At 39.3% G+C, this 72,089-nt stretch overlaps 1 protein-coding gene across 3 annotated transcripts; it reads left to right on the top strand.

Annotated features, from left to right (window-relative positions):
- Positions 1-45,711: 45,711 nt before the first annotated feature.
- Positions 45,712-65,924, top strand: LOC127447844 (SH3 domain-binding protein 4-like). Of its 3 annotated transcripts, XM_051709941.1 has the most exons (5): positions 45,712-45,804; positions 48,264-48,464; positions 48,550-50,903; positions 60,424-60,612; positions 61,486-65,924. In XM_051709941.1, the coding sequence occupies exons 2-5, from the start codon at positions 48,344-48,346 to the stop codon at positions 61,708-61,710; spliced, it is 2,889 nt and encodes a 962-aa protein (XP_051565901.1). In that variant the 5' UTR covers positions 45,712-45,804; positions 48,264-48,343; the 3' UTR covers positions 61,711-65,924. The 3 variants fall into 3 exon arrangements, with proteins under 3 accessions (XP_051565901.1, XP_051565902.1, XP_051565903.1); XM_051709942.1 differs by lacking the exon at positions 61,486-65,924 and having other exon boundaries at positions 48,550-50,947; positions 60,424-60,564; XM_051709943.1 differs by lacking the exons at positions 60,424-60,612; positions 61,486-65,924 and adding an exon at positions 53,851-54,029.
- The last annotated feature ends 6,165 nt before the right edge of the window (positions 65,925-72,089 follow it).

Below are 72,089 nucleotides of genomic sequence, written 5' to 3'. Positions count from 1 at the left end.
TGCAACGTACAGATGTTGTTGGTCATCAAACATCTGTCCCAGTTGTAAACAGTATGCTGCTATAAACTGCAGCAAACAGAAGATCATGCCAGGACTCTAAATATCGACTCATTTTATTAACTTCACAGAATTTTCTTTTAAACTTGGTAAATAGTTCTTTGGCTGAAATCATTTCAGTTGTGGACACATTGTAAAATAGTTTTTTAATATTAAATGAAACTGTAAACTTATTAAACTAAGTTAACCACAATAAATGTGGATGTGTTGAAACAACTCAAAGTAAATGTAATGTAATCAAAAATCATTTTTTGAATGTACTTCAAAAACAGAACATGAGTCTGGGTTCTCCTCCAGCTATAAACCTTCTTGAGCATGTCTATCAGAACAGCATCGCACTTCAAAGCACCCCTTACTAAAGATCAAACCAGTGAACTAATTCAGCCAACAGCATGAGCATCAGTACACATACAACACTCGGTAATAGCAGCATTAGGATACATGAGATAGTCCATTAGCAGATGAGAGGGTCTCCAGTGTTATTACTGCTCATTTGCTCAGCACAGTAATTCCTCAAATGTCTGTTCAGATTCACAGGATAATGAGATATGACATTTAAAATCATTTGAAAGACAGTACTAATGTTACTGCTAATTACCATATTCAGTTCTGCATAAGAGAAAATGGAGGGAAATGACCTTTAGGAGATGAATCAATCAATCTATCCAACTGTTGCTTCACATCCACATCTAAATGCAGGAACAGATGTGATGTCTGGTATAGTGTAGTAATGTTTATCCAAAATAACAAAATATCACACAATTCATTATTTATATTCCAGTCCATTTAGAGAGGTCAGCAGTGTTACATTTGGATGTCTCATTTGGATTTTATATTAGCAGTTGCTCTAAAGGTATTGTTTGTCACAGTTTTTTCCTGCTAAATTCTTTCCATTAACTTGTAGGTGCAAAAAAATAAATAAATAAATAAATAAATAAATAAATAAATAATTTCAACTGATGAAATCTCATAAAAAGTGAGGAAACCCATTCTTAACCTTATATAATGGGTACAAAGTGTGCATTGATAGATGCCAGTAGGCAACAATAATAATAATAATAATGTCACAATGGAAATGAAAACCACGGTTTACCTTTTATTACGGTGTAGATCTTGGGCCGTATTAAAGACACATCACATCTCTGCAGTCCTATCTTATCTGTTTAGAAACCATTGTGATTTCGGTTAGAATCTCATTTAGAACCTCATACTTGTCAGGTCTTAACTTGAGGCACAAGATATTTCTGCAAAATTGTCCCTGGTCATTAAGGAATGGTTCACCAATGCCACAGAACTATATTATTTATAATGAAGTGTTTGCAGTGTTGTCCTCAATTTCATGATTTTTACATTTGGTTGTGTAAATAATTTGGCAACAGAAATGCAGCAATAAACACATCTGGAAAAAAAAAAAAACATCCTCAGAAGGTAATGATCATTTATTTCATTTCTCTCATTTCAAACTTTGAACAAATTCATATTTCGACCAATAAATAAAGATTAAAAAAAGCTGGATGACCATGGAACTCTTATTAATTAAAAAGTCTTTATTATCACATGGCTTAATACAAAATGTAAAACAGCTCTACTACGCGTTTCGGCATGAGTCTTCCTCAGGGAGAGTAACAAACAAGCTTCACACAGGTGAGACTAAATCACTCATTTAGTAAGTCACATGATCAACTTGTTAACTATAGTGTTAAACTATTTGCTTTTGTTACTTGTTTTTGTACTCAAAGAGAATATTACAAATAATACACACACACAACAAAAATTACAAATAAGGGTAACACTTTATAATAATGGACAGTCATTAATAGGTAACTATGCAGGAATTAATGCAGGATTAATTAATAGTATTACATTAACACTTTAGTTACTACTATTAACTAATATGGAAACATGATTACCAATCAGTAAGTAATAGCGAATTGATGACTGACTAACTATGGCTGATTTAAAATAACTACTAATTAATTACTAATCAAAACATTAACGTGTCTAAAATGTGAATGATAATGTTTTTCTTTTTTCTTTTTTTTTTTTCTTTTTTGTGAACATGATCATGAAATGCGCCTTCAGAGAAACATGAGCCTCACGTGTGTTCTTTGCTGGAATTCATTTATGAGCATAACAGCTCTCTAAATCATGGCTACAGTGTATGGTAGTGTATCATAGTCAGCTTACAGATGTATGTGCCCAACTTGTGTATTTTTTAGGATATCTCTTCTGTTCATTACAAATTATTAACTTAGGCAGGTCTTTTAAAAATAATTTTGGTAACCCATAAGTAATGAGTCAAGTGTTACCACATAAACATTAAGGAATTACTAATTATTTTAAAGTGAGGGTCATGATAACGCATTATTAATTAATGAATACACACTTGAATATACACAATTTTTTTTTCTTTTTTTTTTTTTTTACATTTTTAAAATGAATTTTTTATTCATAGATACTGTAGGTTAATCTTACAAGAAGTGTTTAATTTTATAACTTCCAATGGAAAAAAAAAGAATGAGTGCCACGTCAATAAAGTTTCTGATCCAATCAGGGTTTGCCATAATCAATGCTCGTGCTGAAACTGAAAGAAGAGCGAGTGGGATTTTGCTCCATCCTCCCTTCGATCTGCCTGCACGCGATAAACTTTAACACATTAAATACATTCTGTTCTATTCATACCGGCAAAGGAGGAAACATGTCAAATTAATTTGATAAAAACTGTACATATTTACAGAGTGGGCTGTCTAAGGCAGAAGTACACATGTGGAATCGGCCTCATGCTGCATGCTGGTTTTCTTTCAGTTTTCTGTTATAGTCTTGTAGAGATCAGCACGCTTGTCCTTTAGACACATAATTTTATTATTTTACTTTATGTTAAGAGATAAGACTTTTAAAACATGTAGTAACCGTGAACACCAGCCATTAAACGCATTATCAAGCTAAAGGTTTGTAGCCTATGCTATTATGTTCAATTATTTCAATGATTCATATTTCAATGCCAGAAAAAAAAAGAAAAAAAAGAAAAAAAAGAAAAAAAAATTCTGTGAATGTTTGTTAACTATCTGTTTGATAAATTAATAAAATGTAGGAACAAACACTTGAGTGTTCATTACTACTATCAAGTAACACATCAGTTACTATTAATGGTTTATAATGTGTTTTCACTTTAGAATAATGATCCAGATAACCTTTAACTCCCAAGAAAGGAAACAGTAAGATCTCATTCATTAATAATGCATTACCATGACCCTCACATTAGTAATTCCTACATACAGTACTTATGTGGTAACACTTGACTCATTACTTATGGGTTACCAGAATTATATATTTAAAAAAAGACCTTCAGCAATATCAAACATGCAGAAGTTAATAATTTGTAATGAACAGAATAGATATCCCAAGGAATACATCCTTGACTATGATACTCTACCAGACACTGTAGCCTTGATTTAGCAGCCTGTTACATTCATAAATGAATTCCCACAAAGCACCCATGCATGATCTTGTTTACAATAAAAACATAATCATTCACATTTTAGACATGTTAATGTTTTGATTAGTAATTAATTAGTAGTTATTTTAAATTAGCCATAGTTAGTTAATAGTTCTCAGTGAGGCAGATCAAATTCAGTAATTATTGATTACCTAACAGTGTACTACCTCAGTCATCAGTTTGCTACTACTTTCTGATTAGTTAATCATGTTTCCATATTAGTTAATAGTAGTAATTAAAGTGTCAATATAGTACTACTCATTTGTCCTGCATTAAGTCCTGCATAATTACCTATTAATGATGGATCATTATTGTAAAGTGTTACCCAAGGACTAAAATCCAAATCCTCATTCAATCCAGGATATTTCATAGCATTTAGCTTGTATATCCCAAAAGTCATTTTTTTTTTTTTTTTTTTTGCTTTCCTGATTGAAATACTTAAATGGTCAATACCTTGTATTTTAAGAATAGATGGATTACAGTTGTGCATTAATTTAAAATGTTTAGCCAGAGGATACTCTTCATTACCTCTTCTAATAGCATATTTATGTTCAGCCAGACAGCCTTGCAATCGTCTTTTTGTTCTACCAATATAGAAAACCTTACATTGTGTGTCCTCATCAGATCTTAACCAATCTGAAACAAAGCCTGAGGCAGAATGATTATTTGTTTACTGGATGCAGATATGTGGGTCCACATAATCTAGGAAAGACTTTAAAGTTGAAAGTAGTTTTAAACTTAACAGTACAGTTTTATCCATGCTATGTTGTCACAAAAGCCAGTATAGCTGAAGAGACAACAAAGGTGTACCTGATGGACCCATGTCAGTTTCTCCTCTGCTCCTTTGTTATGCCGCATTGCTGTTGCAGACATATAGGATAAGTAGAATCAGCTGCAAATAGTATTCCAGAACCTTGGAGAAGAACTAACTGCAGTTTTGAAGGTCATTAAACGTGCTTTCAGTGGGTCCAGACTCCAGCGGTCTTGGCAGGCTGAGAGAATCTCCAGCTAGTGGATGAAATAGAGACAATATTCAAGGTTAAAAAGCCACTTACTTCTTTTTCCTCGTGGCTTTCTGAAAAACAAAACATTAAAATGAATAGAACTGAATGTCATTCTCAAAATGTTAAAATCACAGCGAGATGGGGGAGAGCCTGAAAAAAAAGCCAATCATGGCCTTGGTTTATTCCACCCAAGGATGGAAAAATGGCAACCAATCACAGAACCGCTCAGCCATTCAGTTTTCTGTTCGCTTAAAGTAGAAAAAAAAAAAAAAAAGCTTTTTACCACTTTGATCACTGGGGCACCATCAATACCAGTGCAGGCATATTTGCTGAAGCAATATCAACATCGGTGTAGTCATGGTGCTGTCATCAATACAGTGAAATTAAGGCATTTCTACTATCTGACCTTGTCATTTGCATGAGACTGATGTGAAAAGTGGAAACAGGTCAACTGGGAACTGTGAAATTCTGCTTCCAGAACATGCAACTGTCCTTTCTGATTGCCATATTAGTATGTTTAGTCTTGTGCAACAGAAAGCTGTTTGTGTGGCACAGAGAAAATCAACAATAAATGGTGCTCAAAGACAGCTGTGAAAGATCCCTGTGCCAACAAGGACAGCTGATCATGAATCATTTATTCCACTGGCACCTGAACCAAGGAACTGCTCTCTTCTCTCCCAGTAACAGACTCACTTGAGGAGTTGAGAAGTTACCCCATAGTTTCTGAAATCAGTTTTGGTCTTACTTCTCTTGGAATTTTGGCAGACAAGGACTGTTTTAAATAATCTAGTGACATATGATATATTATTCAGCTGAGTTAATTCCTACAGACATTTTATCAAACTAATTAAAGTTTTTACTGAATATTTTAGTATAAACTGCATATTAAAATCCTAATTGTCAAAAACTTATAATCAGATACAAAAATGAATCCTATCTCATGTTTTACTAAATATTTTAATATAAACTGTGTGTGTGTGTGTGCAACAGTATATAATATATATATATATATATATATATATATATATATATATATATATATATATATATATATATTATTTTTATAGTATCTAACCATAAAACACAAACCATTCAGTGACAGAAAAACAGCAAGGGGGAACATTAAATGCAAAGGTCAATTTGTATGATTTGCTGCAAATAAGTATGTGACAAGTATCCATTAATTTGCGCTCTGGCCATGATAGTTTTTGTTTTCTAGGCTGCCTGGTTCAATTACACTCCCCACAAAAGAATGGAAAGTGACAACCATCCATTATTTGTTCTTTAATTACAACTCACAGTAACAACGGAGACATCTCATGTGGACAGTAGAGAGCAAAAACCAATTATTCAGAGAAGAAAGAGAGAAAGAAAGATATATGATAAATATACGATTTAGGGTTGTCGATTTAATGCATTAGTTCAGTGCGACTACTTATATAAAAAATAATGCATTAAAAAAATTAAAGCAATTTATCATGTCCCCATAATAATAAATATTCCAAAAAATGGAACAATTCAAGCTTGAAGAGTCACCTGTTTTCAGCAGGAGGCAGTAAGCAAAACTCAAGCCGTATATGCAATGAGATTACAGGGGTCTCGAGACATGTTTGTCAACGTTTCAAACTACTTGACACAGCAATCTAAAAAATGCTGTGTTCATGATGCGACACAACCAAAAGCGTCCATCTGATGGATGTGTATGTTGAGGAGTCTTTAGAAAAGCCCTTTTAACAAATCTATCTTGGACAGATTGACTAATTAAATTTTTTAGAATTTTGTTCAATAATATGGAAATAAACAATATATTGCCTTTTAAAGCCATGCACTTATGTATTGTCTTATCAATGCTTTACTCATCTGCCACAATAATGTAATGCATTTTAATTATCTGAATAATTATATTCATAATATATATATCTATATATATATATATATATATATATATATATATATATATATATATATATATATATATATATATATATATCTATACACACACACACACTGGCAGCCAAACGTTTGGAATAATGTACAGATTTTGCTGTTTCGGAAGGAAATTGTTACTTTAATTCACCAAAGTGGCATTCAGCTGATCACAAAGTATAGTCAGGACATTACTGATGTAAAAAAACAGCACCATCACTATTTGAAAAAAGTCATTTTTGATCAAATCTAGACAGGCCCCATTTCTAGCAGCCATCACCTTATCCTTGAGTAATCATGCTAAATTACTAATTTAGTACTAGAAAATCACTTTCAAACATGGTTGAAAGCTATATGGTTTGTTAAATGAAGCTTAACATTGTCTTTGTGTTTGTTTTTGAGTTGCCATGGTATGCAGTAGACTGGCATGTCTTAAGGTCAATATTAGGTCAAAAATGGCAACAAAAGAAAAAAGAAAAAAAAGAAACAGCTTTCTCTAGAAACTCATCAGTCAATCATTGTTTTGAGGAATGAAGGCTATACAATGCTTGAAATTGCCAAAAAACTGAAGATTTCATACAAAGGTGTACACTACAGTCTTCAAAGACAAAGGACAACTGGCTCTAACAAGGACAGAAAGAGATGTGGAAGGCCAGATGCACAACTAAACAAGAGGATAAGTACATCAGAGTCTCTTGTTTGAGACACCTCAAATGTCCTCAGCTGACAGCTTCATTGAATTCTACCCTCCCAACACCAGTTTCATGTACAACAGTAAAGAGAAGACTCAGGGGTGCAGGCCTTATGGGAAGAATTGCAAAGAAAAAGCCAATTTTGAAACAGAAAAACAAAAAGAAAAGGTTAGAGTGGGCAAAGAAAAACAGACATTGGACAACAGATAATTGGAAAAGACTGTTCCCTGTCTGTCACTCACTCGATGTTGTGTCGATGTAGTGACACTAGGAGTTCAATCTTGAGAGCCCCAATCACCTTTGCTTACAATAGAAAAGGCCAATGAGAATTGGCGAGTGGAATTTGCATGCCACTCTCCGCCTCGGACATACGGTTATAAAAGGAGATGGCGTGCACCACTCATTCAGATTATTTTTCGGAGCCGAATGCATGTATTGTGTTCATTCCATCACCTACGCTTACACTGCTGGATTTATGCCGTATATCAGCGGTTACCCTCGCACGGTCGAGTGTTTTGCTTTCCCTGGGCGCTTCGGCAGCCAAGTCTACAGGTGCTAAAAAGTATATTCTAAAGAGTATATTTTCTACTAAAAGAGCTCGCACAAATGATTGGCGTCTTTTTAAAGATGGCCTTTCGCCTTTGTGCTACTGGATGTGGCCATTATCTCTCCCCTCCAGATAGCCATGAAATCTGTCTCGAGTGCTTGGGGCGCCAGCACGCCGAGGCAGCTTTCATGGAGGGGTCAAGTTCTCATTGCGATAACATGCCCATGAGAACATTTCCCAACCCGGTCCGTCCTGGGCTGAATCTCAGGCGGGCGGTCTGGATGTGGACATGAGAGTGTTTCCGCCGGCTTAGCCCCCACGGACCTCCCATTCCCCAGCACGCTCGTTCTACCCAGAAGAGCTGTTGAGCGATGCAGGCGGTCCACCTCAGGGTGGATTTAATGTCTTGTTTGTGGCTCGTGACGAGGATGAGTTATTGGTCGCAGCATCGGAGCATCGGTGAGTATAACACCGCTGGGTGCCCTCTGGGCCTCAGCACCCACATGGTCAATAAAAGAGCAGTTTCCTCATTCCCTGGGTCAGCGTGCTTGCGACGGCCAAGCACTGGAAGTCTTTCCGGTCAACCAGTCGGACGCGAGTACCTCTCGTTCCCTCGATTTCCATCAAGAGACGGCCGGCGAACAGGTAAGTGTGCTGGTCTCTGGGGCCGCTCGCCCACCCCAGCCGCAGGCCACCGTTGCAGGCTTGCAGAGCAGCACATCCCCCCCGGGTTGTCTTCCAGGTGGGGCTCCTGCTCTGCCTTGCCGTGAACCACCCTCTCCGGGCACGATAAATCCAGTCATCCCCTTGGTGCCGCTGGCACGGAGTCTGGAGGCCTGGACGGTTTGCCTCGGCTAAGGGAGCAATAGAACCCGTCCCGTAGCCGAGTCACACAAGGGCTTTTACAGCACTTATTTTATTGTGCCCAAGAGAAGGGGAGGGTCACGCCCAATTGTGGACCTGCATGCCTTGAAAAAGGCCTTACACAGGCTTCTGTTCAGGATGTTAACGCAGAAGCGCATCCTGGCATCAGTACGACATCAGGATTGGTTCGCTGCCATCGACCTGAAGGACACGTAAAATCACGTATCGATCCTTCCTCGACACAGCTCCTTTCTTCGGTTTGCCTTCGAGGGATGAGCATACCAGTACAAGGTCCTCCCTTTGGTCTGTCCCTGTCCCTTTGCATCTTTACCAAGGTCACAGAGGCTGCCCTGGCCCCGTTTAGGGAGAAGGTCATATGCATTCTCAATTATCTCGACGACTGGCTAATCCTAGCTCACTCGTGGGATCTATTGTGTGCACACAGGGACCTTGTGCTTCAGCACCTCGACCGACTTGAGCTTCAGGTCAACTGGGAGAAGGGCAAGCTTTTCCCTGTGCAGTGCGTCTCTTTTCTCGGTATGGAGTTGGACTCGGTCACTCTCATGGCACGTCTTACAACTGAACATTCACAATCAGTGCTGACCTGCCTGAAAAGCTTCAGACAGAAGGTAGCGGCGCCAGTTAAAAAATTTCAGAGGCTCCTGGGGCATATGGCATCCTCGGTGGTGGTTCTCCCCCTCAGGTTGATGCATATGAGACCACTTCAGCACTGGCTACAGAATCGAGTCCCAGCACTGGCTACAGAATCGATAGTCCCATGTGACTATCGCGCCACAGTGCCATCAGACTTTCAGCCCTTGGTCGGACCTGGCATTTCTATGGGTGGGCGTTCCCTTAAAAGCATGTCTCAAGGCGCATCGTGGTCACGACAGATGCCTTGAACTCGGGCTGGGGTGCCATGTGCAATGGGAAAGCAGAATCAGGGCTCTGGATGGGGACTCGACTCCAATAGCACATCAACTGCTTAGAATTGCTGGCAGTATTGCTGGCCTTGCGGAGGCTTCGGCCATTGATTCAGGGCAAGCATGTGTTGGTCCGGACTGACAACACAGCAACTGTGGTGTACATAAACTGCCAAGGTGGCATACGCTCATGTCGCATGTCGCAACTCGTCCGCCGCCTCCTCTTTTGGAGTCAGCAGATGTTGAAGTCTCTGCGAGCCACTCACATTCCAGGCGTCCTCAAGCATGCAGCGGACGCACTCTCACAGCAGGTAACACTCTACAGGGAGTGGACACTCCACCCACATAGTCCAGCTGATTTGGGAGAGATTCAGAGAGGTGCAGGTAGACCTGTTCGCCTCCCAAGAGTCCTCTCACTGCCCCCTTTGGTTCTCCCTGTCCGAGGCTCCCCTCGGCACGGATTCCTTGGCACACAGCTGGCCTCAGGGGCTACAGAAGTATGCGTTTCCTCCAGTGAGCCTCATTGCACAGACACTGTGCAATGTCAGAGAGTATGGGCAGCAAGTCCTGTTCGTTGCGCCATACTGGCCCAACCGGCTTGGTTCTCAGATCTTATGCTCCTGGCAGGAGCCCCTCCCTGGTGCATTCCCCTGAGGCAGGACCCTCTCACTCAGGGGCAGAGCACACTCCAGCACCCACGGCCAGACCTCTGGAACCTCCACATCTTGCTCCTGGATGGGACGTGGAAGACCTAGCGGATCTTCTGCCAGCGGTGGTAAATATGATCACTCAGGCCAGAGCCCCCTCCACGAGGCAGCTCTATTCCTTGAAGTGGCGTCTCTGCGCAAACTGGTGTTCTTCCCATGGGGAAGACCCACAGAGGTGCATGGTCGGGTCTGTGCTGTCTTTCCTACAGGAAGACAGCTGTCTCCCTCTACCCTGAAGGTGCACGTGGCTGCTATAGCAGCGTATAATGATACACTGGATGAAAGACCCTTACAACAGCACGACCTGATCACCAGGTTCCTCAAAGGTGCGAGGAGGCTGAATCCTCCTAGACCGTGCCTGATTCCCTCTTGGGATCTCTCTGTGGTCCTACCTGCCCTACAGAGAGCCCCCTTTGAGCCCCTGGAGTAGGCCGAGCTCAGCACCTTGTCACTGAAGACGGCCTTCCTGGCGGCGCTCACTTCCATCAAGAGGGTGGGGGACCTACAGGCGCTCTCTGTCACCAGAGAATGCCTGGAGTTCGGGCCGGCACACTCTTACGTGATCCTGAGACCCCAGCCCAGTTACGTGCCCTAAGTTCCCACCACTCCCTTTCAGGACCAGGTGGTGAACCAGCAAGCGCTCCCTTCAGAGGAGGAAGACACAGCCTTGTCTTTGCTATGTCCAGTTCATGCCCTGCACATTTATCTGGACCGCATGCAGAGTTTCAGACACTTGGAGCAGCTCTTTGTCTTTTTTGGAGGGCAGCAGAAGCTCCAAACAGAGGCTGGCCCATTGGATTGTGGATGTCATTTCCTTGGCTTATCAATCACAAGACTTGCCGTGCCCCATGGGAGTCCGGGCGCACTTCACTAGAGGTGTTGCATCCTCCTGGACACTGGCAAGGGGGGCCTCTCTAGCAGTCATATGCAGAGCTGTGGGTTGGGCTACACCCAATACCTTTGCGAGGTTTTACAACCTACGCATAGAACCAGTTTCGGGCAGCCGGTTGTGTGTACCACTTGCATTTATGCCTTTCCCCTTTTTCAAGGTGATAATGTGTGCTATTTTGTCCACAACAGTTCCCCGTAACTGGTGTGCCCTGGATGCCTCTTAAGTCTTAAACACTGTTCGGTGACGAACTCGGCTTCACGCCATCCACCGCGGCAACCACGCTCAATTCACCACGCGCCCCACTGAGAACAAACCACATTATAGCGACCACGAGGAGGTTACCCCATGTGACTCTACCCTCCCTAGCAACTGGGCCAATTTGGTTGCTTAGGAGACCTGGCTGGAGTCACTCAGCATGCCCTGGGATTCGAACTAGCGAACTCCAGGGGTGGTAGCCAGCGTATTTTACCACTGAGCTACCCAGGCCCCACTAATTTTTCACATTTTTAATGTCCTGACTATACATTATGATCAATTGATGATATTGATCAATTTGGTGAATAAAATTACCAATTTCTTTCCATAAGAGCAAAATCTGTACATTATTCCAAACTTTTGGCCGCCAGTGTATATATATATAATTATTTTAATATGACTAATTAGTTATTTAATCAATATATAATGAATTAATTATTATTTAAGGGACATTTCATAGAAAATATTTATATATGACATTGATTTGATTAATAGCCATATCATGTTAATTCGATTTAAAAAATATTGGTTGACAGTCCTAATATGAATACAACAAGACCCTCTCTTATAGATGTCATGCAATGAAGTTGTATCACTATTGTTCATCTGACAGATAAATTCCAGAGCTCTACCCAACAGTTTAAACAAATATCAAAGTACTGTTCTAATAACAAAATTTCTCATCACTTAACTAGACATTGCTCCCCACATACAAATACACATTCTGATCAGATGGAAATTATGTATGACTGCTTGTTCGGAGACCTGCTCTGTCATCACAGCATGAAAAGAACCAGCTTGTTTGGAGTGAAATTACACAGGCAGTTTATTGCACCATTTCAGAGAGATAGATTGTGCCTCTTGGGCTTAGTATATTTTGGGTGAAGTGTTTTCAGAGAAATGGTCCAATACAGTATGAGGCAATTACATTATGACAACTCTGTTCAGTAAAGGGAACATGCTGGTTGAAGACAGAACCAGAACCTGACTACACATATGCCTTTTGTGTTGCTTTATTAATTGGCTCTGCTGTGGTTGTTTAAAGAGATCATGTTACATTCCACCTCATGTGACTGTATTATCACAGTTAAATGCATTTCAGACATCTGATTTTCAGCTTCAATCAGTACAAAATATGTGTATTATGAGTAAAAAAATAAATAATAATTACTTACTTCATCAAATGATAATTACAAACTGAAAGAAATCACAATGTGCATGTAATGAGTTATGATTCAGCAAAAGGTGCATATCATGCTTTTCCAACTAAACTGGTAATAAGACCTGTATTTACACTGAACATTTTGTTGTTCTTCTTCTTCTTCTTCTTCATTATTATTATTATTATTATTATTATTATTATTATTATTATTATTATTATGTATTTTGTTTTGTTGTCTTTATTTGCAATCTAACTATTGCAAAGTACTAATTTTACAGTAAAAGCTCAGTTCCACCATTAATTATAAAATCTAAAATATGTTTCTAAATGTAAGTGATTAATTGTCTTTTTGAAGACATCTACTGTAAGCAGAATCTATAATTCTATAAGTTTTCAGATTTGTGACATATCTGTAACAATATCTGTTTCACCTAATTAATTACATCCATGTCTTCATTTTTTCACCTTGTAATTATTATATTATTAATATATGTGCTAAGTATCATTCTTCTGTTTATTTTATTTTTTTACTTTTATTTATTTACATGTGTATCAATTTAATGAGCTTTAGTGGATGAAACGAATAGATTTCTAAGTATCTTAGTCGGGAAATTGTATATGAGAACCCCAATATATTATTCTAAAGATCACCGCGGAAACAATCACACAGACCCCGTTTACACATGGTTTTAAGATGCATTTTTGGTGATCAGATCACATGTGGTCAGCACTAAATACAGGTCTAAACAGGGTCTAAAACATTTTGTGATCGGATCACAAAAACCACATACAAATGTCGTTGTGGCAGACTCTGCCTTCCCTAACAAAGAGGAAGCGGGAACCGGAGTGAACAATCAACAGAACTTTAATTTCAAACTAAAATTAACAGTACAACAAAACATAGACGCACACGCACAGACATGTGCATCTCTCTCTCTCTTCAACTGGCATCTCCGGCTCGTCCTTATACCCCTCCCGGCTGATTAGTATGATTCAGTACCAGGCATGTGTCCTCAAGGCCCGGCCACGCCCTCCTCCTCGTCACACTCCTCCACCACCCGATTCAGTCTGAGGAAACCTCCGGCTTGACATACTCCCTTCCCTTCCTGGAGGGGAGGTGTTGCCCTTCCGGCCATCCTTCTGCCGGAAGGTCTTCCCCGCCTCTTTGGAACCTGGGAGAGACAAGGGGACGTGACGGCGGACAATGGCACTGGACCTCGCCTCCTGGGGGATGGTAGCGAGCTCCTCTACCTCCCAGCAGACTTCAGTGGCTCCTCCGCCTTCTCACGGACAGAAGCGAGCTCCCCGCCCCCTGGCAGACGGTAGGGGCTCCTTTGCCCTCTAGCGACCGGCAGTGGCTTCTCCGCTTCCTGGCAGATGGTAGCGAGCTCCCCTTTCCCCTGGCGGACAGCAGCGGATCCTTCATCTCCTGGGGGATGGCAGCGGGCTCCTCCGCCTTTGGGCAAACCGCTCCAGTACCATCGTATCATACCTCCTCGGCGTCACGAACTTCCCTCAGCGGCGAGGGCTTTTCTGACGGTGCATCTTCCTCCTATCCAATGCGGTCCACCACTGTGGCAGACTCTGCCTTCTCTACCAAGGAGGAAGCAGGAACCGGAGTGAACAATCAACACAACTTTAATTTCAAACTTAAAATTAAACAGTACAACGAAACATAGATGCACACGTGCATCTCTCTCTCACTTCAGCTGGCATCTCTGGCCTGTCCTTATCCCCCTCCCGGCTGATTAGGATGATTCAGCACTGGGTGTGCATCCTCACGGCCCAGCCACACCCTCCTCCTCGTTACAGTGGTCAAAAACAGAAATGACCGCATCACATTTGATGTAGAAACACTAATCTGTCCTGTATGGGTCCCGGCAGCAGGGAAGCACCACCCCCTCACCTGTCAATCAACCGCTGCGCTAAAACAAGAGTGTAAACTCTGTCAGTTATGACCGGCTTTAAAAGGAAATATTAGTCAAATATACAACAGCTTGGCCAAACTCAGTGTGAAGTACTTAAACTGCAGCAAAAAAACTCCTGAAATTCATGTGCACTCAATTAATGTTAATTTATTATCAAATGAGGCATTTAATGTTGTGGTGATGGGGGCATGGCTGAGTGACTTCTGTAGAGAGTGAGGCCGGGAGAGGAAGAGCGGTAAGAATTGACACCTGTGGGAAATTATCTCTAACAGCTGTTCTGTTGCAGAGCTGAAGAGGGATAAAAGGGCAGTCTAGACCACCAGAGGGGAGATCGAGAGAGCGACACCCAAAGCTGACTGTGTGTGATATTGTTTGTGCTGAAAAGCCATTAGTTTGTGTGTGTTACACTAAAAAGTTTTTTGAATAAAAAGACTCACAAGAACAGTTTACCCGGCCCTCACTTCCTCCTTCAACAGAGTAAGAGACTTATCACAGTGGTGCCGAAACCCGGTTATAGGAGGAAGAAATGCCATCATGGAGTCCTCGCCGCTAGCCGAAGTAATCAACACCCTCGCCGGCATCCACCAAGCCCAACATCAGGCTCTGCAGAGGACCGGCAGGTGCTATAGAGCTTGGTACACTAGGAGGGGTCTTCAGCTGTGACCCCGAACCCACCTATGACCGTGCCGCACGTCACGCTGACCAAGATGGTACCTCAGGATGACCCAGATGCTTTTGTGGGCAGCCCGCCTACTGCTGCTGTTGTCCGGGGAAGCCCAACTCACAGCCCAACAACTTCCTGCAGCCAACCTCCTGGTGTACGAGGACTTGAAGAAGGCCATCCTGCAACCGGTCGGCCACAGCCCAGAACAACATCGGCAATATTTCCACTCACTGATGCGGATCAAGCAGGAGCATACCGGATACCTGTGAGTATTAAGGGGGGTACATAACAAGCCTTGGTGGATTCGGGTTGTAATCAAACCTCCATTCACCAAAGCATGGTTCAATCCAAGTCTTTGGATACAGGCCAGCAGGAGAAGGTAAGGTGTGTGCATGGGGATATTCAAAATTACCCTTTAGTGACGGTCATTATTCAATTTTGGGGATAAAAGCATAGTGTTGAAGTTGCTGTAACGTCTGTGTAAGATCAGTGATGGTTAATTACACTTTGTTTAAAAAAACCCTTTTAGCCTTTTGACATCTGCATATAAATTACTGACCTGGCCTCCGCGTTTACATTTATATGGGTGCTAAATTGCAGATGGTCTTTATCACTATCAAAAGGATGCTAAAACAGGTCGCCTCTGGAGTGTCTCCATCAAGCTTCAAACACATTCCACAGAAAGGGGGGTGACCCCCCCGTGCCAGGCACCAGAGCAGTTGTCTGTCTCCAGTAATTCCAATACACGTCACACACACACCTAAAGACATTTTCTCTATTTAGGCCATAGTAAGCAGTTATAAATGTATCTGCTATATGCATGTGTTGTATGTATATTCCCCTATCATATTAACTTAGTTAAAACCCTTTACTTGTATTAGTTAGACGTTAAATGCCTATATTCAAGTGTATGAGTGTATCTCTGCTTTAATATCGTCTGGAGGTTACCTTCTTGGTATCAAAATGATCTTGTCTTTATTTCTCACACAATAATGTACACCATGTGATCGTGAAATGCATCGAACAATTCTTACTATGTTTTGAATTAAAAGCTGCACTAGCGGTCCAGATCAGCAATAAAATGCGAATGGGCCATAAACGGAGACAAAGGATGTCTCTCCCGCTCAAAATGCATGCCTCTGATTGGCAACTCCACCCACAAAATGGGTGCGGCAATGAACTGTTAAAACTCCAGAACGCAGACTAATCATCGCTCAAAAACTCTTCTTCTTGAGACCAACACACTCCAAAACTCTCCTCTTGAGTTTAACCTTCTGGCAGTGTTTACCTTCAAGTAACTTTGTGGATTTGCTGTGGACTTCTTCAACTCACTCCTAAAGAAATCATCGAGAACCTCGTCTACCGCATCAAGACTCTTATTCAGCAACAAACCAATGCAAGTAACCATTTACAACTGATTAGATGCGCGTTTAAGTTTGAACCCCTTTTAAGGTGAATTGTGCCTCTGATGATTCTCATTTAGGTTGTGGTTAATTGATGTGAAATACTGCCTTCTTTGCTCTCTCTCTCTCTTTCTCTCTCTCTCCTTTCCTTACTTTCCTTCATTCTATATATGTATGTTTTGCTTAGTTTGTTTGTATGTTAGTTATAGTTTCATTTATTAAATCCCTTATATTCACAATTGATTGTCTCTGTGTTCCGCTCACAATTCAAAGTCACTGAATGTTGCTCCTTGCTACATGCTAAACTACTGCTAGCACTGTATAAGTAGGAAGGCTATTGTTCCTTGGCCAGGAAAGTAATCTTCCTAGAATTGATAAATAATTATATTGTCTGCTCGGTGGACGGACAGATCAAGTAATTGTAATATCGATTCTGCTACAGTTAATTCTAAGATCTAATCTAAATATTTATTATTAATTATAACCAGTTATAATTAATTATAAATAATTCCCTTTTTAAGCTAATTTGCTACATATATTAATGGTGGAGAATGCGGGAACATTCAAACTTTGTTTGTGAGAAAACTCAGTATCGATTTATTTGTGTTTTTGTATTATGCACGTTCAGAGTGAGACAAGCCGCAACGCGGACTCACTCTTTTGATTGGATGGTTAAAGCCACCTCCAGTACTGTATTTTTAACAGCCTCTATTTGTCTAACATTTAGTCACTGTTAATTGTAATTGTAATATATGTAATTTGCTACATTGCGGTTAGTCCCTGTCTCTCCCATCCACTATCTTGGGTATGAATTGGCCGGCATTTACAACTTTATTGAGGTGAATATGTGTGGATGGGTCCCGCAACAAAGTGTATCGGTGTTTGGTGTGTGATTCGCTGGCTGGGGAGGCGGTGCCAGGGCCATCTACACCAGCTCTATGTCAGGAAGACATAAGGGAGGGGGAAGTTTAGGCTTCCCCAGCCCTTAGAGGATTCCCTGCAGGGGATTTCCCTCTGGAGAAAATGCAGGACGAGACCCTTAGGCATGCCTTTGACCAAGTGAGAGTGATTGATGGTCAATGTCTCCAGCCAGACATTGCACTCGCATATCCGTATTTTTCTATGATCAAGGATCGGTTGTATCGAGTGACACAGGACACTTAGACAAAGGAGAATGCAACCCAATTGTTAGTACCAAAGAGATGTCGGGAAATTTTATTCCAGACGGCTCACTATAATCTGATGGCGAGTCACTTAGGGCACGAAAAAACACTGAACCGTCTATTGGCCCATTTCTATTGGCCAGGCATTCACGGGAATGCTCGCAGCTGGTGTGCAGCATGTCATGAATGTCAGCTGGTGAATCTGCCGGCCACCCCAAGAGCACCATTGTGCCCCCTTCCCTTGATCGAGGTCCTCTTCGAAAGAATTGGTATGGACCTCGTCGGGCCATTAGAGCAGACGGCACACGGGCATCGCTTCATGTTGGTTCTGGTGGACTACGCAATGCGATATCTGGAAGCAGTGCCTCTGCGCACATTTCAGCGCAAAGTGTTGTGGAGACACTCTTCAGAATTATCTCCCGAGTGGGGATTCCTAAAGAAATCCTCACTGATCAGGGCACTACATTTATGTCACATACACTATGCAAACTGTATGAATTATTGGGGATTAAATTGATTCGGACCACCATTTACCATCCCTAAACGGATGGCTTGGTTGAACTATTTAATCACACCCTAAAGAATATGATTTGTACGTTTCTTGCATGAAAACACGAGAAATTGGGACAGGTAGCTTGAGCCACTATTATATGCAGTGCAAGAGCTCCCGCAAGCACTCCATGGGGTTCTCCCCATTTGAATTATTGTATGGGTGACAACCATGCAGCATGCTCAACGTCCTAAGGGAAAACTGGGAGGAGGGACCTTCAAACAGCAAAAATGAAATTCAATACATTCTTGACCTGAGAGCAAAACTCCACACACTGGGGCAATAAACACAGGAGAATTTGCTCCAGGCTCAAGAATGTCAAAGCCAGCCATATAATAGGGGTACTCGACAATGGGAATTTACACCGGGAGATAAAGTCCTTGTATTGCTCCCCTCATCGAGCTCTAAAATACTCACCAAGTGGCAAGGACCATTTGAGGTCACACGGCGATTTGAGGAAATCGATTATGAGGTGAAACGAACTGATAGAACCAGAGCACGTCAGATTTAGCACCTCAACCTCCAAAAACCATGGTGGTTCCCGAGAGGGAGAAGCTCAGACCAGAGGTGAACTAAAAGCCACCGATCGAGTCATCCCGGTCACTTGTGGAGACCACCTCTCAACATCCAAAGTCACGGAGGTTGCAAGGTTGCAAGGAGAATTCTCCGACGTGTTCTCACCACTTTGTGGTTATACGAATATCATAGAGCACCATTTCGAAATGACCCCAGGGGTAGCGGTACGTAGTCATCCCTACCGATTACTCGAGCACAAAAAAGAAGTGGTTTGGGAAGAATTAAAGGCCACACTGAATATGGGGGTAATAAAAGAATCCCACAGTGACTGGGCCAGCCCGGTGGGTCTGGTTCCTGAGAGCGACGTCTCGGTCAAGTTCTGTGTGGATAATAGGAAAGTCAGTGCGGTATCTAAATTTGATGCATACTCGATGCTTCAGATTGATGAACTGCTCGATTGGTCAGGCGCGGCTCGCTTTTATTCGATACTGGATTTGACGGAGGGATATTGACAGATCCCCTTAACTCCTATGTCCCGTGAAAAGATGATATTTTCCACACCTTTCGGATTACATCAATTTGTGTTGCTTCCGGTCGGTTTGTTCAGGGCCCCGGCTACATTTCAGCGGCTCATGGACAGAATTCTCAGACTGCACGCTGCTTATGCCTATCTAGACGACATCATTATTTTCAGTAATGATTCGCAGCAGCACCTGCGGCATCTGAGGGCTGTCCTGAGGTCATTGAGATGGGCAGAACTCACGGCAAACCCAAATAATTGCACAAATGGGCGGGTGTAAGTACCCCCCATTACTGGGCTTCCACTTGGGTCATGGGCAGGTGCGGCCCCAAATTGATAAGACTGCAGCGACTGCAGCCTGCTCTAGACCTAAGACTAAAAAGGAGGTGAGACAGTTCCTGGGGCTGTTTGTGCCTAACTATTCAACCATCACCAGCCCACTAATTGATCTGACTAAAAAGGAGGCACCAGATCCGGTCCAGTGGATGGAGCTATGTCAGCAGGCGTTCACATGGGTGAAACCTGCACTTGCGGTGGGCTGCTATTGCACTCTCCTGACTTCACTCTTCCTTTTATCTTGAGAACGGACGCATCGCATGGATAACCTCTTGGTATCTAGCTCTCCAGCCTTTTAAGTTTGAGGTGGTCCACAGGTTGGGGGCACAGATGGCTGTTGCGGATTTCCTCTCCAGAAATGGGGGGGGGGGGGGGGGGGGGTGGTAGTGACAGGCCGGATGGCTTCCCGGCCTGAGTTGGGCGACGGGGTATGTGGTGATGGGGGCATGGCCGAGCGACATCTGTAGAGAGCAAGTCCGGGACAGTAAGGAAATTATCTCTAACAGTTGTTTTGTGTTGCAGTGAGAGCTGGAGAGGAGAGAGAGAGCGGCACCTGAAGCTCACTGTGTGTGATATTTGTTGTGCTCAAAATCCATTATTTTGTGTGTGTTACACTGAAAAGTGTTTTGAATAAAAAGATTCACGTGGACAGTTTACCCAGCCCTCGATTCCTCCTTCAACAGAGCAAGAGACTTATCACAAATGTGTACTATTTTGCCAATATCACACACACACACACACACACACACAGAGATAATGCAAACCAGACCAGTTATATTTGTGAATCAACGGCACCAAAAAACAAGTATCAAAAGTTTAGCAAAAGCGCATTCATGTAAATGTTTAAAGCCAAGAGTACAAAGGCAATTCATGAAACTAAAAATTAAGCATAGCATTAGTTCAGGCAGGTCATGTGAGTCACGCTTGCAATCAGCTGACACTCAGCTGATCATGACATCTGCCAATACAGTTCAGTTCCAATCAAAGCGGTCATTTTTAAGTTACCACTTCATTCATTCTTTCAGCTGCTTTTCTATTGCATGGTTGCAACTGCACTTAAAACCCTCCTCCATCCCCAGCTCGAAATCTTGTATGTCAGATTTGTATTTATTTATCTCAATGTGGCAGCGGGGGCGTGGTCAAGCATCTCTCCGGAGAGAGAGAAAGCGGTAAGGGCGCTTACACCTGAGCTAAATTATGTCTAACACCTGTCTCTAATTTCAGTGAGCACGGGGAGAGCGGCATAAATAGAGCCAGACCGCAAGTAGACGAGAGAGAGCCTGGGCACCAGAGACCCTATTGTGAAGCCAAGAGTTTATTATTACGAAGCTGAGAGTTTTTTTTTTTGTGAAATAGTTTGTTTATTTTTAGAGTGAATTATTGAACACCGTGAAAGCCCTGAAAGAGTGTATTTGTTGCAGTGAGGAGAATAAAACACTTACCTGAACCATGAAATCTGCTTCTCGCCTCCTCCTTTCACTGAGAAGTGTTACACTCAACATCCGTTCTATTATTCTGTGATCTTTTAAATTTTATTCTGACAATTGTAAGTCTATCCTGAATGTGTTTTGCCGCTGTTTTTTATTTTTATTTTACCCATTTGTTATATTGGGAGTTCCACAGTATCAAGTGTCATCTAATCTGTATCATGCTATGACCAGTTGTACATGATCAATTGTACCATGTTTCGATGGAATCAGATATGTAAAAATATCAGAATGTACAATATAGAACAATGTACAGAACCTGTCTTAACCGGTCAGTATAGAATAATGACAAGTCAAAACAAAATATAACAATAAAACAAATATAACTGTGCTGTCACAATCTAGGGAATTTTAGGCACATCTATTCACATACAGTATTGTGTAAAAGTTTTAGGCACTTGTCTTCAAAAATAATACCATAAATAATTTTTATTTATCAATTAACATCATACAAAGTCCAGTAAACATAATAAAAAGAAAATAATAATAAATCAATATTTGGTGTGACAATCTTTGCCTTCAAAATATCACCTATTCTCCTAGGTACACCTGGACACCGTTTTTCTTGCTTGTTGGCAGATAGGATGTTCCAAGCTTCTTGGAGAATTTTCCACAGTTCTTCTATCTATTTAGGCTGTCTCAATTATTTCTGTCTCTTCAAGTAATCCCAGACTAACTCAATGCTGTTGAGATCTGGGCTCTGTGGGTGCCATACCATCTGTGGTAGGGCTCCTTGTTCTTCTATTCAATTCTATTTGCAAAGGGAATGTTGAAATCTAAAATTGACATTTTAAAAACAGAATATGTACTGTAAAATAACTGTTTAAACTGTTTATATATATATATATATATATATATATATATATATATATATATATATATATATATATATATATATGCAGACATAAATATATGGCACTGTCACCTTTATCTTCATGAAACATTTGCATCCTCTAAACATAATTTGAGTGACATTTATCTATAAAATGTAATCTCACACAGCTATGTAAATTATGGCTAATCCAGTAATGCTACTGTAAAGCAAACATTCTCAGTAGGCTGTGTAATTGGGAGATAACTTGTCTATAAATGCACTGGTTATGTATGCTGTTCACTGTCCCTTGATAATTTGCAATATATTCTCCATCTCAGCACTTCCATGAATGGCAGATTGTCAGGTGGTGTTCTGTTATCTGGATGGAAATATTTGTGCCGTTTCATATTTCACTGACCTTCCAAATGCTGTATTATGACACTCGCTCACAGAGAGTTAAACATCTATGTTTACTTAATAAGCAGCTCTGCATTCCTGTTTTTCATCAGGTACATAAAGTTCTGCTAAAAATTTGATGTATAATGTGTTAATGTACAAACATAACCATGAAAAAAAAAAAAAAAATCGTAGGAGTGTAAAAACTTTATACTGTATTCTTTATTCTCATTACAAACTGGATAGTCCTGCCATTGTAAAAATGACAAAAAATGCACACCTGTGACCTAACAATCTAGATTATTGTGCCAAGTTGCTACAATGCTGGAAACCACAAACGCCATACAATTAGGATTATGAACCATATTGCTTGGCAGAGGAATTGTTTATTTCCAATTATTACAGTAATAATAATAAATTGACAGTTTATTGAACATTGATGTCTTTTATCATATTGATGTTGTTCCACTTTGCACTGTGCCTAAGAACACCCTTTAACCACTGTGAAATCACTGTAATGCACAGCCTCTCATTGTGACATTGTTGTATTTATTCATCACCAGACATTTCTAGCATAGTTTTTGAGAGTTGGCATTATGACACCTCTATCCAAATTTCTTAGATCAGCAAATACTTGACATTGCTTTCTGGTTGCACGTGATCCTCAATCAAAACATAAAATTGGTTTGTTATTATTTTTTGACTATTTTGATACTATAGGTCTGATTGCTTGATAACTGTATATAGGGCATTGTGCAAGAGCAAATGCAACATCTGTTTTCCATTCTTTCAAAGATGATAATCCCCATTAACCACTAATAACAAATTAAAATGTTGTTTCATGCCTATGAAAGGAAGTCATATGTCTGGCAAAGACTTCACGATAATTGGATCTAAATGTGATTAGACATCTGTGAGAGGTGCTGGGGTGTAAAAATGTGAGGTTTGTATTTGCCGTTATTCTTCAAAGCATCGGCATTCCTTCTTGAAAAATGTATCCCCTTGAATAGAATAAAATATAATAAAATAGAAACTCTATTGGCATTTCTATAGGGAAGTTGTTCAAACAACTAAAGCTGACCCTTTCTGCATCTTCGCAGTGACACTCATATTGTTATCTGTTTTTCCATTATATACACTATATTGCCAAAAGTATTCACTCACCCATCCAAATAATTGAATTCAGGTGTTCCAATCACTTCCATGGCCACAGGTGTATAAAATGAAGAACCTAGGCATGCAGACTGCTTCTACAAACATTTGTGAAAGAATGGGCTGCTCTCAGGAGCTCAGTGAATTCCAGCGTGGTACTGTGATAGGATGCCACCTGTGCAACAAGTCCAGTCGTGAAATTTCCTCGCTACTAAATATTCCACAGTCAACTGTCAGTGGTATTATAACAAAGTGGAAGCGATTGGGAATGACAGCAACTCAGCCACGAAGTGGTAGGCCACGTAAAATGACAGAGCGGGGTCAGCGGATGCTGAGGCGCATAGTGCGCAGAGGTCGCCAACTTTCTGCAGAGTCAATCGCTACAGACCTCCAAAGTTCATGTGGCCTTCAGATTAGCTCAAGAACAGTGCGTAGAGAGCTTCATGGAATGGGTTTCTATGGCCGAGCAGCTGCATCCAAGCCATACATCACCAAGTGCAATGCAAAGTGTTGATGCAGTGGTGTAAAGCGCGCTGCCACTGGACTCTAGAGCAGTAGAGACGCGTTATCTGGAGTGACGAATCACGCTTCTCCATCTGGCAATCTGATGGACGAGTCTGGGTTTGGCGGTTGCCAGGAGAACGGTACTTGTCTGACTGCATTGTGCCAACTGTGAAGTTTGGTGGAGGAGGGATTATGGTGTGGGGTTGTTTTTGAGGAGCTGGGCTTGGCCCCTTAGTTCCAGTGAAAGGAACTCTGAATGCTTCAGCATACCAAGAGATTTTGGACAATTCCATGCTCCCAACTTTGTGGGAACAGTTTGGGGATGGCCCCTTCCTGTTCCAACATGACTGCGCACCAGTGCACAAAGCAAGGTCCATAAAGACATGGATGAGCGAGTTTGGTGTGGAAGAACTTGACTGGCCTACACAGAGTCCTGACCTCAACCCGATAGAGCACCTTTGGGATGAATTAGAGCGAAGACTGCGAGCCAGGCCTTCTCGTCCAACATCAGTGTCTGACCTCACAAATGCACTTCTGGAAAAATGGTCAAAAATTCCCATAAACACACTCCTAAACCTTGTGGAAAGCCTTCCCAGAAGAGTTGAAGCTGTTATAGCTGCAAAGGGTGGGCCGACGTCATATTAAACCCTATGGATTAAGAATGGGATGTCACTTAAATTCATATGCGTCTAAAGGCAGATGAGCGAATACTTTTGGCAATATAGTGTATGTTCTTCTAGAACTCCTTTGGGGAAAGCTTTGGGTAATAGATGTAATAAAGATGTTTTCTGTATGTGTGTCTGATGAAGAACTGAAGCAGACTGACTGATCCCTTGGACCAGAACAGCAGAGATAAAATAGATAGAATAGAAATGCTATCTGAATCAGTCATGGTTCTCCTGGGATCAGACTGAACAACAATCCTCTCCATACATCTGACAACGGGTCAGACATGTCTGCCTGCTAGCTCCAGTTTAAGCTGGCTTCAGGCATGTTTTATAATCTTTTTACTAATTTATCTTGTCCTCACAGCAAATTTAACCACCATCTTCAACAGTAAGATGTGTATGAAATACGTCCAATTAGCAATTTAAGACAATACATTTTTGCAAGATCAAATTACTTTTCAACAAAATTATGTTCTAGGAGTTATTCAATTAGTGTAATTTCAGGAAAAGCACAGAATGGTTGTTCTGCTGACGCTAGCCTATAACCCATCATCTTCTGAGATCTGAATCTGTTCTGTCCAATTCAGCCATCAACATATGATTTAAATTCAACAAAATGAGGCCTCATCTCACTCAGCCATGGATCTCATTAGAAAAGGGCAATGGGGTTGATCTTTTTACTGAATGTTGAATTCTAAGGATGCTCATCAAATATTTACTCTCTTTACACAAATAATGTCATAATTGTATGTAATCATAGTTCACTATCTGTCACTCGACGTTGTGTCAATGTAGTAACACTAGGGGTCACTCTTGGGAACCCAAGACACCTCTGGTCTTTGATAAAAGGCCAATGAAAATTGGCAAGTGGTATTGCATACCACTCCCCCAGACATACGGGTATAAAAGGAGCTGGTATGCAACCACTCATTCAGATTTTCTCTTCGGAGCCGAACGGTCATGCTCACTGAGCTGAATTACTACTGTTCATTCATCTCTGCTGGATCTGATGGTGCATTTCAGCGGCTTCTCCCTCCTCTGCACTGGTGCACTGCAGAGAACGCCCCTGGGCGCTTTGGCAGAAAAAAGAGAGTTTATTTTCTGAAAGAGTTTATTTCTCTAAAAGAGTATATTTCTCTAAAAGAGCGGCACACACGGAACGTCTTTTTAAAGATGCGTCTTTTTAAAGATGCCTTTCCGATTGTGTGTTATTCCTGGTTGCGGTCGTTATCTCTCAACTTTGGATGGTCATGATCGCTGTCTTTCGTGTCTGGGCACGACCCACATGGAGGCAGCGTCCCCAGCGGCTCCCTGCCTCTGTCCTTCTACCTACGGGTTTGAGGCCAGCGTGGCTAGCACTGGGGGCGATTTGGGGACCCCAATGGGATCGCCTCCGCCAGGTATCCCCCCGTGGACCTCCCATTCCCCAGCACGCTCATCTGCCCTAGTCGGGCTTCCGGATGAGTCCACCGGCTCGTCTCACAGCGAGTCTGGTCTCTTGTTCGGAGCCCACTAAGATGATGAGCTCTCAAGCCAGCATCGGAGAGCGGGCTTGTCCAGTCGGATGCAGAAGCCTCAGCTGGGCTCCCCCCCTCGGGGACGATTGCCCAGTCACAGCCTGATGCAGAAATGAGGGACATTCTTTCCCGGGCGGCCGCGAGCGTCGGGTTAGAGTGGAACCCTCCACTCTCCCCTGAACCCTTGTGGCTCAATGATTGGTTCCTGGGCTCGCGGTGCCGCTCAAAGCAGCCACGCCCCACTCCAGTGCCTTTCTTCCCGGAAGTGCATGAGGAGCTGACAAAATCGTGGGGGGCTCCTTTTACTGCCCGGCCCCATTTCCTCAGTTCCCCCGCCCTCACTACCCTTGATGGCGGGGTGGCCAGGGGCTATACGGCGATTCCCCCAGTGGATAAGGCACTCGCGGTGCACTACAGCGCTGCTGATAAGAAGACCACTCCATCCCCCAGTGGAGGGCCGGGTGGAGAATCTTTTGTTGCCTTTTTGTTTGATTTCGCTGCATGCCCAAGTGGCTGCGGTACGCAACAGTTCAGCAAAAGAGCGGTTTCCTTCTTCCCTGGGTCACATACCCAGTGTGCACGGTCATCATCACGACTACCGTCCACGGGTTTTTCCTTGCAGGATTGGCACTCCAGCGGTGGTCTTCCCACCCCTGAGTGCCCAGCTGTGGTACACAGCCGCCCCCGATGAGGCAGTCTCCACGGGTTACGAGGACAGGCCTCTTCCTCCCCCGTCCCAGGCTGTTCTGGGGGTGTTTACAAGGAGCCAGGTAAGTGCTTCGATGTCCCTAGACTCAGCATGGCCACAACATGGTTTGGCACCTCGAGCTCTGCCCCGCCGTGAGGCCCCACCTGCCGGTACATCTGACGACGTTGTCCCCTTGGTCCCCCTTGCGCGGAACTTGGATGCGTGGCTTGCGCTTTCCAATCTGTTGCGATGGCTGATCCGGACCGTCTGACTCGGCTACGCGATTCAGTTCGCCAGGCGACCGCCCAGGTTCAGCGGTATCCACTTCACCTTGGTCAAGGACAAAAACGCTGCTACCTTGTGCGCGGAGATCACTACCCTCCTACGGAAGGGTGCGATAGAACCTGTCCCTCCTGCCGAGATGAAGAAGGGATTTTACAGCCAATATGCAGCACACCACAACGCAGTCGACGGTAAGTCCATAGGGAAGCACGACCTGATCATCAGGTTCCTGAGAGGTGCCAGGTGGCTGAATCCCTCCAGACTGCGCCTCATTCCCTCATGGGACCTCTCTGTAGTTCTGCAGGGTCTACAGAGAGCCCTCTTTGAGACTTTGCAGTCAGCTGAGCTTAAGGCACTCTCCTTGAAGACTGCCCTCCTGACTGCGCTCACTTCCATCAAGAGGGTAGGAGAACTTCAAGCATTCTCTGTCAGCAAAACGTGCCTGGAGTTCGGTCCGGGCTACTCTCACGTGATCCTGAGACCCCAACCGGGCTATGTGCCCAAGGTTCCCACGACCCCTTTTAGGGATCAGGTGGTGAGTCTGCGAGCACTGCCCCAGGAGGAGGCAGACCCAGCCCTATCATTGCTGTGTCCAGTGTGCGCTTTACACATCTATTTGGATCTGAGCAGCTCTTTGTCTGCTTTGGTGCACAGCAGAAAGGAAGCGCTGTCTCCAAGCAGAGGATCGCCCACTGGCTCATTGATACCATAGCTTTGGCATATCATGCCCAGGACATGCAGCCCCCGGTAGGGCTACGAGCCCATTCTACCAGGGGTGTAGTGGCCTCCTGGGCCCTGGCCAGGGGTGCCTCTCTAACAGACATTTGCAGAGCAGCGGGCTGGGCAACACCCAACACCTTTACAAGGTTCTACAACCTCCGGGTGGAACCGGTTTCGTCCCAGGTAGTGGCACACAATACAAGCGGATAAGCCCGGGATAGCCGGCCGGGTGTATCGCTTGCACATAGCGCCTTCCACCTCTTTTGAGATGAAGATGTGCGCCATTAATTCCCAATAGTGTTCACAAACTTTGTTCCCTGGTTGACTTCCTCCGAGCCCTGTGGCAGTCGAGTTTTTGGAGAGACTCGCTGCCGGCCCAGTACGCATGCTAACTAAGAGCCCTGTTCTGGGGTAGGTGCTCCGCATGTGGTGGTTCCCTGTAAGGCAAACCCCATGCGATGCATAGCTAATTCGTTTCCCTGTTGGCAAACTGCGTCTTCCTTGGTCAGTGCCCTCTGCCCCAGTCTCCATGTTTGTAGTAACTCCTCCCCTGTTGGGTAGGATCTACCTTGAAGACTCTCCACATGGTCGGCAAGACCATGTGATGTATTTTTCCACTTAAATATCCCCCCTCTCTTTGGGCGATGTGTGGTCTCCGCGGTGTCCTCCCCTTGGGAGGGACACCCTCGACTAGACCTGGTGGCCCAGTCGGATAATCCCTTTCTTTTTAGGGAGTGGAAAAAAAGAAAGGGAAAAGAGGCCACGACTGGGTTAGCCTGTCTCTATCTTTTGGGTAGTTGACTTGTCCCCAAAGGGCTGTTCGACACTCATAACTATGTTGGGGGAGGTTAGGTGTCGACCTGGTGTGCTGGCTGCCCGTCACACACCGCCAGTTCACGTAACGCAGTTCAGCCAGTTGTGGCATTTCGTATAGGGAACCCTAGTGTCACTACATCGACACAATGTCGAGTGAGTGACAGATTGGGAACGTCATGGTTACTTGTGTAACCTCCATTCCCTGATGGAGGGAACAAGACGTTGTGTCCCTCCTGCCACAATGCTGAACTACCCGCTGAAATGGCCGGACCTTGTCTCGGCTTCTCATCATAAATCCTGAATGAGTGGTTGTATACCAGCTCCTTTTATACCCGTATGTCCGGGGGAGTGGTATGCAAATACCACTTGCCAATTTTCATTGGCCTTTTATCAAAGACCAGAGGTGTATCGGGCTCCCAAGAGTGACCCCTAGTGTCACTACATCGACACAACATCTCGTTCCCTCCATCAGGGAACGGAGGTTACACAAATAACCATGACGTTTTTCTCTTGTTCTCCATTAAAAGCCACATATTACACATATTTATACTCTTGGTGTAAACTCAGTTTCTGAAGGAGATGCTGCTCTATGTCAGTGAACACTGACACTTTTGTGGCTTTGATTTTGTCCAAGCAGCTGCCAGGTCTAAAAATTAAACCCCATTTTCCCAGTGGAATGAATATGGAATTTTTCATACTTCTGCTGCCTCTCATTACAATTAATCAAGGAGATCATGCCAGAGCTTTAAATGAATTCTGCCCTCCTTGGAGAGTCAGGATGCTTTAATTAATTGTTAGAGAATGTGTGACTGAATAATAGTCGCAGTCTCAAGGGTGAGAGTACTGTACATAGAATTCAGCCTGTTACTAATTTGCTGTCTTGCTGGATTTGTGAGAATTACCCACTTTGATGAAATAAGAAAAAACATTAAGAAAAAACATCACTGAATTAATCCAACGGAGCCTTGTGCAATAAGAAGCATTCATTTTGACAATATAATACTTTTTTAGAACAGATAATAGAATAGAACCAATAGAACATTTCCCATCTGACCGTGTAGATGTGCCATGAATCATGATAAAGGTTCTAAACTTCAATAAAGGGGTTCTTTGCAATTTGTGCAGAAACAATGTCATACGATAAGCACAGATTTGCAAATATATTGTTTTGTTAAAATAGCTAAAGAAAACACGCAAATGCATGTGTATATAATGTACTTAACATTCAGTTGCATCTAACACCTCATATGTCTTAATGCAGGCGTTGATTTTAAAAAGCACTGAATTATTTTGCCATAATTAACTTATACTATGACATTCACTGATGAAAAATGTTGTTACATCAATAAAGAAGCTCACAGAATACTGACATGCATGTTTCTGCTCTGTTAAAAAGCAACTTTAGAATAGTAATATTAGTAGTACAGTATATGCAATGTTCAACATATTGATGAAAACCCCTCAGACACTGCAGAGGCTAAAATAAGCTTTTTGTGAAATGTGAGAAACTCACAAGTCAGTGATGAAACATTTAAGACTACAACTACAGAGGACAAAAAGTCTGAATTCTATCTAAAGAGTTATGAACCCCTGTTCCTGGCCTCAGAGCATTTCACGTACTAAATATCAAGATTACTTGAACTTGTGGTGCACTTAATTGGCAGAAAAAAACAAGAATGACTTAATTCACTAGAGACATTACTTGTACTACAAATGAAAGACCTGTCACATACTTAACACAAGTCTTTAGGTCAATAAGAACAAATATTTATTTGAATTTCACGACACTGATTAGAAACAAGTGAGTCTCTTGTGTAATCTGACTGTGCAAGACTGACATGAGACCTGACTTAAACTTGGCCTTGAAAGACTTGAGAGACTTGAAATGGACTCTGCATCAGTGACTTGTGAACATGTCTGTTTCTTGCTAATCCAGCATGGGACAAGAAAAAAACAAAACAATAATAAAACAGGAGCCGTTTAAAATAGTGATATTTCACCACTTACCTAAGTGGCCCTTTACTCTCCTGACAGAACAGTTTCACACCTTTAGCACTGCTCCTGACTCACCTCAGTGTTAATTCTTATAAAAACTAATCGCATAGGAGGACATGGCCTCTATCTGTAAATCCCCCATGGTTCACAGTTTATAGAGGTAAATACCTTCTAAATTTGATAGTCTGCACTTTAACGCCAATGCAGCATTGATTTATTCTTGCATTGAGTTTAGAGCCAAACTAACAAAAACTGCCACTGTCGAAATGCATCAAGACTGCAAAAAGAGTTTGTGAAAAGAGATTTTAATTTTCATATAATCTGACTGAGATATTTGGAGTGGATTGCAGTGGTTGTGTGGGAGGATTTATTGCTGAGCTAAAACAGGAATCATGACATACTGTACTGCATTCCACTGTTTAGTCATAAAACTCACTTATGGATCGGCAGGGATGTCTTTATATTATTACATGTGCAAATCTTACTAATGCTCCCTGCAGCAAAACAATGTCTTCCTCTGGTAAAGAAAGTGGTTTAAAAACACATTGTGAAAAATTCATGAAGTTTCCAGCCTCCTTTGTCTTCCAGTGCCTGAGTTATGCTGTGAAACTGGTTTTACAGTGAGCTTTATTACTCAGCTACTGAGAGCTGCAGAGGAGAGCTAAATATCAAGCTGAGATCTCTAGCTCAGAGGAAGTAACATTTACCCAGACCTCCAGTGGTGGTAGAGCTGCACGATTCTGGATAAATTGAGAATCACAATTTTTAGAATTTTAGAATAAAGATCACGATTCTCTCTCAATTCTGAAGAAAAAAATGCTTATGTGATTTACAAAACCTAGACATAAGGGTATTAAACAAAGTAACATGCAATTTACTAGAGGTTCTGACAAAATGTTCTCTGCTTCAATCTATGCAAAAAAGTTGTAAATCAAATATATAAATGTAAAATGTCCACAAGAGGGCACAACGAATACATTATAAACCAAACAGCACCTTGTGATTATTGCAAAACAAGTATAAAAAATAAAATAAATACAAAATAATAATAATTATATAATAAATAATAAAATGTATGCATAAAAAAATAAAAGAATGATTTTGCCTGTTTCTCACATGCCAAGTAAAAAGCAAAATGAGCAAAAAAAAGCTTCATTAACAGTTCTATGTTAACTTAGTTTTGCACTGATAAGCAAATATGCAATATTTAATAAAAATACATTTTATAAAATACAATTTAAATTAAAACAATGTGGCCTTCAGTGTCTCTTATAAAAATTGCTTCAAGCTTTTAAAGGAATTATTCAAGAGACAGTAATTAAATAGAGTAAACATTTCTTTACGTTTTTCAGCAACAGTAATTAAACATGAAAAAAATCATAATCTAGAAATATTATAATATAATATAGAAACATTAAAAAAGTAATTGAATGCAAATGAAATACTTAAATATCTGACACTCTTTGCTGTGTGATTATTAGATATAAATGAATACTGATTTGATGCAGTAAGAATGCCTGAATGCCTATAACAGACAGCATGCAGCTTATATACATTTAGACATCTCACAGGTCTAATATTTTGAAGAATTTGTCCTTTCTGCTTATACATTAACGGCTGAGTTTACATTAATATCGCCTAAAGAGGGGTATTTTGATTAAAAGCAGTGCAGAGTCTCGTGCAGGAGGAAGACACTAGCGCACGGGAAGACACATGTTAGCATTTGAGAGCAGCGGCTGTAATCAAACAACGTACCAGTAGTGAATTTAGTCAGATCTTGGTAATGTCGGTATATTTTTTAGCATCGTGGCTATTAAAATATTGAACTAAGCAGAGATTTTGTCACACTCCTAGCTAATCATGGATGCACCCTGCAGTTTGTAAAGCACTGTGCTCCGTTGTGTTTTAGTTTATTCAGTGTCTCATGCAGGAGCACTGTGTTTTGTAGATGCCATATGAAGTTTAAAAGATCAACATTTAAAAACGGGTCTTAAAGTGAATTTCTAATTTATATTTGACCGCCTTACAAAGGCATACCACGAGAACGTTAATATACATTGCAGAATCCTTGTCATTTAGAAATGAGATCATGTGGGTGTCTGAATCTTTTAAGGATTAATCGTGCAGCTTTAAGTGGCGGATTTAGAATTTTTTTATGGGGTGGCAAGGGGGTGGTATGCAGACTAAGAGAGGTGGCAACACCAGAGCAAGTGCCCATGCGTAGTTCTTATGGATTAAGTTACCAAGCTTCATTGCAACAAGTATTAGTTCATTAATTGGAGTCACTATCAACTTACAAATGTCCATTAATTTGCAATACAACTGGTTTCCAAAATGTATATCTCCAGAGCACCAAGACATTGTCTATTAAACACATCAACAAATTCCATATGTTCCTTAGCTTGACATTTAGAACCGGCAATCTGGACTTCATTACCTTTGTTAAGTGTACTTATGGATGGAAAATGCATGCATATCCCATGTTATTCAGCTAATAAAGTCCTGAAGGCCTATCACCTTTGTAACAGCTAGAATAATCAATTTGAAAGTGAAGATTAACACAAAGTTAGATCTAAATAAAAATAAACTGTACAGAAAATTGTACTGTGGGGGGCAGTGCTGCAAAACTCGTGAATATTAATTATGTTATGTACAGTAAAAGATTCAAACAACAGTCATAATTAATGACTGATTCAAGCACCCAAATAAATATTTCACATAATATGGTAATTTCGTTTCTACATCTGTCACTATCAGTCTTGGGATTTTGTTAGTCAGTAGATGAATACATAGATCAGCACTTTGATTAAAAACATGACTGATTGATCTAGTGGTAACTTTTTGCCTTTAGTTTTTAGAGGTTATCGATTCAAATTCACCCAAATATAACTTTATATTTTAATAAAACAAGACTGCATCTGTACATCAGTGTATGGGTGTTTAAAAATAAAATGCAATAAAAGATGTGAGAGGGGAGATGAGAGTAGCAGAAACACAGACACATTAATTGACAGTTCTGTATATGAAAAAAACAGCAAACTCTGAAAATCAGACAGCGACAACCACAAACTCTCTGCTCCAGCTGCAGGAAACACGGAAAAGAAGTCAACATGCGCCTGAGCACCAGTGAACGAGATGACACAGTTCACGAACAACCATCTCCCATCATGCAACCCAGCCATGAAACACTCAGTTTAAATAGGGAGGAAACACACTGCACACCAGTGTGCCCCATCACCTGGTTACTCCACACCTGAGAGTGATTAAGAGAGAGGGAGAGAAAGAGAAAAAGAAAACACACACACACACTACATACACACAAACAATATGGCCGAGAAGTCCATCACAATGGGGGACACGGAAAAGAGCGCAAGCTGCAGAAAAACTGCTGACACTAAACGACACTGATAACAGCCTCAATGAACACTTATCATAACATTCAAAATAACACATTCCAGATCGCCAGTCAAAACACACACAGATGAAATAGAAACTCCAACTCAAGAACTGGAGATGTTTCATGTGGATTATACACATACCTGACGAAAGCAATTTCAAAAAGTGGTGAGCCATCTCAACCCATAACTGTCAGTGATGTATCTAATTATCATTCAGTGTATACTTGGAAACAACTGAGAAATTCATATTTTACCTATTTTTTTTTCCATGTATTTGTTAATGCGGTCATTGTGGTCATCAACCCGCGAGAGCCCAAACACTGTACATGCGCTGCAATAGTAGGTAGGCGATTGGTCTGCTGTGATTGGCCACTGCAGCTGCTATAAACAATCACGAGATTGGTTGCTGCTGTAATCAATCACGTTATGGGTCTGTAGTCCTTTGTGCATTCGGTGAGAGTTTAGGCAGTTTGACATGAATAAACCCCTACACAATGTCAAAATCAATGATAATATACTTAAATTTATATATGATACATTTGAATACATATGCTGGGGTAGCAGATGGGGTTGCAATGCTTTTTCTTAGGGTGGCATTTACCACCCTATGCCACCCCGATAGAGCCGCCCCTGCAGACCTTCCCCAGGGACAGGAAACATTCTGTTAGCTACAGACTCACACAGGGGAGGTCAATGTCCAAAATTAAGCTAGGCTTGAGTTACAGTTGAGTTTGGTTCTGAGGAGAAATGACTAGGATATGGGGAGAAACTACATGGCTTTATTTGATGCAGCTGTGAGGCAAACAATAAATGAACAACTGCCAGCTCTAAGAAAAATAAAAAAATGTCAGGGTTTCATTAGCACCATGTGATTTAAGCAGCAGCTGATGTTTGTAACATCACCTAGCATGCAGCACTATGTAACTCTAAGAGGTGTAAAACAGTAATAAGCAAACAAACAAGCAATTACAACAGCAGCAAGACATACAGTAGCAGAAGTATCACTGAACTAATATAATCTCGTCACTTACAAAAGAGGTGCCATATGTTTACATTTATTTAGTATTCTGAAAACAATGCTCACTTGGAATAGTGTGAGAAGTATAAAGGTGACTAAAGGTTTACCTCTTTAAAAAAGTTGTATCTATAAATAAATTAATAGTGCTTTTGGAAAATATATTCAAATCATGTACATTCACATGAGATGAAGGCTCCAGTTATATCAGTAGCCTAATAAGAGCTATTTTATTTTACATGGAGTGGGTTCCTTCATGGGGGCTGCCATGTTTAGATCACAAGTTCAGCCAATACTACACACTTTATCCAAGTAACGCCCCTGTTAATGGACACTTTCACTCATGTAATAAATTAATCATGGCTGACTGTGAACATCACATTTGTACAATGGCTTTTTCATGGCATTTCTACAATGTATCTTTTTTGTGGTGCTACTTCCATGCCGATAGGTGTCATTATGATTCTTAAGGGGTTCACACACTGGATGAGAAGCGTCATGCCGTGTCGCGTCACAGGTAGCATCACAGTTAAATAATTTTGATGGAATAATAAATCATTATTATTCCATTAACCAATGAATTCATCACATGGTAAATCTGGTAATATTTTTAATTAACTAATGTTAGCTAATCTATTTAGTGAGCTAACATACGCTAGCTAGCCTGACTAGGAAACATAGCCAAACAGGCTATTCAATGCCTGTGTCTAGCTTAAAGCGTTTTAATCATATATTTAATGGAAAACTCTGTGAAGAATTTTGAGCAGTGCTTATTTGAGCTAGATGCCGTTGATAGAAGGCAAAAGGTGGCTGTGGTGTGCTTACATTCATAGAAAACAGTGGTTTAGAATTTTTGGGATGCTATCATCCACCTGCTTCGTCCAGTGTGCAACCATAGATGACTGCCATATTGGCCAATGAAACAAAAACAAAAAATTACTGATTGCACCTTTAAAGTAAAGTATTTCTTATATTCTCATTCGAAACACTTTGTAAAGCCTTTATTTCACATGCTTACCTTGTAAAGCACTTGTGTTTTCCTGTAAGGCCATCTAGAAGAAAACAGATCTATGCCAATTGAATATAAATTATGACATTTCAAATCGTGGCTCACTCTTAGATCTCCACAATAATCATCAACTAAATAACATCTAATAAACAAATAACATATAATAAACATCTAACGAGTTAGAATGCTGATCACACCAATACACTCGCATATTACAGATCTTTAGGTTTAATACATCTGCAAAGGGTGTAACAACGTTTGACAGGATTCACTGTGCATTCATGCATTCCTGCTGCCAATAAGCCGCTGCTGACACCAAGTGAAAGAAGAAGGAAGTGCACAAATAAACTGTGAAATGTTTTCTCGCATGTCTCTTGGGGTTCCTTTAATTTCCCCCTCTGTATATGTGAAACAAAACAGCCACATCAAGCCTGTCCTGCATTTGTTTCTACTTTAATCCACAGAAACCTAGCATGTACTAATGGGCCTTTTCAGTCTCTGGGAGTTCTTTACTGAGCTGTTTCACTTAGACCCATGTGTCCACAGGTGTTTGTTCCGACTGAGTAGGACTCTTGATTTATCAAATTAGCTCATCCTAGGAGGCTGGATCAGATGGTACCGTTTATGTTGCACCAAACATTTGAGGACAATGGAACCCCAGAGATGAACAGCACTGGAGAAAGTGGGATTAAATTCATTTCTAGCAGCTGGTAAGGTAAAATAATTGGGGGTACGTCTCAATCAGCTCCCTAGTTCAGTAGTCAGGGCACTGATCAGTGTGTCTCATTCACAAAATCGTTCCAGTGCACTGAAACCTTCGCTCCCTAAAAAATCCCACAATGCACCATAAAAACCAGGGAGCATCGTTGCTCACTATGTTTCCTTACCGGAAACGTCGTCATGTCTTCTGAAGTCTCTAAAGTCGATAGAAGATGAGCACAAGTGTAAAACTTAAGTCCAAGCCTTGTTTTCTCTTTAAAAGAGATGTTGTTTGTAATGTCTTTCATTCATAATTACCATGAAAGTGAAACAATCTTTTAAATATTTGGGTTGTTAATAGAAGGTTTAAAATACACTCCTATATATATTTATTTCTTTATTTATGCCATTTATCTGTAATAAAAACACTGTACGTTTGAATATCTTCAAGGAAAATGAACAATAGTATCATTTATACAGCAGTGGTGCTGATTAATGCTAATTCTATGTGCAAGCTCGTAACCACGTCACATGTGATTGAGTCATAAGTGTCCCAAAGTTTAGTGGATCAGTACCCATACCAGTGCCCGAATTCGTGTTCACAATATACTGATTCATGACATAGGGAGCTAGGGAGCTCAATGAGACACAGCGTGGGTCTGTGTTTATCTCTCTAAGCACATAGTAGAGGAAAGGCACATGCAATGTATGATAACAAATATACATTGGTGTATTAACTTCAGCTCTAAGATTATTAAGATTATTAAATATGGACAGTATTTGGAGCTAGCACTCCTCAATGATCCTGGTGCAATTACAAACAAGCTATTACAATTACAAGACAGAAAAATTAAATACAAGCCAGTGCAAGATAAATAGGCTATAAAGACGGGGGTGACAGCTAGATATAAATAGCAGTCAACCAATATGGGTTTTTCAATGGCCACAGCTGATATCTAGAGAGCAGGATGGCAGATGGCTGATATAAATGCCAATAAACATAATACCATTTTAAAACAGCAAATCAGATCTACACAAAATTTCTAAAGTGAAACAAATTTTCTCAAATTTGCATAAACTTGGGGGCAAATTTTTGAAAAAAGAAGTGCTGACAATCCACTGACAAATCTATTGGTAGATTTAGTAACTGACGAACACTGTTATCGGCCAATGCCAGTAACTGCAAAACGGCCAAATATCGTCCGATTAATCGGCCTGGCCAATATTTTGATCTATCACTAAATAGAAACGTAGAATTCAAACTTGAAATCTATCAGACATTCCCTGAGAATCAACCTCTGCAGTCTATGCAGAAGTGGCAATAGGGCAACTAGAATTACTGGTTGTACTGACAAAAGTACCGGTCAGTTGCAGGCGGGTGGCGAGCATCAGGGAGTTCAGGAGCCTTACAAAGGTTTCTGCATCTCTGATGCTTTGATGTAATACTAAAACTTAAATCACCTGACCAGTGATAACAGAAGAATATATTAATTTAATCCACCTCACAATAACTAATTTCACTATTGTCTTCATATACCTCTGATAAACGTTCAGTCTCTGGAAAAACATTATTTTAATAGAGCAAATCCTACAGATGGTGCCATAAAAAAAAAAAAAACACAAAAAAAAAAACTATTAAAATACCAACATATTTGCCATGCATGCAATAAAATGCATTTTATTAATACAAATTTTAATAACTTTCTTTCATTACTTAAAATTTATTTTACTACATAAACTACTTTCTTTTAAAAATGTCCTTTAAAAAGATGTTATCAGAAAGGGTGCACATTTTTCCTGAAGTTATGAATATGCTTCTATCCCTTCTTTTCATCTTTGCCTCAAGACTTTGATCCAGGGCTCAAAATAAGAACCAAACCTGAATTTGACTTTTGATGGCTTCAGCAATCGCTTTTTGATATCAATGCATTTCCACTTTAGAGAGAGAGAAAAAATATGGTTTGTTATCATGCTGTACTCAGTGGTTTACTACATCTATGAGTTTTGTTCTTTTTCATTCAAATCCCCCTTTGAAACACTAAGATAGCAGTTATTTGAAATGTCATAATTTATATTCAATGAGCATAGATCTGTTTCCTTCTAGATGGCCTTACAGGGAGACACAAGTGCTTTACAAAGTAAGCATGTGAAATAAAGCCTTTACAAAGTGTTTCAAATGATCAGAGCAGTTGCAGAAAAATAATTGATGTTTAATTATAAATGAGCTCAATAATTGATCTCTTAAAGGTAACGGAGTGTGTCAGTTTTCAAGAGAGATGTAAGCACTCAGGACACTTTCAGGTCTCAAATGTTTTACTGGCTAGTAAATAGACACTCCATTATTTTTCATTTAAAATAATGAAACATTAGTAAAGGCTCCAACAGTAAAAGGCTCAAAGCACTTCACCCACTAAAGAAAAAAAAAAAAAAAAAAAAAAGCTATGTAGCCAAATGTTTGTGGACACCTAAACATATGTGCTTGGTGTACTTTTAATTTCAAAACGTTTTTCCACACCAGACTCAGTACATTATATCTTTATGGACCTGGATTTGTGCACAGTGGCATTGTCATGCTGGAACAGAAAATGGCCCTCCCCCAAACTGTTACCACAATGTCGGAAGCACACAATTCTTTAAAATATATGCTGTAGCATTAAGAATTGTTTTCAATGGAATTAAAAGGGGGTGTCCACAAACTTTTGGCCATATTGTGTTGTTGACTATTATGGGTTCTTGATTATGTAATTACAAAGTAATACTTATGTAAATTGTCAATGTGAATATTACTCACATAAATCGGAAGATCTAAATAGGCTTACCATTATATATAATTCATATATGTCTTTCTAATTTTCTGAAAACTGCATGTTTCCAAACATGATTCAAAAACTTCTTATCAGCTGGTTATGGATGACATCTAGTGGCCATGCCCTACCAGTGCAACTGTATGGGTGTAACACGGGTGTCCTGGCCAAATTTCCCCATCGGCCCTTATCAGTAATGGCCTCCTAATAATCCCCATCGGGCGGATGTAGGCATGGGCAGGGGTGGGCTGAACCCACCCAAACGTGAGTCTTGCCCACCCAATCAATAATTTGGGAAACACGGTTAAAAAAAAAAAAAAAAAAAAATTTAAACAAAAATAAATAAATATATATATATATATATATATATATATATATATATATATATATATATATATATATATAGTAATATGGGGCGGGCTGTGTGTTGCAAACATTGAGGGTGGGCTGTAGACTGCCCAACCAATCACAAAACAGCACCAGAAATGTGTAGTGTTTTTTTCTATTTTTGTCAATGGTAATAAGAGATATTTTTGTGCAGTGTATAGGTTTTTAGTGCCCATATAGAAGCCTGGTGCTGTCTCAGTGTGCAGTGACCATGTGGCTGCTATTAATGTAACACAGGCTCCCTCTCCCTCCACATCAGCTCCCCAAAATCACTCTGCGGGTGTTCGTTAAGTATTGGACCTGAATTATAAAGTAGAAGTCTGTGCAGGATGAATTTTTCAGACCCGCTCCTGAGAGATTCTGTCCCGCTCCCGCAAAAAATATGTCATATTTTGTCACGCTCCCGTCTGCAACTTTCGCGTTTTTTCCCGCTCCCACAAGCAAGCCCACAAGTAGTGGTCTGCGCGAATCTTTCAGTCCCACTTAAGATTCGGCCCCTTCGATCATAGGCTATTTTAATTACAATTACCATCCGAAAAAAAAAAAGAAAAGAAAACGGGTTGTTAACAAGTTTTGTTAACACTAACATTGCGACATATCTGATTGATCTTTGGTTGCCTTCAAAGTTTTGTTTGTACATTTATTTAAAGGGGACATATTATGCAAAATTCACTTTTACAGGGTGTTTGAACATAAATGTGAGTCGGCAGTGTGTGTACACAACCACCCTACAATGTTAAAAGTCCACCCACTCCTCTTTCTTATATTTCTATTAATCAAAAACAGTGTCTCAAAATGACTGGTTTTGGTATCCGCTCTAAAGTGACGTCACTTTAGAGCAGGCCTCGCCCACGACTGGTGACGGACTCCACCCTATTATCATAGATCCTCCTCTGAGTGATCGACACACAATCCGCCATTTTTTTCCACGCTGGAGCAGCTACATTGAGAAGAATAATGTCTCAGCTTCATAAGCATCATACGTGTTCTGTTGTAGGCTGTAAAAGTGAACATAAGAGTCTTCATGTACTCCCGGCATCAGAGACACAGTGGACAAGTTTTGTTTTTGAAGAAAATGTTCACCAAAATTTGTGTATGTTTGAGCAAATCATTTTACACCGGACTGCTTGGTGACTGAGGGTCAATATAAAGCAGGCTTTTCTAAATATTTGATTCTCAAGCATGGATTACTACCAACTGTTCGTGTTCCAGCTTTATATCCTGAAAATTTAAGTATCGCACTTTATATTTTGTGAATGTTTGCAAATCGCACGATGCAAGACAACCCCCTAAAATGTCATGTCTCGTTATAGCGCATAGCTAATGTCATTACAGTATATTTTTGTGTTGCTCATCCATCGTTGCTAAATGGCTGAAAAACACTCTGGTATTTACGTTATCAGTCATATTGGTTCTGATTTGTTGTTGCTATAGTATCCGAAGCACGAGCTGTAAAGGCACAGCCCTCTTCTGGAAAGGGGGCGGAGAGCAGCCCGAAAACAGCGTGTTTTTGATTCCACCCAAAAAGAGGCATTTACAACATGGTATAATAAATGATCCCTGGGGTATTTTGAGCTGAAACTTCACAGACACATTCTGGGGATGCCTGAGACTTATATTACATCTTGTAAAAAGGGGCATAATAGGTCTCCTTTAATAAAGCGTTAACATCCATAGCACTATAAGAGACTTTAAGCTGCATGGAGCACAAGGAATAATTTGCACGAATCAATACTGCACCTATACATCCTTATTTTTATTTTTTTAAATTTATTTTTTTTGCTCTTGCCCAATAGACGGATAACACGAATAACACTCTGTACCTTAAATACGTGAAATAAATTATTTTATTTAGATTTATAGTTATTTTTTGCGGGAGTCACGCGGGTCTACCACCCCTGGAGCCGCGAGTTCGAATCCAGGGTGTGCTGAGTGACTCCAGCCATGTCTCCTAAGCAACCAAATTGGCCCGGTTGCGGGAAGAGTAACATGGGTCGCGATTAGGGGTTTTTGCTCTCAATGGGGCACGTGGTAAGTTGTGCATGGATCGCGGAGAGTAGCATGAGCCTCCACATGTGGAGTATCAGTGGTGTCATGCACAACGAGCCACTTGATAAGATGCACGGCAACTGGTCCAGATTGAGGTGAGCATCCGCACCACCATGAGGACCTACAAAGTAGTGGGAATTGGGCATTCCAAATTGGGAGAAAAGGGGATAACAATTTGAAAATTTAGAAAAAAGACATTAAATTAGTAGTCTGAGTAACCCCTCCCCCATCCTAAATGCCCACCTATGATATGCCCCAGCCCACCCTAGCATAGCTGTCAGAAGCCAGGCCTGATCCCCATCCATGAATTGGCTCTTTTACTGTACTCTCTCCTCTCCACCAATAGTTGGTGTGTAGTGAGCGTACTGGCACACTATGGCTGCCGTTACTTGGTGATGGCCGAGGAGATTCTCCTGTCCTCCATGTACTGCAGTGTAAACCCTAAAGTTGTCATTACTTGAAATATAAAGTTGTCTTAATTAAGTATAACTTGAAATGTCAAGTTTTGTGCTCAAATATTTAAGTTCATTGAAACTATTTACCTTAAAAATCCACAGGGTTAAAGGAATAGTTCACCCAAAAATAAAAATTCTCTCATCATTTACTCACCCTCATGCCGTCCAAGATGTGTGTTTTTTTTTTTTTTTTTTTTATCTGCTCAACTCAAATGAAGCTTTTTAGAAGAATTTCTCAGGTCTTTTAGTCAATACAATACAAGTGAATGGGTGCCAAAATTTTGAAGCTCCAAAAATCACATAAATCAGCCTAAAAGTAATCCATACGACTCTAGTGGTTAAAGCAATAGTTCACCCAAAATTTTTTAATTCTCTCATTATTTACTCACCCTTATGACTTTCTTTCTTCACTAGAACACATTTGAAGAAAAAATGCAAGTGAACGGTGATTTCTCTTTTGAAGCTCCAAAAATCACACACAGTCAGCATAAACGTCATCGATACGACTCATTAATGTCTTCTAAAGCGATTCGATCACTTTTGGTGTAAAAAAGATCAATGTTTAAGTACTTTTTAATTATAATCCAACACTTCCGGTAAGCTTCATGAGAGAGTGGAGTCTAAACGGTCTCTCGTGTGACGTGTTCGTGTGCCATGGATACAGATGTAATCTCACGTTCTTCACTCGTTTGAGACATCCATTGTGAGTAAATAAATAGATCAATACATATTTAAACCAAAATCAACCAAGCTACTGTACAGTGTTCCTCCTCAGTTCTAAACAGCGCATGCTCTTCCAGCTGTGACACACGTGCGTCAGTTCTCAAGTGTTTCAAATGCCAGTATGATTACGTCACACACGTACCGCTGCTCATCCGAAGCCTGATTTAGAGTTTAAAAAAAGTACTTAAATATTTATCTATTTCACACCAAAAGCAATTTTGTCGCTTTAGAAGACATTAATTTAACAGCTGGTGTCAAATGGATTAAGTTTATGCTGACTGTCTGTGATTTTTGGACCTTCAAAAGAGAAATCTCCATTTATTTGCATTTTAAGGACCTACTGAGGTAAGATATTTTTTTCTATTTTTCTTCAAATGTGTTCTGGTGAAGAAAGAAAGTCATACACCTGGGATATCATGGAAATAATGAGTAAATAATGAGAGAATTTTCATTTTTCGGTGAACTATCCCTTTAAATCAATGTCTTCAGAAGCAATATGATGGGTGTGGGTGAGAAACAGATCACTTTCACAACTTCTTCTTGTGTTATTGGTGATTCATCTTATTCATGCATATTGCCCCCCAACTGGGCAGGGAGAAGAATTTAAAGCAAAAAATAAACTAAAATATTGTTCTGTTTCTCACTTCTAAAAAATATGGAATAAAACACTGGAGTCAGATGGATTACTTTTATGCTGCCTTTATGTGCTTTTTGGAGCATCAAAATTTTGGCACCCATTCACTTGAATTGAATGGACCTACAGATCAGAAATATTCCGCTAAAAATCATAATTTGTGTTCTGCAGAAGAAAGAAAGTCATACACATCTGGGATGGTACGAGGGTGAGTAAATGATGAGATCATTTTCATTTTTGGGTGAACTATTCCTTTAAGATTTTAAGTTAAAATAACTCAAAATTTTGAGTGCAGAATTGAGGCTATGGGGAATACCCAAAATCCCTTGCACTTGAATTATTTAATTATGTTTCCTTGGTCAAAGAGAACATATGGGGGCATTTAAATTGTTGTTAATTAGAAGGTTTTAGCTCCTTTTTAGTATTATTCATGTTGTTTTGTTGCAAATAGTTGTTTCATATGATGTCACCATAAGGTTGATCAGTGTCACATTTGGTCAAGTTGGACTCTGTTATCATTATCACAGTTCTTCTTGTGCATGTGCAAGTGAAGTACAGGTATATATGCATTTCTGTGGAGCCTCAATTTTGTACTCAAAATTTTGAGTTATTAAAACTTAAGTCTATGGCTTTTTAAGATAACTCATTTCAGAAAACTTATATATTTGAGCTATGAGCCCAAAACTTGACATTTCATGTGATAATTAAGGAAACTTGATATTTCAAGTAATGACAACTTTAGGGTTTAAATTGTGTAAAGCGCTTTGAGTGTAGTGTCAGAAAAGCGCTATATAAGTGTAAAATGCATTAATTCATTTATTCAACTCTAAATTCTTGATAACTAATCTTTGGACAGATCTTTTGCAGAGTGTATTTCCACATGTACAACACAACAAAGCCAGCTGATTTGAACTGACATGAAGGTGTGTTAGTGCAGGGTTAGCATTGCCCTTCTACAGGAAAGTAGATCCCCAGAAGCAGGACTGCATAACCCTGGATTTGGGGATTAATATATAGGCTACATATACTGTCCATCAAAAAAAATAAAAAAATAAAAATAAAAAACACACTCAGAGGCTTTCAAAGTTACCAAAACACAAAAGCAATCAATACATTAATATGGCTTCTTATGCACTGATGGAGAAAATAGCATCTGCTCACATAGGAGAAGCTTATATAGCCTATAATACTAATTATCAACAAATACGGTTGTACAAACCTGCATCAAAGTCATATGATATCTAGATTTCTATGTCAATCTCTTCTGATTGCATTTTCTTTTATGATATCTATAATGATCAAGGGGCACAATGAAACAACAAAAGGTCTGTAGTATCTTGCCAAGTTTAGCGAAGCCCAATCAAGTTAAAATAAAGTTAACTCTTCTCCAATCGTGACTTTTCTGGATCAACTGCTTACGGCGAATTCCTTGAGTTTAGGCCTACATTATAAATTTGATTTAAAGAAAAATCAATCACATTTAGACAATAAGATGCAAGATACTTTGTTATACTATATGCCCACCAGAGTCCGCCAGATATGTATATTTAGACAAATGGTGCCCAAAACGAAATGTGGTCGAATTTCAGAAAGCGAATTAGGGTTACTTTATTAGGGCCTTCTTAGAACACAATCAGATTATAGACAACTATTAACTGTTAAAGAAGATTTTTTCATTGCAACTGTCCCATCCTCAATAGAGTTAAATGAAATGCATAAAACTAAAATATTCAAATAGTCGTCCACTATATGGAATAAAGGGATATGAAACTTAATGCAATAAAAAATACAGCGTATAAATTATTATGGCAGTCTTAAACTGCTGTTAAAAAGCAACAAGGTGTGTCCATCTTGTTTTCCGGGACTCCTCCTGGCTGATGACATCACAGGGTTCCTCCGCGCAGGAGAGAAGAGACGCGCGCTCTCGATCAGCGCCTATAACGGAGCCGCTCTTAAGCATCAAGTGACTCTACTGCAGCTCCACAAAGTGAGTATAATTTCCACCTTTTGCCCTTTATTTCTACATTTTGTTCCTGTTATTTCTACGAATATCTTTGCATTGCGGATTGCGTCTCCCCAGCTACCAAAACTTGCAACTCCTGCTTTTGTCAATTTAGACCGTGTTAATAATGTTTTTCACCCTGTTTGACACTAGAAACTAGCATGTAAAAAGGAGTCCCTCTTAAATAATATATGCTAGTACTACAGCATTAATGTTTTATTGAAACGTTATGAACATGATGTAAAATTGTAATTAAATTCCTCCTCATAAGTCATCTACATGTAAATTGTGAAATCTGTGTGGATGTACTACAATTAAACAGGCAAATAGCCTACTGCTTTTAATTCTGATCTGACAGCCTGGAAGTATAGCATGTTTGAAAAAAGTTTTTGAATTCCTTTGATGTACACAGGATCTACATAGACTTTACTGCAGTGCTAACGTTTAGATAGTTTTAGCAATTCACATTGTTTAAATATTGTATAAAGCCATGCCACTGTCATGCCTAAAATCCTGAAGGCTTGTAAGACTAGTCCAGTTTGATGTTTATTTAGAAAATTGCCATATAATATGGATAAATGAATATAATTTACATGCCAGTAACAATTAATTTCACAATTCATTCACTGAGATTTTCTTTACGCCACAGACTTCTATGTCCTGTAGCCTGAAGGTGATAGCTCACTTTAATATGATAAGATTGTAAAATTTTGGGAAATGTAACACATCCTCATTTCACAGGCATTTCCTCTGTATTATTGGAAAACAAAAGGCGGAACATTATCGAAACAAAAGTGAAACACAATCGGAAACAAAAGGTGGAACATAATCTTTAGTAGATCCTACAGCCCTATACACACACAGCAACATGAATAAAATAAATAAATAAAAAAAAGTCAACTGTAAGTCACACGTTCATGCTTTCAAGAACATTCTGCCCAGTTCTGCAGCAACAAATCTCTGAATGAGCTGTACTTACTGCAAATAATTTTGTGGTAATGTCTCACATGATTACTCAGTATTACACTGAGATTGATTTGTTCACCTAATTAAATTGTGAGCAAACACTGAAACACTCAGAGTTACTTTAGGGGCTCTAACGTTAGCATGAACAAAGAAATCCTCTGTGAATTACATGCAGTTGCTGGTTGTGAAGACTGCTCTCCTTTTTGCTATTTGAGCCCATATTTGCTGTTTATGTGATGTATTTCTTTGTGGACCGTATAATATTAACATTGATGTTTCAGTGTATATAAAACTGTAATCCTCACCAGTAAGGTAACTCAAACTTAAGTGGCTATTGCTTTCACTTATGGTGAGGTTTTAATGAGATCTACAGGTTTAAAACAAGTGGCAAGCAACAGTGATTGTTTTTGGTGATATCTTATTCTTTCGATCTTTTGGATTGCAACACAGTTCATCTAGTTTCTTAATATGTCAGATTGTCGATTTGTGTGAGACATTCCCAGTACAGCTGGGCATTTTCTCTAAAGGCGCTTTATTGTGTGTGCTTTCTTCCCCAAGGTGGTAGCCATGGAAACCACTGATGTGTATTGCTGGAGGGCCTTTATAGTTCATGATCAGACTTAAGAGGATGCACTCAAACACTATCCTACTTTTGATTACTAAAAGCAAAAAACTTTGATCCTTAGGCTAGTACAGTGTGCACTTGAGCACCTCAGATGAAACATCTATGTTTATGAATAATTCAATCACTTTGTACAAAATGTTAAGCAATCACTGGATAACATTAGTCATTTTGCATAGAATTAAACAAACTTTCTCCTCAATTAAACTAAAAAGAGGAAACTAATGTAGTCTTTGTAAAGCTATACGATTGTAAGGAGTGACTGTGCTAACTTTGAGAACAGGGCCTTTTTTCTCCCTCTGTCTTCAAGAGCATGTTGGTAATAAGGTAAACGTGTCTGGACAAGAGCAAATATTTCTGCCCTTATAATCTTTATTTCAAGACATGTATTGGCAGAGTGTGACCTCTCTAACTTGAAGACAATTTATGAACCTGAATATTGCCTTATGCTTATGGACAGAATCTTTGAATTTGCTCTACAATGGCGTATCTTACTTAAAATGTTGATTAACATTGAAAAAAATTATAATTGTTAACTGTGTATACTTGTATTTTTAATTATTTTTTTCATTCTCTTAATACTGTTTGTTAAAATGTTTCTAACCCCCTTTAAGTCAGAAAAGGATTGTGAATAAATTAGTTTTGCTCAGTATGGTTAACTGTGTGTACTTCAAACATTTGTAATCACTTTCTTAATAATGACTGTTTGTTCAAATTTCTCGAATCGCCTTTCAGTCTGAAAATGACTGTCAATAAATCCGTATTCTGGTTCATCTCTCATCAAACACCCTTAAAGAATATTCAGCAGAAATAAAAAGCTAATTCTTAATGCCCTCTCATTTTTGCTTTATAATAGGTACTATCGAAGGCCACTAATCTCTCATACTGGAAGAGGAAAATGGGAAGAAAACCCTAAGTTCTTTAGGAAAACACACCATGGCTGCCCACCGCATTCGAACAGCAAACAACAACACTGTGCTTCCTCGCTGCAAATCTGAGGGAACACTTATTGATCTCAGTCATGGAATATCAGAGGCCACCCTCACAGATGTTAAAGGTCTCCTCATTTTCACCTCACATAATCGCCATACTGCTAACTTTATGTTTTAATCTAAATCTCATTCACCTCTTTTGTTTTACAGTGCCTTCACCTAGTGCCTTACGACTGGATGCAACCGCCTCATTTGGCTCTGTCAGAGAAGTCATTGCCATTAAGGATTACTGTCCATCCAGCTTTACCACTCTGAAGTTCTCAAAGGGAGACTGTCTTTATGTTCTGGATACATCTGGTGGAGAGTGGTGGTATGCACACAACAGTAAAGAGATGGGCTATATCCCAGCTGCCTACGTCCAACCAATCGATAATCGAGATTCCTCATTCAGTGATAGTGGCATGATTGACAGCCTAGGAGATATTTCTGTGGGAGCCAAAGAAATGGACCTCTCTGAGGAGTGGAAAGGGTCCTCAAAAGCAATAGAATCTCAAAATGGAAATCCTTTTGTTAATAAACGGATGTCTACTAATCCTTTCCTAAATGACACACTTCAAAGCACAGCTGACCAAAATGGTAACCAGTATTCTGCAAGTGTTTTGTTTTTTGATAATTTCTCCCCTCCTATATCAAACACCAGCAGCACTCTTAATATGAATGGATATGGAAGCGGGCTACTTGACACAAACAGTTTCAGCCCCAACTCAGGGATAGGTCCAAGCCTTCGCAGAGACAATCCAATTTTTAAAGGCAAGCGTTGCTATAGCATGTCAGAACTGTCAGTCCTGCAGTCCCTGTCTGACGGACCTCAAACTTCCTTGAGTTTTTTTGGTGGCATGAAATCACCTAAACCTGAGCATTTTCAGAGTCGAGAGGATTTCAAAACGGCATGGTTAAACCACCGTAAACTTACACGATCATGCCATGATCTGGACTCAATAGGACAAAACCCAGGCTGGGGGCAAACCCAGCCCATAGAGACCAACATTGTGTGTAAACTGGACAGCTCTGGTGGCGCCATACAGCTACCAAATACCAGTATCAGCATTCATGTCCCTGAGGGCCATGTTGCACCATGCGACACTCAACAGATATCGTTAAAGGCCCTACTGGACCCACCCTTGGAGCTCAACAATGATAGATGTACTACTGTAAGTCCAGTGGTGGAAGTCAAACTCAGTAACATGGAAACGAAGACCCCAGTCACATTAGAGATGAAGGTGTCTGTTGTGGTGAAGATAGAGAGCCGCAAAACGGCCGAGGTGGTTTGTGTCAGAAGTGACTGTAAGGAAGGGCCTTATGTCCCAATTCCACATGCATACATGTATGGAGACACAGTCCAAGTAACTCTGGACAATTTAGAGCCATGCATGTACGTTTCTGTGGTTGCGCAAGCCCAGGTGGTGGCCCCACACAACACAGTCTGGGAGCATGTTGTAAAAAAGGTCACTCTTGGGGTGTATGGGCCAAAACACATTCACCCATCCTTCAAGGCAGTGATTGCCATTTTTGGGCACGACTGTGCCCCAAAGACATTGCTAGTGAGTGATGTAAAAAAGCACTCACAGTCTACTCTACCTGTTGTCCTGCAGCTCTGGGGGAAGCACCAGTTTGTCCTTGCAAAACCTCAAGACCTTCAGGTTGGTGTGTATTCTAACATGTCCAATTTTGAAGTGAGAACCAATGAACAGGCAAGGACTGTGAGGGGTTTTCAGACCAAACTTGGCAAAGTGGCCAGGATTGTCTACATGATTGTAGCCCGTGATTCTGCAGACATCTCAGACTTTACTTTGCGGGTTCAGGTTAAGGATGAGAAGGAATCCATCCTTGCCCAATTCTGTGTTCAGACCCCACCTGCTCTACCAAAGACAAGTGCAAGGAACTCTGTACAGAGGCGCTTCCTAAAGAAAAAGGAAGTGAACAAAATTGTATTGTCTCCTCTTGCATCGACCGTTAAGTACCCTGTGTTTCAGGACAGACTTGTCAAAAACCTAAAATTTGCTAAGCTGCTGAAAACTGTTATAAGACAGTCCAAAAGTCAGTATTTGCTGGAATATTTTAAAGGTGAAGTAGTGGCGCTTCTGAGTGAGGAAAGAATAAAACTCAAAGGACATTTATGGACCAAAGACTGGTACATTGGATACTATCATGGAAGAATTGGATTGGTCCACGCTAAAAACATTCTTATCATGGGAAAAGTGAAACCTCCACAAATCAAAGGGCCCGATCTTACGACTTCAATACTTTTAGAGCAGATCCTCAAGCCCTGCACGTGCCTGACTTACATCTACGCATCAGTGCGGACAATGCTGATGGAAAACGTGGCAAGTTGGAGAGCTTTTGCTGATGCCCTGGGCTATGTCAATCTGCCTCTGACACACTTCTGTCGGACAGAGCCAGACAGTGAGCCAGAGAAAGTTGCTTCTGTTCTTGAGAGGCTTAAGGAAGACTGCAATGCAGCTGAGGGCAAGGAGAGGAAGTCTTTCCAGAAGGAACTCATGAAGGTATGCACTGATCTGGGAGGACGTAGATTTTCAACTAAATCTGGGTGTGTATTGAGAGTATGTTTTAATAGAAACTATAAAGTTTTTACAGTTCTTGGCACTGACATTTTTTATTAAGCAGTATTTTCCATATGTGCAGCACGTTTGTAGGAATAGCTCTTTAATTGCATTGTGGTTTACAAACAATTCATTAATGCAACCAGCCTGTGTAAAAAGAATATTAATGGTGGTGCTATAGAAGCATTTGGAATGTTGAATACTGGAAATATTAACAAAACAACAAGACACAGCATTAGAAAACAGCAGGTAAACTTAATCACATCAGATTTTCTTATTATTTTCACTGTATTTCTGTGAGAGGAATGGCAAAAAAACATATGTGATGGGAAAAAGACCTCTGATAACAGAATGACATGCTGGGCCTCAGAGAAATTATCTTATATATAAACACATTCATTTATTATTTATAACACTGGTACTGTGAGAGTTTTGGGGGAGGAGAAATGCTTTTGAAAAGAGCAGTAAGTGAACAAGTCAAAATTGTGAAAAACTTGAATATGGTAGTTATGTCCCCTAAAATAGAAATATACTATTACTGACAATTATAAAATCTTCATAATGTGAACATCAGACACTAATAATGATGTATCAACTACTGATAATGTACTTGTGATTGGATCACCTAAGACGGATGTTAATACCAGGTGTAAACAGGGCAATAATCACATCACTAAAATTAAAGGCTTTCGCCAGTATAATTGATCAACATACATAAATAGATTTCTACTCAGTGTAAATTTTTGCTTGTGTATACTTAAATGTGCTCTTCAGGCCAGTGTTTTCTTTCGCTGAAATGAAGCAGGCTACTGTAAATGAATGTCAGGTACTTTAAGACATGTTCTTTTTGGACAGAAATTAAGGAAGGCTTTGTCATGGTCATATGACTGTGACCATCTCAAACTTGACAATGAACCTGTGGGTGAAGACGCCAGAAGACATGAACATGTTGATGGAGGATCTCAGTTGTGCAGATGTTTCCTTTCTTATTGTCAGGGTCTAAACAGAAGCATCAAATATGGAACAAGAGGTGCCCTTAACTACACAAACCACAAAAATCTTTGAAGCTCCAAAAATCACATAAATCAGCATAAAGTTAAACCATAAAACCCCAGTGGTTTAATCCATGTCTTCAGAAGAAATATGATAAGTGTGGGTGAGAAACAGATCAATATTTAAATCCTTTTTTTCTATACATTTTGCGCATTCAATCTCCACTTTAACTTTCAGTTTCACATTAACATTCACATTCATCCAGATCATCCATTCTTCTTGTGTTTTTGGTGAATCACATTCTTCATGCATATCGCCCCCAACTGGGCAAGGAGTAGAATTTCTAGCAAAAAAGGACGTAAATATTGATCTGTTTCTCACCATCACCTCTTATATCACTTCTGAAGATATGGATTAAAACACTGGAGTCCTATGGATTACTTTCATGATGGCTATATGTGCTTTTTGGCACTCATTCACTTGCATTGTATGGACCTACAGAGCTGAAATATTCTTCTAAAAATCATAATTTGTGTTCTGCAGAAGAAAGAAAGTCATACACATCTGGGATGGCATGAGAGTGAGTAAATAATGAAAGAATTTTCATTTTTGGGTGAACTATCCCTTTAAGTGAACCCCTCTGAACTTGTTTTGAATTTTTGATTCCTTTAGTCTCCCATTTCCCTTAGGCTATTGTTAGAGCAGAAAGAGAGGTTCTCTCTAAAACAGTGATTTCTGACCTGAGTTTATAAACAGAGTAATGCAGACCAAATGGTTGGCTCTTAAAAAAGGGACATCAAAAGGGACAGTCAAGAGTAAAGATGAGTAATATCATGAAATTAGATTTTGGAGAAGAAGAGTTAAAAAGAGAAACATGCATTGATAGCATTCAAGTAATGTTGTGCTCAAAATGATTTCTGCATATGGTAAATGCATATGGTATCATGAATTAACAATGAACAATATACAGTATTTTTAAAGTACTTTTTAATCTTTGATAATGTTAGTTAATTAAAAAAAATGTTCATTGTTAGTTCATGCTAGTTCATAGTAGGGGGTGGGCATTTTGGTCATTTTGTCTACTCGAGTACTCTGACTAATTACTCGAGTACTTGTCGAGTACTCGAGGGGCGATTACATGTTCATAACTGTATATATAATAACATGTCTGACAAACGTCTATGGCTGCTGCATTGTGCCTTGTTGTTGCAGTGTATCGTCTATTCATTATTATAGGCTGTTATAAAATAATATGTTACAAAATAGAGCCCGTCCGATATGGGATTTTTGAGACCGATACGATACCGATTTTAGAGAGGGAAAATTCACTGATTACCGATATGGTGGCCGATATATTTAATTTTTGAGCTGGAATGAAAACAGACCTTTTCTATGTGGATTTCTCACAGATTTTGCACCGATATGACTATGCAAAGTACACAGAAGGCTGCTTTCTTAAACAAATATTTTTATCAAAGAATATTTGACATTATTATTATACATTGCCAACAAATTCTAGAAATGAACACTGAGAAAATAAAGAATAAATACAAATACAATAAATAGCTTAATAAACATCAGTACTGTATCTTTAGTATCAGAATCAGAATCAGCTTTATTGCCAAGTATGCTTACACATACAAGGAATTTGTCTTGGTGACAGGAGCTTCCAGTGTACAACAATACAAAAGCAATACAAAAACAGCAGCAAGACATAGATAATAATAAAAAAATAACAAATAAAAAATAATTATTCACATACATACAGACACACACATACATACATACACACATACACATGGGAAGTGCAAATCTAATACAATCTGTTATGTACAGTGTAAATACAAATCTGTTATGTACAGTGCAAATGTTTTTTTTTTGTTTGTTTTTTTTTCAGAGGAATGAAATGGCAGAAGAGGTTGGATGTGTTGGATAAATATATGAAGACTAAACTGTGTATTGCACATAGTTATTGCTCAATGGGGCAATTTAACTGTTCATGAGATGGATAGCCTGAGGGAAAAAACTGTTCCTGTGCCTGATGGTTCTGGTGCTCAGAGCTCTGAAGCGTCGGCCAGAAGGCAACAGTTCAAAAAGGTAGTGGGCAGGGTGAGTGGGGTCCAAAGTGATTTTTCCAGCCTTTTTCCTCACTCTGGAAGTGTATATTTCTTGAAGGGGGGCGGGGGGCAACCAATAATCCGCTCAGCAGTCCGAACTGTCCTCTGTAGTCTTCTGATGTCTGATTTCGTAGCTGAACCAAACCAGAGAGTTATTGAAGTGCAGAGGACAGACTCGATGACTGCTGAGTAGAACTGTATCATCAGTATTACTGTTTAGTATCATTTAAATGCTGACCATTAAAATAAAGAATAAATAAAAATAAAATAAATAGCTAAATAAACATCAGTACTGTTTAGTATCAGTCAAATGCTGACCATTAAAATAAAGAATAAATAAAAAATAAAATAAATAGCTAAATAAACATCAGTATTACTGTTTAGTATCAGTCAAATGCTGACTATATTATTACTGCCAAGTCAAGATAAAAGCGGCAGCGGTGTTACACCGTATTCTGCTATGCAAGTTCAGGGGAAACTTTCAACAGTGGAAAACCAGACTTTTAAATATTACATTTTATAAATGCAATGACTGGAATTGTTCGGTTGAAGGGGGTACCAAACTGTGAATCCTGAACAAAACAGTTTGGTGAATACATGTTTACACATTAGCTTCCACTCAGCTGACAATAATGAAAGTAGCTACGTGATTAGCTAGTTAGCTATAAGCTCATTGTCATGGAGAGTAAAAGATGGACATTGTTTATTTTACTTTCCAGCATTGTGTCTCACCAACTAGGTAATAACATAGCATGAAATCAACACTCATCAGACACAATCCACCACAGCACCGTTGTCTGCTGAGCTGCAAAAAGATGCTCTGATGTTTACCTTTCAGTCTGCTACATTACTGACTGCACTGATGAACTATAGCTGGCTAACAGCAAACAGACATGAGTGACATGGTTGTCAGGGAGAGGGTTAATGTTATATTAGTTATATTGAAAAGGGAAAACGATGGGGTCATTGTTTATTAAGTTTCCAGTATGTATTTCACAAACTAGTTAACTTACCGAGACACAGCTCAACTCCGCCCTCTCTGCAGGGCCACCGTCAGTTCAGCTCTGTAAACAATGGAGTTGGAGCATGCACTGCTGGACAAACTACGCTATAACACCAATTCTAAAGCATTGTTTTCTGCATTATATGTTCTGAAAAAAAGTTTTCATATCAGCGCATATCGGTAAAATATACGCTGATACCGATATATCGGTGAAAGGCTAATATCGGTCGGGCACTATTACAAAATATACAAAAATTCAAAATATAATGCATCATATTTTATCATTATGTGAAGATTCGCTGTCCAACTCTGAAAGAATGTGCCCAACGCACGTCTGTCTGTTCTTCCTTCAGGTTACCATATTAATCTTAATAAGCACGCACTGGTTTTTTTAGTGACTGTCTGAACCATCTATTTTCAAATAACAGGAGATGCCATAACCATTGCATTTTTAATATGCGTGTTAAATTGAAGTTCAGTTTGAAGACGCTGCATTATGTTCCATTTAGCTGCGCTCTGTCTAGCTCTGTCTAGCTGTTTGAAACACTCGCCTGCTGTATATGCATTGCTTCAGCACGTTGAGTCCACTGCCACACGGACTTGGTATGTATGTGTGTGTGTGTCCCCAAATGTTCACTCTTGTGAGGAAAGCAGCGATGCTGTGGTTCATGAAGCGTTCCATTCAACTCAGAGAGTCTGAATTTCAACCTTTCAGCTGGGGAAAGTGCAATGGAATGACACTTTATATTGGACATCTAACTTGGAAACTCGTGCAGAAATCTTTAACTCCCATTTCGTAGAGATGCAGGTGTGTGTTACTTCACGCAGGGCAGGGAGGTTTACGGTCAGTGACAAACATTTACTTTTATTAAATAATATCCATAATATCCATAAAATGAGTTCTTACATGAAATTACAATAAAACGTGTTTAGCAAACGTTTTGCAGAGACAGGTGTTCAAAACACGGTTAATTACACTCTCTTTTGATTATCGTAACGTTAGCATTGCAGTGTTGTATCAGTTTGGTTGCTATGAGACGTTTCTGACAATCAATGTACCCCTCAAAACCACAACGTAATCAATCTCAAAATTAAAAATAAGCTCCCTCATGGTTTGTGTGTTTAGTTGTCAGGTAATTGTCACTGGATTTCAAATTAAGTGAAAAGTCACATCATGTATGATCACTATTGATCATCGTTTTCATGATCGATCATTGCTGCCATGTCCGAGTACTCGAGTATTCGTGCCCATCCGTAGTGCACAGCTACATAATATGTTAGATTTTCTTTACATTATTATATTATTTAGTGTTGTCAGTATGACATATAGCCTATACGCAATTTTGTTTGAAGGGTTATATTGGCCAAATGTTTAACTAAATGTTAGTAGTTTCACTATTGCCGGTAGACATCTATGTCTGTATAAGCTTTCATATTTAAAATCATCCATATAACAAAAGTTATTTTCTCTCCGGAAGCTTCAAAGTTTGGTGTTTATTTGAAATACTGGATATATGCATTGTTTTGTATTTTATCTCCACGAAACTGCTCTGCTTGTGCCATATTGTATTCAACCACTGCAGGATACATAAAAATAAGCATTTTCTTATTTGTATTCTAGTCATCTCAAGTAATATTTTATAACAATATAAAGTATGTGTTTAGCGACTGAAAATATCTGTCTGTAATTGTATAATTATTCTCTTGTCTTATAGAGATGTTGTTTCATAGATGTGCAGAAGCAGTCATCGGCATGTAATAATCATTAATGTATGAATCAAATAAATGCTTTATATTTCTCTGTCCCTCTGTGATATACTTGACAGAGTATAAGACATGTTATACTAAAATAAGATTTTAATCCCAAATCAAATTAAAGAAGAAATAGGACTGTGTATGTTCTCAAAACAGAATCAAACGAATGATAATTAAAAACACATTTAGGCTAATAGTCATCCATACCAAACAAATTCACTCCAAATACTCAGCAACCTCTCATAATCTTTAGAAGACTAAAATCCCTTATGCTCAAAAGTTATAGTACACTATATTATACTACTAATATAAAAAAAAAAAAAGTTGAAGAGATTTTTTATTAACTTTTTATTTACACACAGCTCTACATTCTGAACATGCTGAATAAAATGTTCAATCATGGCTCTTAACATTTTAAATCGATTAAAACCTGGATTTAATCCATTGCGTAATGGATGTCCGTGACGTAGTAGATGAAATCCACTATGTCATCACGATACAGTCCGCAGCAAGGACTTCTTGAAACAATTTGCTACATAGCACAGTGTGAACGTTAAATTGCAAATGCTGTCATTTAATTATATAAATATTCTGTATAGTTTACATGTAATACACGCTTCAAAGTGGATTTGTGCTGTGCTCTGTCATCTCAAACAATGCTAATGATTCTCAGTGTCTGCTTCACACATTCATTTTAAGCACGCAGCTCAAATGCAGACTGATTGCATCCTTTCGCAGTCTAATAATCAGACTAGGATAGTTCACGAATTTAATTTGATTAATTGTCCATTTCAGTGTAAAAGGAGTAACAAAGCACACGATTAAATAAGCTTGTGAGCATTTGAAAGCAACTGTGTGTCAGACAGTGTGCGGGTACCAAATTAAGTCGGTGCTCGGTAGTACCGGTACTGTAAAAACACTGGTATCATTACATCTTTTTCATTTTAGTACCGACTTGGTACCAAAGTACTGGTACTTTTGACAACATTAGAGAAGGCAATAAGAAAACAACACCACCTTAGCATATTTGTCTACAAAATAAACAAACTAGGGAATAACTAGAATAATTACCAACACTTGATCTTTTACCATTCAATTTTGAAGTGATCACAAGTTTGAATGTTCTGTCTGCTCATTTTTTTTTTTTTTTTACTAGTTAGAATAACCTGAAGCTTCTAGTTCCACTTGCATTGTCATGGTTTACTTCCCTGTTTTACTGTATATGAGGCATTAGCATGAATTTGGATTTTGTGATTGTCAAAATTCAGAGATAACAGAGTCTAGAGACAGAAGGTATTGTTGGGCTTTCTGTAACAGTTCTGTCTCTGGAGGGTTTACTTAATAAGTTCCTGAATCCTGTGACAGGGGGCAGAGGTGAGACACCCCAGGAAACAGGTTTACATGAAAGACCTTATCTTTCTTCTGCTAAAGAACACAGTCTTTGTGTACACAGTGGGGTTCATTCACACACAGTAAGCTTTTTTTTTTTTTTTCTCTCAGGATAATCTCACTACACTTAGGAACACATGTTTAACAATGAGAAGTGTGATTTTATTTTCAGTCTTAAAATATTTTCTCCTATCCCAGCATAATATGTAGAGATAAATATAAGTAATCCATTTGTTGGTTGATTTGACTGAAAAGTGATTTTCACTGTTGCTCTGTGGCACTTTCAAAACATTGCTCTTTTAATCTGAGCATGCCGACCAGCCAGACACAGCAACATTGGCTCAACTAATGGTTTGTATTTGAGCCCAAAGTATCTGTCCAACAAATGGCAGATAGGGGGAGTGTTCAGGAAACCTACATTAAAACAATTAGTTATTCTTGCAATTCTGTTTGATGACGCACATGGTACACTTCAGCATTTATACAACAAGATCATATCTGCACCCAGATACATACAGTCACTGGTTGTATGACAGGCGAATAGTGTTATTTGTGCTGATCACATGGTCTTTCTATTATTGTAGCACAGTCAGTTTGTTTATACATCATCTTTATCTTACAAGTTGTCCTTATTTTAACACTGGCTGAACGTACAAGCCAAAGACATACTTTCCTGTTTGTTGTTATGAGAACTAGCATCCTTTAATATCAGGCAAACCATCCAAGACTCTCGCTATCTCATTCCTCTCTTTGGAGTCAGTCCTTAAGCAGGTCTTCTGGGGCATCAGCGCTGTGTTCCTCCCCCTTTGTCTCTGAGCAGACTTCCTGTCATTCCAAGCATTCCAAGCCATGGAACTGGAATCAGAGATTAGTGGGTTCAGGGCGTGTAACGTGTGCTTTTGAACATTTGCTGCTGCTATGTGTCTGTGCTTGTGAATGAATATTTGAATGTATGAAGAACACCTCCACTGTTGTACTAATTGGTGTTTTAATACTGGATTAGATTCAATGATGGCATGTACACAGATTTCCATGATTCTTTGTTGTATAAAAAGTTCTACCAAATAATACAGCTAATACAGTTTCAGACATTAAGGGTTGAATAGTGAATGTCATATATTCACAAAGTGCAGAGAAGTCCACAATGATTTTTTTTATTTTATTATTATTTTATGTCACGACAAACTCTCTGGGAAAAAATGAGGCCACGTAAATGAGGCAGAACACTTGCCAATAGAACAACCGGATACTCCTCCCAAACATTTTCCCTTGTCCAATTCGCTTTCATTATATTGTGCTCATAAGAGCCTGCACGTCGCTTCTTCCCTGGATATCAGCACTTTTATCAAAGCATCCTGTATGATAATTTGAGCTGTTGACTGGTCCAGTTTTTCTTAAAGGGACAGTACATCCAAAACTAGTGGAAAATGTTGTCATCATTTACTCACCCTCATAATGTTCCTAAACCGAATTACATACTTTCTTCCATGGACCACAAAATGACATGTTAGGCAGAATGTTATCCTTAGTCACCATTGACTTTCTTGCATTTTTGTTCATTCAATGAAAGTGAATGGAGACTGATTCTAACATTATGCCTTACATCTCTTTTTGTGTTCCACACATGAAAGGAAGTCATATGGCTTTGGAATAACAAGAGGGTGAGTAAGTGAAAACAGAAATTTCATTTCTGGGTGAACTATCCCTTTAAGCTGTGCTTAGCAACCAAATAGCAAAGTCATTCTTAATTGTAAAAGACATTGTATGGGATTCTGAAGGCAGAACTCAACATGAGTACACAAAACTCCACAAACTACAAAGCTGGTTTGAGATAGGACAGACCAGTTGACAACATTACCTGCAGTACTTTAATTTAAATTATTTTTTGAGGGCTTTTAGCCAAACCATGTGTTTGCATAGAGATGAATTTCATAAATTGTCATAGATACATAATTTTTATGAGCTGATTTTCTGGCATGATCATTTTGTTTGAGCATGCCAGGGCATTGTAAACAATATTGCATGCCTGGTTCTCACATTGACCATCTGCAAAAGAAAAAAGAAAAATTCACAAGTAAGCTTATAACTGCATTCCAAAATGCAACATTAGCCAATTTGTGACTATACAAGGTGACATAAAGCAGAGAGCATACTAGCTGAGGAATTATGTGATAATAAACAGATGGTGTGACTATCTATCATTCAGGCACTTCTGAAGATGGACTGTCAGGGCCTGGTGGCACGGCTGGTCATGGACTTTGTGCTGCTGACCACAGCGGTGGAGGTGGCGGGCCGCTGGAGGGAGCTTGCTGAAAGACTGGCTAAAGTGTCCCGGCAGCAGATGGAAGCGTATGAAGCTCCACACAGAGACTGCAGGGGACAGCTGGACAGTGAGGTAAAGACCTCAATCAAAGCATCAAATCAAGACTTACTATCAGAGGGAATATCTTTGAACCGAGTCTTGTATTTAATAGTTTGAGGTTTTCAGTTTCACATGCTATTCAATAAAAACATTCTATTCATTCACTCACCCTCATGTTATTCCAAACCCAAATTACTTTCTTTCTTCAGTGGATCACAAAAGAAGATGTTAGGCAGAACAACTGTATCAGTCACCTTTCACTTTAAATGTGTGGAGAAAAAAAGAGGCAATGAAAGCGAATGGTGACTGAGGCTGTCATTCTGCCTAACATCTCTTTTTGTGTTCTATGGAGGAAGGAAATTCAAACAGGTTTGGAACAACATGAGGGTGGATAATGTGGATTGAAGGTATGATTTCATATCACACTGCCTTTTCCAACTAGGCTTCTTTGACTAACTGCCTGCATTGAAGTCAGCAAGTTGCTCCAAATCTCCCTTTCTTAATGGATAAAGGACAATGTCCAAGAGAGATAAGCACACAGCTGGTGTGAGTAGTGCAGCAGAAATTTTGTGAGCCTATAAGGTTTAAAACAGGTTCAGTGTTTATAACAGGAAATCCATTGGTCATAATTACTGTGCTTTCATCAGAACAGCTTTTAAACTTTAAAGGAGAAACTTAAAAAGTTTGACCAACATTGCTGGGATGATAAGCTTCTAGCATCTTTGTATTTTATTTGCATAAAAAAATAGTTTACAGAGGAAGTTATTTCTGTTCTGGGAACTGAATTCAGGACATCTGGGTGAAAAAACGATATTATGACCATTACACCGTAAGTTAAACCTGTCTGATGGATAGAACACTTTGTATATTTTGGCAAAGTTTTGTAAATCTCTTTCTCTCAATAAGGCCATGTGGAAACCTGCGTATGACTTCCTGGTCACATGGGTGGCCCAGATTGGAGACAGCTATAGGGATGTGATTCATGAACTTCATGCAGGCTTGGACAAAATGAAGAACCCCATCACCAAGCGCTGGAGACACATCACTGGCTCCCTCATCCTTGTAAACTGCCTGGATCTCTTACGGAGCTCTGCCTTCAGCACCTCGCCTCAAGATGACAGTGCCATTTAAGGAGTACCCTAATGACTAACTTTTAACGAGGCCCAAATACACCTGATGTTAATGTAACTTTAATACATACACTAGCGGCCAAAAGTTTGGAATAATGTACAGATTTTTATGTTTCGGAAGGAAATTGGTACTTTAATTCACCAAAGTGGCATTCAACTGATCACAAAGTACAGTCAGGACATTACTGATGTAAAAAAACAGCACTATCACTATTTGAAAAAAGTCATTTTTGATCAAATCTAGACAGGCCCCATTTCCAGCAGCCATCACTCCAACACCTTATCCTTGAGTAATAATGCTAAATTGCTAATTTTGTACTAGAATCACTTCCCATTATATCAAACACAGTTGAAAGCTATTTGGGTCGTTAAATGATGCTTAACATTGTCTTTGTGTTTGTTTTTGAGTTGCCACAGTATGCAATAGACTGGCATGTCTTAAGGTCAATATTAGGTCAAAAATGGCAAAAAAAAGAATCAGCTTTCTCTAGAAAATTGTCAGTCAATCATTGTTTTGAGGAATGAAGTCTATACAATGCTTGATATAGCCAAAATACTGAAGATTTCATACAAAGGTGTACACTACAGTCTTCAAAGACAAAGGACAACTGACAAGGACAGAAGGAGATGTGGAAGGCCAGATGTACAACTAAACAAGAGGATAAGTACATCAGAGTCTCTAATTCGAGAAATAGATGCCTCACATGTCTTCAGCTGACAGCATCATTGAATTCTACCTGCTCAACACCAGTTTCATGTACAACAGTAAAGAGAAGACTCTGGTGCAGGCCTTATGGGAAGAATTGCAAAGAAAAAGCCACTTTTGAAACAGAAAAACAAAAAGAAAAGGTTAGAGTGGGCAAAGAAACACAGACATTGGACAACAGAATATTGGAAAAGAGTGTTATGGATCTTAACCCCACTGAGCTTTTGTGGGATCAGCTAGACTGTAAGGTGCATGAGAAGTGCCCGACAAGACAGCCACATCTATGGCAAGCGCTACAGGAAGCGTGGGGTGAAATGTCAGCTGAGTATCTGGACAAACTGACAGCTGGAATGCCAAGGATCTACAAAGCTGTCATTGCTGCACATGGAGGATTTTTTGATGAGAACTCTTTAGTATAAGAAGTTCTGAAAAAAAAAAATGTTTTACAAATTGTAATAGTAATTTTTCACGTTCACTGACTATACATTGTGATCAGTTGAATGCAACTTTGGTGAATAAAAGTACCAATTTCTTCCCACAAGAGCAAAATCTGTACATTATTCCAAACTATTGGCTGCCAGTGTATTTGTTTTCTTAATTTCACTACTTTACCACAACTTTCTCACCCCAACCAAAAGTCATTGTTTATTATTATTATTATTATTATTATTCAAAACAGCTGTTTTTACACCCTTTTATGTTTGTACAGCACAGCAAATTGTACATCTAAACCATGTGGATTTAATACAAAAAACAAGGGCCTTTATCTCATGAATACTGTATATATAAACTTTAATGTGAATAAGATATGACTCTTGTTAAGAATAATCATTTTTTTAATTACTCAAATGCAAATCTTAATGATTTTATACTTGTATATTTTGTAAAATTGTTTCCACAAATATTGTATTGTATTGACTTCCTCATTTGTTTTGTGATGCCAACACACTGTAGGCTAAAATTGCTAGAAAAGTTACAATTTCCTGTCTGTATTAGGCTGCAGTGTTGTGGTCTGTTGCAGTTCTACTAATAGTTTGAATTAATGCTTTTTAAGGGAAAGTAAAAAGTATTTTCATGATAAAGTAAATAAAATGAAAGATAAAACCTTATCAATTCAAGTCAAATATAGTAGGCTGGCTAACGCAGATACATCATCAGGTTAATTACGTGAATGTCACTGTCACCTGTAAACATTAAATATAACAAAAACACTTACACTAGCGCTTGAGTAAAATAAAACATATGCTCATCAACTGACTCAACTAAAAAAACTGATTAAAATTTTACCTTTCAGAAAGCTGTAGGCATGAAGACAACATTTGGCTTAGAGAATTTGTTGAGTTGTGTTATGACTTTCATTAATTTCCTGATAAACTACATTTGACGATTCTGACTGGCTATAGCTGGTTGTGTTGCTTGTTAACTTTTATTTATAATGGGCACTAATTATTACAAGAAGAAACACATGTAAACCAAACATTTTTAATAGACAAATGACCTCAGTGGGACAGAAATCGCCATATATTGAAATTATGAACTACAGTTTTCTGAGCGCCCCCTGCAGGATACATTCATTAGCAGCATTTGTCATTCCTCAGGGCCTGGCGGACTTTATTCAACATTACAAAAAAAAGATTTTCATATAAATTTTATATTATTTAATCAGTACTAAAAAAAAAATATGTTATTAAAAAATAGAAAAAAAATACTGAAAAACCTGTAGCAAGGGCCTGTGTGCTGACATTTTCTATGTACTTCATTCTCACTCAATATTGATCTTATTCACATTATTTATTTTTGATGTGATTGAAAACGAGTCTCTTCAATTGTATGCACTGTATAAAGCTGTATAAAGCTCCTAGATCACATCTATTTTCCACAACTCATGTTAATGGAGTCTATGCCTTTTTTATGTTTTGTAAGCGGAATTGTCCAAAATACATTAAACAACAGAACAACCCATTGAGGAGTAAATCTATCCCATACTGCATTGTTGTCATTTCCATCAAAGGTTAAGGATGGCACTACTGTGAATAAGGTCCCAAAACATTAAAGGAATAGTTTGCCCAAAAATGAAAATTCTCTCAGCATTTACTCACCTTATGCCATCCCAGAAGAAACAAAGATTTTTAGAAGAATATCTCAGCTCTGTAGGTCCCTACAATGCAAGTAAATGGTGGACAGAACTTTGAAGCTCCAAAAAGTGCATAAAGGCAGCATAAAAGTAATCCATACGACACTAGTAGTTAAATCCATGTTGTCAGAGGTGATATGATAGGTGTGGGTGAGAAACAAATCAATATTAAAGTAATTTTTTCACTATAAATCTCCACCTTTGACCAGCCCCAACCGATATGCACAAAAATGTGAATTGCCAAAAAAATAAAAAAGAAGAAGAATGTGAAGTGAAAATGAAAGTGGAGATTTATAAGAAATACTTTTCTCATCATATCACTCAAGAAGATATGGATCAAACCACTGGAGTCAAATGGATTACTTCTATGCTGCCTAAATGTGCTTGTTTTGTGCTTCAAATTTCTGGCCACCATTCACTGGCATGGACCTACAGAGCTGAGATATTCTTCAAAAATTATTTGTTTGTGTTGTGCAGAATAAAGAAAGTCACACACATCTGGGATGGCCTAATGGTGAGTATAAATGATGAGAGAATTATAATTTTTGGGTGAAATATTCATTTAAAAGTTTAAATCCTAATACATGTTGGTTCATGGGGGATATTCAGCTAAAACTGCAGACCAGTCATAAAGCCTTCCTTTCCAAAGGCCGTCAAAGTATAGGCATGCTTTCTATAATTTTAACATGTTTCAGAAGGAGTTTTCATCATTGAGTAGATCTACTCTAAATATGACCTGTCGCGCCTCCTTTTGATATTGATCTCAGTAAGTACCTGAGAATTACTTTAATTAGGGTCAAATATAGGATGTACACAAAATGACCAAAAGCAAGCTTGTACTACTTTTATGCTTTTCTCTGGCTGATAAATGTGCAATAGCCTAGATTTTATGGGCTCTAAATGTCATTCCAGTTCTTCATTTTCTGTCACAGAAGTTGGAGTAACCACAGAGGCTACTAAAAACACTGCAACATGACATAACACTTAGATATTGTTCTCATCCCTGAAAGCACATAGCATTCAGTATAAATTTCAGTATAAATTTGGATGATTTTGCTCTTTGAAAATGCACATTATGGACTGCATAAACGTGAATTACTTTTTTTTTTTTTTACACAATGATTATTCTTGTTGGTCACTCCTAAATCAGCTGTGGTTCTTTCTGTATTATATGAAAAATAAAAAATTATTGTTAGCATTGACACAGTGTTGGGAAAAGGAGACAAGACCTGTAGCTACTGTTATTCTACATACATCAATAGCTATACAATTACAAAAAAAAAAAAAATATATATTTGTTTTTCTTTTTTTTTTCTTCTTTTTTTTTAACTGTTCTCCTTTGATATGCCACATCCTAATGGCTTTGTTTGACAAAAACGACTATGAAATAAATTCTCACTTTTTTGTCACAGTGTAAGTGTAACAATGAACATTATTTTAAGCTGTGAATTCATTTTCTTGGTGCCTGCTGCAAGTTTCACAAACCTCAAGTACTTGCTCTTTGTGAATTCCATTCTTATCACTTTAGCATAATTTTTCTCACTGCTTGACAGGCCCCTCTCAACAAAAATTATGACCAAAACAGTCATCCCTGTGGGTTTAACAAAAATGTGCTAAATCTGCCCTTACTGCAGACACTGGCATGCAGACTGCATAGTTCACTATCACAAGCCTTTCACCAGTGCCCTTGCACACTCGGTCACTCTCTCTCACACACACTCTGGGGGGACCAATATATGAGCTAAAAGGACATGAATGGTGTTTGTGCATGTGCTCCTATATTGAATATCTACATATACTGTAACTGAGAACATTTTGTTCAGTTGTGACTGGTACTCCAAAGATGCATGAGTCTAAGAATGAATGTGTGTGCTTGCTGTTATTTGTTATTTGCATTAATTAAGAGTGTTACTCCTCGGGTCAGTAAGCACTGGAGATTTGTCCTCAGTTATGTTGAGGAAGACAAACACAAATGACTTGCTCAACACAATGCTTCATCTTTCTCCCTCTGCATGCTTATGCCAAAAAGAGATACACAGAAATTGTCTGTTGTTGTACAGTTTCAACCAATCAATTCAACTTTGAAGATACTGGAGCAGTCCATGACTGAATGTTACGTTTTAAGTCTGTAGAATTTAAGGACTATTTAAATGGCAAACAGCAAACGCAGTCACAAGGCCCATTTTTATTCACACTATTCAAAGGCTGTGTCTCGTTTGGATGGCCCAGTTGTCGGCCGCATACGTCATTGAGGCTGTCTCGTTTCAGAAAAGCGAGTAGGACACTTCGAATGCAGTCTTAGAATGCGACCTTCTTTCACGGGAATTCGGAGGATGCATGAGGTGTATCCTTTGTGGGCACTCACAACCCATAATTCTTTGCTTCAACATAAATGTCAAAAAAAAAAAAAAAATTACGCCAATTTGCCCATAAATATGATGTTCAAACGCAAGGAATGTTAATACCCAAAGTTGAAGTTCCTCAGTAGATGGGTGCAGAGTATATAATATGTATAATTATATTAATATATAATTAAAATAAAGTATTAGACTAAAAATACACCTGTAAAATCTCATTTCTTTTCTCTTTACATCATTATAACTCTCCTAAAATTTACCTCATACATTCCCTTCCAGAGGGACTTTGTTCCCTTCTCACTCAAAGAACTCGCGCTTGTTAAAGAGTGGCGTGCTGTCATAGCAACCATGTTCCGTTCCGTTTCCGTTTGTCCTACGAAGGCCGTATTGTTTAAACGAGATTTGTTTAAAGGAGGACACTCGGTATACTGCAGCCTTCAAAGGACGTGTCCTACCTAGCAAACAGCCTTCCAAACGAGACACAGCCAAAGAATCATTTGTTCCTGGATACTTCTCCTCAGGACAAACAGTTAATATGTGTTTTACCTAATATATTAAAGACAATCAACACAACAAGAGCTGAATTTGTTGTGCTGAAAGTTTAAAATCACAAACCCTGTTAGATAGGAGCTGAAATCCATGAAAAGAATCATACACATGTTGATTGGAGAACTTCAACTTTAATTAGGGTTTAAACAAGTTCTAGACAGACAGACAGACAGACAGGCGGGCAAACAGACAGACAGACAGACAGACCTTGTTTTCACATATATGCTACTAATTGTGGACAATAGCAGCAATATATGCAGGTTTTCAACATTTATTTTGTTGGTAGACAGATAAAGGCATCAAAAGTGGGGGAAAAATTGCATGTTTAATCTGGTCTGTATTTATGTAGTATAGCAAGACGTGTTACAACTGTACTCTGTCTACCCTACTAACTATATTTAATATTATCAGTGGATAGATAGGCTACTTGGGCAGATTTTTTCAATATGCTACAAATGCGTCAATTATTTAAAGGTGCAGTGTGTAAGAATCAGAAACCCTTGTTATTAATGATACCTGTGGTCGTTAAGTGAACTGCAGCCAGCTACCTGTTGCTCGTGCTCGTGATCGCGCTCGTGCACACACTCCATAGGGACGCGCGAGCGAGCATCTGCCAAAACAATGACATATTGTACAAAGAGACTGAAGTGATCCACCGGCATCATGCTGACAGATGAGGTAGCATAATTAAAATTACACAGTTATGACTGTTTTACTACAAACTTTGAAACAACATTAAAACTACTTATCAGCTAACATAGCATACTGATACACACAAACAGCTACATACAACTTAACTATACCAGACAGTTTACTGTTGCACTGTTGTATGTTTTGTATGTCATATGTTGTACTACGATCAAGAAACCAGCATATTTGCTTAAATTTATACTGTATACCTGACTTTTAATATAAAGATTAGATTGTTTCAATTATTTGAAAGTTATGAAGCAAGGTAGCTTGCAATTCGTCAGTGTTAGCAGGCAAGATCAAGTTAGCTAAAATTACACAGATCAATCCTTATGGCACTATATTTCACATGCTTTGCAGTTATGTAAGCTTACCTGTCCAATAAGAAGAACATCAATTCAGGGTCGGTTTTGATCCCCAAAACTAAATGAAGGTCCCTCCAGGAATCAAATGCCCTGCCGATGTTCACTCTAGTTTTTGCTCGACCACGATCATGTTCCCGCTTAGCCAGACTGGATTCAGTAGATAAATTTTTTTTTTTTTTTTGGCTTACTCGGAGTTTGTGTAGGAGTTGGTGTTGTGCAGGGAGCAGGACGTTTGCTGGATTCCATCTCTAAAGGCCAGTTCACACTGCACCGACAGACACCGACCAACGCCGACAGACACGTCTGTCAGGTTTTGTTGGATCAGTGTGTTAACCCTGTCGGCGTTTGTTGGCATCTGTTTTCGGTTGTCGGGTCGTGGAATGTCTGAGCAGCGTGGTATGATTTTCCAACAAACTCTGACGAAATCTGACATGGCCACGAACCGTTGCCATGACGATGAGGGAAGCATCCCTGAAAACTCCATGGAAACGAAAGCATGTGAGCTAGGTGCTAGCAGCAGGTGTGCAAAATCGCTGTTGTAAATATAAAAATGGCAGATTTCTGGACAAATCAGAGAGAAGAGGAGTTGGTGGATCTCTGGGAAGAGAAGCCGGAGCTTTATGTTGTGGGTGTAGCCATGTATACAAACCGCAACGCAAGGGGGAATGCGATAAGATTGATTTCCACAGCCCTTGGGATATCAGGTTAGTCATTAAAGTTTTACCTAAATACTTCAATACAGCAATAATGTATTATTTATATGTTAAATAAACATACTTGACTTTAATGTTAACGTAGTTACTCTTAACGTAGTGTTGTAGCTTGCACTGAAAATGTTACAAAGAAACGTTAACTGTTTACCGAAAATGTGTATCTTGCTCGCGCTGAACTTAAACTTGTCATATGCCCTCTCTCTGTCATCAGGTTTTCAATGAACTTCTATTGATGTTGACAAGTTATCAGCAATTCTGATATTTACAGCTGTTTACTACTTAAAAATGTACATTTGCAACCTTCAGAAACCCTGCTTAAGTATGATGTAACAGGCCAAACAACAGTGATTGGTATGCATTTACTGTATCATCTTTGATTCAAAAATCTTAGTTTGCCTAATGATCATCTTTCACAGATGCTGAGGTAAAGAATAAAATGGACAATATGAGGACACAGTACAACAGATATCTTAAATCCCCTCCCTCTGGTAGCGGAGGACATCTGACTCCAAGGCAGGAATGGTTCCTGAGGAGACTCAAGTTTTTAGAGGTGCACATGAAAAAAAGACCCTTAACATCAAACCTTGATGTTCAAAATATAAGTTTATTTACAATAACATGTTTATTTGGGTGTGGGCACAGACAAATATTAGCCCATTGCCATGGACAGCTCCTCTTTCAGAATTAAAGTGCTGCATCAAACTTTCTTTGTTAAAAAATCTAGTTTTATATAAATGAAACATAGTTCTACCAAAAATCTGTCATCATTTTCTCATCTCCTTGTTCTAAAGCTGTACTGTATGACTTTATTCTTGGAACTAAAAATATTTGTAAAATGTGTGCCTAGGTCACTTTAGTGCTGAACAATCTGCAAATATCTCCTTTTGTGTTTCATGAAAGACAGAAAATAATATTGGTTTGGAACAACATGAGGGTAAATAAATTATGACTTAAGTGTCATTTTTAGGCAAACAATCCCTTTACAATGTTATGTATCTGGGTACAGGTGAAGATCATTTTTTTTTTTTTTTACTATATTCTATCCCATTGCCAAGGAACTGCTCCTGACTCTGAGTTAAAGTACTCCATTAGCCTCTCCCTGTTTTGTTTGGCCTCGTTATTCATATTTGGGGACCTTGGCAATGCTGCCTGTTGCAGGGTAGGATCCTTCCTCAAGGTTTCAAGTAGAATATAATTTTCATCCTGATCAATTATTCCACTTAGATAAACATCACTGCATTCAGCACGTAAATAGTTGTGAAGGGCACATGATGCAAGAACAATGTCCTCCACAACATTTGGATCTAGATTAATCGTAGTTAAAAAATAACTCTGAATATGCTGGCAAAGATGCCAGAGGTATTTTCAACAATACGGCGGGCACAGGATAACCTGTAGTTGAAGACTCTTTGTTCTGTTGAAAGCCTCCTTCGTGCAAAAGGTTTCATTAAGTAATGTTTTAGAGGAAATGCTTCGTCTGCCACAACAAAAAATTGCATTCTCATGTCTGTCCCTGGCAATGGAGTGGGTTGGGGAATGTCTGCAGTTCTCTGCTCTAGAGACTCTTGCAGTGTTCAGCCTCTAAATACTCCACCATCTGAGACCCTTCCATTACACTCTACATCAACATAAAGAAATCTGTAATTGCTGTCAACCAATGCCATCATAACAATTGAATTGAAGTGTTTATAACTGAAGAACTGGGCTCTACAGTGAGGAGGGAGTCTAATCCGAATATGCTTCCCGTCCAAAGCTCCTAAGCAATTTGGAAATTTTACAGTGACTTGAAATCCCTCCGATATCTTCAGCCACTCATCTGCTGTTGTAGGGCACTGGAAAAGAAAATAATAAATCATGAATTCACCATGCTTCTACTTGTTAATTCACCTTTTAAAAATATTTTACAGGAGCCTACTTTACTTGCGGAGGGTGGGATGTGTGAAAGTGAGGACAGAGAATAGGATAAAGGACAGGTAAAAGAAGCGGAATAACAAGAGAGGGAAGAGGAGAAGGAAAATTTACAGCCCACACCAAAGAGAAGCCATCCTAAAAGAAGAATTTCATCTGATGCTGCTCAGGCCCAAGACCTGGCCATTCTTGGGGCCATAAATGAAACTCTAAAAGTTCTGACAGGGAAGCACCACCAGAACAAGCAGCCATCCAAGACTGACAGTATACCTGCCTTCTGTCAGTACATAGAGCAGCAATTGCGAGCAACTGAAGACCCACACCACCTACATACCGTTCATTTTCAAATACATCAGATACTATATTCCAGCCCATCTCCAAATCAATATGCATATGGGTATTTACATCCCTGTAGTCCCTGAATTACATCTAAATTTATGATTCAAATGATTTAAACAATGTTTTTGGGTTGCTACAAGTTTAAGTCTCACCCTGTATGTGTGGTTGTATGTTTGTTTTTTGTTTATAGTTATTTATTTATTTGTATTTTCCAACTTCATCCAATTCAATGCTTTTAGAATTTTAAAGTAAGGTTTTAAAATGATAAATGACACAAAATAAAGAATTACTTCTTTAAATTAAGTATTGATGTTATTCTGTTCTCAATCAACAGAAAATTACTTTGTTTTGTTCCCAAACATATATGAACTGTAAAATTGTGTTAATAGCACAAAGGAATGAAGCATTTGGTTACAGCATTTGTAACTATGGTGCCCTTTCTCACCAAGTGTACAGCTGACATTTCTTTCTTATGAAGTCCTTATGATGACATCGTGTGTAATCACATAACATGAATTTATATAGCATGCATCATTAATCTCTGTGCATAGAATAGCACTAACACTATTATTAAACTAGATAGTGCAGAAAGCTTTGACCTTGTTCAGCACCACTGGAA

The sequence above is a fragment of the Myxocyprinus asiaticus genome, chromosome 11 (genome assembly GCF_019703515.2).
Source record: "Myxocyprinus asiaticus isolate MX2 ecotype Aquarium Trade chromosome 11, UBuf_Myxa_2, whole genome shotgun sequence".
Lineage (NCBI taxonomy): Eukaryota > Metazoa > Chordata > Actinopteri > Cypriniformes > Catostomidae > Myxocyprinus > Myxocyprinus asiaticus.
Note: the sequence above shows the minus strand (reverse complement) of the source record. Positions and strands in the feature narration are given on the sequence as shown.

Bases quoted from the DNA above. Each gene is read 5' to 3' on its own strand.
- LOC127447844 (XM_051709941.1), top strand. From the start codon at position 48,344: ATGGCTGCCCACCGCATTCGAACAGCAAACAACAACACTGTGCTTCCT. The intron at 48,465-48,549 runs GTCTCCTCATTT...TTTGTTTTACAG, and splicing joins CACCCTCACAGATGTTAAAG to TGCCTTCACCTAGTGCCTTA. The intron at 60,613-61,485 runs GTAAAGACCTCA...TCTCTCAATAAG, and splicing joins GGGGACAGCTGGACAGTGAG to GCCATGTGGAAACCTGCGTA.